The following is a 69,597-nucleotide window of genomic DNA, read 5'->3' as shown; positions in this document are numbered from 1 at the left end:
AGCCTGAACAGCCGGGGACTCCGGACCTCCCGTGGAGGTCCGGACCCCCGTGGAGTCCTGGACCCCCATGGGGTCCCGGACCCCCTGTATAGTAACCGGACCCCTCACTAAGGGAAGGAATTGACACCCCGCCCCGGGGTGGTCCGGAGCTGCCACGTGTCTACAAGCACAGACACGTGTCTAAGGCCGCTTGGTCTCCATGCTAAGGTTCACATACCACTGCATTCATTGCGGTAGGTGGACGTCCGCATTGATATAGCAGGAGCCGAGGCGATTCTTTGACCAGGGGACACTATTGATCGCGTATTAGCAAGACGTGTAGTGGAGCCGCTGGCGCCGCCCACGCCGCGCCTGTCAGTCTGCCATGACAGATGGACACGACGGATCGGCTTCACCCATTATGACGCCTACATAATAGCCTCAACAGGCCACGCCGCAAGCTACGTTTCCCCAACGGGCGCCTTGCTGACGGGACGAGAGAAGACCTCCCTGAGTCAGAGGGGCAGCAGGGCATGGAAGCATATCGGATAAAAGATTCACAACTACTGTAGCCATTTAAGTACTATCGGGTGCCACAATTAGGGACACCCTAATTGGAGTACTAAGACCACTTTCGAAAACACAAACACATGTTAAGGCAACTGGGCCCATGAAGGCCCCCGGCCTCCTTCCGAACCCGGAAGAAAGGAAAGGACTCAAAGAAGCCCAGCATGTGGCCCATTCGCACCCCTCTCAGGCCCACCGAACAATCTCCGCCTCGCTCGAGGGCTCCCCTCGGGACCCTCGACCGCGTAAATGCATCTCCGCCTCGCTCGAGGACAGCGGACCTGCCCTCGAGCGGGTGGCCAATCTCCGCCTCGCTCGAGGACAGCGGACCTGCCCTCGAGCGGGTGGCCAATCTCCGCCTCGCTCGAGGCCATCTCTCGGCACAAGGGACAAACGGCCCCGCCGCCCAACCAACCGCCGTACGAAGGCATTAAAGGCCAGCCACTCCACCACGGCTCAAAGGGCGGGCGGCGTCAGACTGCCACACCCGCAGTGGATGTGACCGGCGCCCCATTCACTGACCCCGGTCACCACTCTGCCACCCCAGTCGCTGTAGCAGCACTGTGGGCATTCAACGCAGGACAAGACAAGTTGGCGCCGCCCCCGTTACTGTTCTGCCGACATCCACCATCCGGACCCATCTCCCGCAGGGGAAGGGGTCCGACGATGTCACGTGTCCTTCCGAGAGGGGCACTCGGCATGCATGGGCGAGACCCCGGACCTCCCCCTTATGGGGTCCGGGACTTCCACGCGCTCCCGGACCTTCTAATGTGCACGCCCGCACTCCGACCAGGGGGTCCGGGACCGTCCCACGCCATTACTATCACCCGGACACTGCAGGACGGCCGCCGCCATCTCCACGGGACCAAGGACGAAATCCAGGATGACAGCGACGTGCGCCGCCTTCCCACAGTACACTTTCTACAGTGTTCGACCACTATACCCGCAATTCGGGGGAAAACAACGACTTCCGCGCCCCTACACTCATATGCACCGCCCCTCCTTACAACTATAAAAGGAGAGGGCAGGCTTCCTTTTGCGCAGGCTGATGCGATCTCTCCAATCCAAGGTTGGAAGCAGGTTCTCTGATTTTCCCCTCAGAGAACTCTCAGCACTATTGAGCGCACACCTCAACCGACTCCACTTCTAGCAGAGACTTGGGAGCTGCTCTCCCTCTCTCGCCTCGCTTGTACCCCCTACTACGAGCACTTCGGGTGCAAGATAATACAGTGCCCTCGCACACCCCTTTGCTGGACGTACGGCCCCGCGGCCGGAACCAGGATAAACCGTGCGTTACTATGATTGCCTCTTGCATCATCATCTGGGACGAGGAAACACGCGGCATTTACTAGTTGGGATCCAGGCCCCCGGGTCGGGACACCGACAGTTGGCGCGCCAGGTAGGGGAGCCGCGTGACATTTTCTCTCTTTTTCCCATTTGATCTCCAGGAATGGCGAAAAGATCCAACCCGTACCCTATGGGTGTTTCGGATCCGTTCCCGGCGGGACGCGTGATCTCGTTCGGGAGTCTCGAGTTTAGGGCAACCGGCAACGGTTACCTCATGCAACCCCTCTCCTCCGAACGCAACCTCATCGCTCCGACTACGCCAGCCCGGCGCAACAGGCGCTTGGGAAAGCGTTCGCGACAAGCACGCGCGGAGAGGCGTCGTGCGGCACGCCACAGCTCCCCCACGTGGGTTGAGGCTGGCATGCCGCAACTTAGCATCGAGGCGAACGGGGCTACCGTTCCGCCATCACATGCTTCGGCATCATCTGTGCCGGCACCGTCATCTGCAGCGGCGCTAGTGCCTCCCAGGGTGGGCTCGACCTCGCCTTCACCCTTTCCCTTCGGGATGCACAACACTGCCGCTCGCACCTACGCCTCTTCGATCAGTACTAACTTCGTCGAGTATGAGGATCTGCCGGGTCATCATCTTCTATCAATCCGCAACCTCACCGGGTCGTCCCTCGACGAATCCTACCCCGAGGCGGCGAGCTCGATCGCCGACGACGTCAACTTCTTCATGAACAACTTCGCGGCCGAGGAGGCCGAGGACTACTCCGGGGTCTACGACCCCGACGCTCTTCGCTCGTTCCAGCTGGCGACGGCATACTGCCTCACCTGCTCCGAAGGCTCCAGCGAGGGGGATTTCGATCCTTCCCGGGAGTGCTTCATGGTGGACCTGGCGGACGAGCAGAACGACAACGCCCCAAGCAACGACGGGGACGCCGGGGCGGACGCGTGGGCGAAGCAACCGGCGAACCCGCCTGCAGCACCTTCCTCGTCAAGCTCGGCGGCGCGACAAGCCCAGCTGGCGCAGCTCAAAGAGCTTCAAGCCAAGCTCAACGAGCAGCGTCAACAAACCCAGGAGCTACGCGCCGCACTCGAGCAGCAGCGTACCGCGCGCGGTACACATGCCCAGGCGGCGGGACGTGTTGCCCGGGAGCGCATCCAGGCCGATGACAACGTCGACAAATCGCCAGAACTGAAGACGGCGGGCGAGAAGCTCGTCGCTGCGGCCTACCTACTCCAAGCCATGCCCGAGCCATCGACGCCTTCGGGCCGCAACCTGCGCCGCGAGGCACAGGAGCTCATCGAGCAAGCTGCCAGTGCAGCAGGCCGAGAGTTCTGCGTCTCGCATGCGCTCAAAGGCCCCGGAGCAGTGTGATGGGACTGCGCACCAGGACCATGAGGTTTCTGTGCACACACCCCCAGCGGGGAAGGGCAAGGCAGCCGTAGCACCCGGCGCGAGGGCACCCTCGGTGCACGAGCGCATCGGAAGAGTTCCCGTAAGGGAGCGAATCCGTGATACTCGCGGGCACGCTGGCGACGGCGACGCCCGCAACGTCATCAACGGCAGGAGGTACACCCCTCGACGGGGTGGACGCTTCGACCCTGAGCACGACAGGGGTGAGTCACCGGAGCCTCCGGGCACCCGGGTGTTCAGCCAGGAGATTCGAACAGCATCTTTTCCCCAGCGCTTTCGACAACCCAACACCCTCGTCAAATACTCGGGCGAGACTGATCCTGCAGTCTGGCACAACGACTACCGTCTAGCGTGCCAGCTAGGTGGCGCGACGGAAGATGCGGTCATCATCCGCAACCTTCCTCTTCATCTTGCCGACGCCACACGAACGTGGCTCGAGCACTTGCCTGCGGATCAGATCTACAATTGGGCCGACTTGGTCCATATCTTCGTGGGCAATTTCCAGGGCACGTACGTGCACCCTGGGAACTCCTGGGACCTCAAAGGGTGTCGCCAGAAGCCCCGCGAGTCCCTGCGTGACTACGTGCGACGCTTCTCCAAGCAGTGCACCGAGCTCCCCAGCGTCACCCATGTCGAGGTCATCAACGCTTTCCTCAAGGGTACGACGTGCAGGAACTTGGTGCACGAGCTTGCGAGAAGCCGACCCGTTAACACCAACGAGTTGTTCGACGCTGCCACCAACTACGCCGCCGGCGAGGAGGCAGTTGGTGCCATCTTCGACGACAAATCGAGCAAGCGCAAGGACGATGCGCCCGCGGAGGGCGGCAACGTCAAGCTCAACGCCCCCGCCAAGAAACAGAAGCGGGGGAGGAAGGGAAAGAAGCCGGCCCCACCGAACCAGCGCGGGTCGGGGCAGGCAGAGGACTCCGAGGAGGCCTTCGCAGCCGCCCCAGACCGCAAAGGACCTCGAGGCCCCCCTCGAGGCGGTGGTGGCCAGTTCGACGACATGCTTAAGAAGCCGTGCCCTTACCACAAGGGCCCGGTCAACCATACCCTCGAGCAGTGCGAGATGCACAAGAAATACTACAACCGCGTCGCGCATCGCGACGGGGACAAGAAGAAGGATGCTGGCGACAAAGGTGGAGGTGACGAGTTCCCCCCAGTGGAGAACGCCTTCTTCATCTTTGGAGGAACGGCGACGAATATGACTTCTCGGCAGCGCATGCGTGAGCGCCGCGAAGTCTTTTCCGTCACCAAGGCCACACCATCCTACCTCGACTGGTCGAAGGACACCATCGCCTTTGGCCGCGAGGACCACCCCGACTACGTCCCTCATCCGGGACGGTATCCGCTCGTTGTCGACCCCATCATCGGCAACACCCGCTTCTCCAAGGTGCTCATGGACGGAGGCAGCAGCCTCAACATCATGTACGCCCCCACCTTGGAGCTCATGGGGATCGGACTGGACAAGCTACGCCCCAGCAAGTCGCCATTCCCCGGCGTCGCGCCGGGGAAGCGGGTCCAACCCCTTGGCCAGATCGATCTGCCCGTCTGCTTCGGCACGGCAGCCAACTTCCGCAAGGAGGTGCTCACCTTTGAGGTGGTGGGGTTTCGAGGATCCTACCATGCCATCCTTGGTCGTCCTTGCTACGCCAAGTTCATGGCCGTCCCCAACTACACCTACCTCAAGCTCAAAATGCCGGGCCCAAGGGGCGTCATCACCATCGGCTCTTCGTTCGAGCACGCCTACGAGTGTGACGTCGAGTGCGTTGAGCGCGCGGAAGCTCAAGCGGAAGACGAGGCCCTCGCAGCCACCCTTGACAAAATGGCAAGCGAGGCCTTGGATTCCACGCACCGACATGCCGGGAGCTTCGAACCCGCCGAGGGTATCAAGAAGGTGCCCCTCGACCCGAGCCACCCCGACGGCAAGGCGTTGCAGATCAGCGCCACCCTCGACGACAAATAGGAAGTGGTGCTCGTCGATTTCCTCCGCGCCAACGCAGATATCTTTGCGTGGAGCCCCTCGGACATGCCTGGCATACCGAGGGAGGTCGCCGAGCACTCTCTTGATGTCCGACCCAACTCCAAGCCGGTGAAGCAACGCCTGCGACGCTTCGACGAGCTCAAGCGCCGGGCGATCGACGAGGAGTTGCAGAAACTTCTGGCGGCCGGATTCATCAAAGAGGTATTCCATCCCGAGTGGCTAGCTAATCCAGTATTAGTAAAGAAAAAGAGTGGAAATTGGAGGATGTGTGTGGATTACACTAGTCTAAATAAGACATGTCCGAAGGTTCCCTTTCCTTTGCCGCGGATCGATCAGATCGTAGACACTACGGCGGGATGCGAACTTCTATCCTTTCTTGATGCCTATTCCGGTTACCACCAAATCAAGATGAAAGAGTCCGACCAGCTCGCGACTTCTTTTATCACACCATTCGGCATGTACTGCTACGTTACGATGCCCTTCGGCCTAAGAAACGCCGGAGCTACCTATCAACGGTGTATGCTCCACGTTTTCGGAGACCAGCTCGGGCGGAGCGTAGAAGCATATGTCGATGATATCGTTGTCAAGACCAGGAAGGCGGACGACCTGGTTGCCGATCTCAGGATCGCATTCGATTGCCTACGGGCCAAAGGGGTAAAACTTAACCCCGAGAAGTGCGTGTTCGGGGTGCCTCGAGGCATGCTCTTGGGCTTCATTGTCTGAAACCAAGACACGCTATCTGCAGATTCAGAAGCTGCTCTATGCAGTAGTGTTGGCTCGACGCAAGCTGCGTCACTACTTCGAGGCCCACCCCGTCACCGTGGTCTCATCTTTCCCCTTGGGAGAGATAGCCCGCAACCGGGAAGCCGAGGGCAGAATCGCCAAATGGTCTGTGGAGCTGATGGGGGAGACACTCACCTACGCCCCCCGCAAGGCAATCAAGTCCCAAATCTTGGCTGACTTCGTGGCTGAATGGACGGACATTCAGCTACCCCATCACAAATCCAGGGCGAATGCTGGACTATGTACTTCGACGGGTCGGTGATGAAAACTGGTGCCGGTGCCGGCCTCCTCTTCATCTCACCTCTCGGAGAACACATGCGGTACGTGATCCGCTTGCATTTCCCTGCTTCGAACAATATGGCGGAGTATGAGGCCCTCCTCGGTGGCCTCCGCATCGCCATCGAGCTCGGCGTCAAACGCCTCGACGCGCGCGGTGACTCTCAGCTCGTCGTCGACCAAGTAATGAAGGAGTCTAGCTGTCACGACCCGAAGATGGAGGCGTACTGCAACGCAGTACGCCGCCTCGAGGACAAATTCGACGGCCTCGAGCTCAATCACGTCCCGCGCAAGTACAACGAGGACGCTGACGAACTGGCCAAGATAGCCTCGGGGCGGACCACCGTCCCCCCGAACATCTTCGCTCACGACATCTCTAGGCCCTCCGTCGAGTTCAAGCAACCGACGGAGTCAGGCCCCTCGTCCGCCGGGCCCTCCGACGGGAACCCCCCGGCGGACAGGGTCGAGCCCATGGATACTGACTTTGGGACAACCTCCGCGGACGAGGCCGAAGCGATGGAAGTTGACGAGGCCCCCGCTTCACGAGACAGGCGCGTTCAGTACCTTGACTGGATGATTCGAGGGGTCCTACCCTCGGACCGCGCTCAGGCGCGACGCCTTGCCAGGCGGGCCAAGTCCTTCATTCTAATCGACAACGAGCTACACAAGCGTAGCCCCTCGGGTGTCCTACAACGTTGCATTCCCATCCCCGAGGGCAAGGAGCTGATCCGCGACATCCATGCTGGCATCTGCGGCCACCACGCCGCGCCACACACCCTCGTGGGTAACGCGTTTCGGCAAGGCTTTTACTGGCCCACCGCGGTCGCCGACGCCACTGACGTCGTGCGGACTTGCGAGGGATGCCAGTTCTACGCCCGAAAAACACACCTCCCGGCCCATGCTCTGCAGACCATCCCCATCACGTGGCCGTTCACCGTGTGGGGGCTGGACCTCGTCGGTCCGTTGAAGAGGGCGCCCGGGGGCTTCACCCACTTGCTGGTGGCGGTTGACAAGTTCTCCAAATGGATCGAGGCTCGACCCATTGGCAAGATCAAATCCGAGCAAGCAGTCCAATTCTTCACCGACATTGTCTTCAGGTTCGGGGTCCCGAACTCGATCATCACCGACAGCGGCACCCAGTTCACAGGCAAGAAGTTCTTGGCATTCTGCGACAGCTTCCACATACGTGTGGACTGGTCAGCTGTGGCACACCCACAGACGAACGGGCAAGTGGAGCGTGCCAATGGCATGATCCTACAAGGACTAAAGCCGAGGATCTTCAACAAGCTAAACAAGTTCGGCCGAAGGTGGCTCACAGAGCTACCCTCGGTCATCTGGAGACTGAGGACGACCCCGAGCAGAGCTACGGGTTTCTCTCCGTTCTTCCTCGTCTATGGCGCCGAGGCCATCCTCCCCACCGACTTGGAATACGGATCGCCAAGGCTCATGGCATATGAAGAGCAACGAAACCAGCGAGCTCGCGAAGACTCGCTGGACGAAGTGGACGAGGCTCGAGACGTGGCACTCCTGCATTCCGCGCGCTACCAGCAGTCCCTACGAAGGTACCAAGCGCAGAGGGTCCGGCGCCGAGACCTCAACGAAGGGGACTTGGTGCTGAGGCTTCGACAGGACAACAAGGGCCGCCACAAGCTCTCACCTCCTTGGGAAGGACCGTACATAATCGCCGAGGTGCTCAAGCCCGGCACGTACAAGCTGGCAAACGAGAACGGCGAAGTCCTCACCAACGCTTGGAACATACAACAGCTACGTCGTTTCTACCCTTAGCATTTCAAGCTATTTCTATATTGTTCGTGACCGCATTTTCAATTTCCCGAAATAATAAGGAAGCACGCTTCACTTATCGCTTTTTTGGGAACCTTCCCGACCCTCGAGGGCTCGAGCGCGCACGAACACAGAGGTACGCCCGGCTTTACCCTCGGCAAAGTCGAGCCTCCCTCGGGGGCTACTACGGGGGGAACCCCCGAACGTCCCCAAAAAGTCGCTAATGTTTTTCGAAATATTTCCGTTTCGACCCTAAGCTTCTCGTATCCTTGGAAAAAACGGACGCGAGGCGTAAGCAACTACGGTACGGGGCTGGCCGAGTCGTGGGGCCGCCTACGCCTCCGGGATACGGCACCCCCCTCACCACCCTACGCCTACGTTGCTTATGAACGCGAACTTCCTCGCAGATGTTTATCTAAGTCGCATACGAAGAACACGGAAATAAAGTAAAGAAACACAGGCTCGAACACGCAAGGCCTCGACGGGCCACACATTCAAATTACGAAACAAAATCCTTTATATTCATAAAGTGCGATTACAAAGTGCGACTACGATATAAACACTAATCTATTTACATGGGTTTCGAGGCCCAACTGTCCTACAGGCTACCATCCCCCCTTGCGGGTCTTCAGGGGCGTCGAATTCGGCGATGGGAGGGATGTACGCCTCGAGCTTCTCGGCAAGGATGGTGGCAAACTCCTCTGCGGCTGCGTCGGCTTCATCCATGATGGCCGATGCGGCGTCCGCGTCAACATCATCCGGGACGACGTACCCCGACGACACCCTCTGGAGATCCATGAGGTAATGCGTCGAGGCCACGGCAAGAGCCCGCAGGACACTGAGGTGGAAGGTACTCTTGGCATGTTCGGCAATCCGGCCGCCTAGCGCGCGCCGGCGGCTGATCACCGAACTGCCCGAGACGGCACCCTCCCCCTCGAGCTCTTGACACACACTCATGGCGGTCTGCTCCAGCTCAGCAAACTCCATTTGTGCCGCCGTGAGCGCGGTATGGACCGCTTCCTTCGCCATGGTCTCGTCCGCCACCTTCTGCCTCAGCTCTGAGCAAAGGAAACCAACATCAGTTACGAAAAGTAACAAATCAACGAAAAATCGAAGGTACTCACCCGCTTTGTTCTTCTGCGCCTCCTTCCTCTGGGTACGGGCGGCCTCCTCGAGCGAGCACAAGGAGGCTTCTTTTTCCTTAAGTGTAGCCCCCATGTTCTGGAGGGTCACCTCCCTCTCTTCGAGGGCCACACCCTGTTCCTGTAGGGCCCCGGCGAGCGCAACCACGGCCACCTCTTTGTGGAGGAGCTCGGCCTTCTGCTGCTCGAGAGTGGCGCTGAGGCGTTGCAACTCGGCGCTCTGCGCCTCAGCCTCCCGAGCTCTCTCCTCGAGCGCCGTCCGAAGGCGCTGCAGCTCGGCAGCTTGTGCCTCGGCCTCCTATGCCTTCTCCTCCGCTGCCGCCCTCTGGACGTCCCGCTCACCAGCAACCCGCGCCAGCTCCTCCTCCAGCGCCCGCTGACGCGCTCCCAGATCGGCCATTTTTGTGTTGGCGTCGATGTTTTTGAGCACCAGCTCGGCTTTGTGTTGCCCGAGCTGGCTCATCTGGGAGTACAGCCGGTTCATCTCGGCGCTCTTCTCGCTCGAGATTTCCCTCAGCTGCTGCAAAGAGGGACGGCGTGGGTGAAGACGCGCAAAAGCTAAAATCGAATCCGAGCAATTTCCTGGGGGGAAATACTTACCTGGCTGACCTGGTAATCCGCATTCTGATGGAGCAGATAGGCGCGGTCGAGGGCCTGCAAGATCTCGCGCCCAACGCCCATCTGCTTGTTCCAGGCCTCCTCCTCCTCCTGCTCCTTGCGAAGGAACTCTAAGGGGACATCGGACGGGACGATCACCCCGAGGTGGCTCCCCTCGGACGCCCTCGCTTCGAGCACGCCCGCACTGGCCGACGCGAACTTGGCGATGTGTGCGGCGGCGCTCACCGTAGCAGCGGGGTCGATATCCATTGGGTCCCCGTACTCCTCGCTACTGTCCGGCAGCTCCACCACCGCCGTCGCGCCCTCCTGCGCCGTTGGCACGGGCACTATTGCAACGGTACCCTCGTCCCGGGCCTCGGTGGGCTCCGAGAAGGGGGCTCCTTCTACCCCTGGCGCCTCTTGCGCCATGTCCTCTGCGAGGCCCTCGCCCTCGGCCCTCGAAGGCTCGAAGACGAGGGTCTCCTCTGCTGATTGACCGGCAGGGCGCTCCTGCGCGTCCCCGCCAATTTCTCCTTCTGTGGCCGGTCGGGCGGCGCTGTAGGCGTCGCCCCGACCGGCCTCAACTTCAATGGCCGCTTGGGCGGCGCCACCGGCATCGCCCTGGCCGGTCTCCTCGGCGTTGGCCACCTGAGCAGCCGCCTCGGCGTTGGCCGCCTGAGCAGCCGCCTCGGCGCCCAACCCGCTAATAGCTCACTGAAGCAGCCATAGCTCGCAGCCCGGGCATGGGTAGCATGGTGCGCTTCACCCCTCCTCCCTGCGAAAGGGCAACGAGGGTCGTAATCAAAGTCGAGGGTTCCCCTGAACGCCTTCACACGGGCCTGGGCTCGGGGGCTCCTCGCACACCATGGTTCAAAACCACACCCTCGAATAAATCGACAACCGTCACTTATGAAGATCCACGTGTAAGCCGAACCCGCCGCTATTAGCGTACGTTCCCTTAATGGCTAAACTGAACGCCGGACCGCTGTTCCAGCACTGAAAATTGCCGAGGCCGGCTGAAAGAGTGCCGATGCCGGCTGAAAAAAGGTGCAGGGCAGCCGCCCCTGCAAAGCTACCCGGTGGAACAACATTTACAGCCCTTGGATGAGCACAAACTCTCCTCCAAGGCCTCGGGGGCTACACCCGCGGGTGCGCTGACGCGCCCCCGCGAAGGTGACTTCACACATATTCGAGGGTCGTAACTCTATGTGCACCCCTATACCCTCGGTAATCTCCTCCGTAGGAGAGGAAGGGGACTTTATTGCTCAAAGTGCAAATAAAGATTACAAAGGATTACCGGCGCGAAGCCATCAAAAGATACAAACACGTTGCCACCTACGTGGCAATTTTCCCTGTCTTGGGGAAAAGCGCGTGATGAAGAAAGGCACCGAGCCCCTAGCTGACGCAACAGCGAGGCTGCTAGGGATGCGAGGACCAGCCCCCAGACCACGCGGGTCCAGCGGGATGCTTTCCTCGCAAGCCTTCTTCTAGCGTCTCCTCCACCGAAGACCACGCGGGGGGTCGAGCTGGCGGACAGCGCCCTCCGCACCGTCTCCCCGAGAGCAACCTTGTCACCTGAGGGGACGATGCAAAGAACAGCCGCCTAACCTGGCACGAACGCCATGGTCAGGCGTCTCCATCCCCCCTTCAGGCTAGGGGACATCGCAGAAGCATGACCCCACGGGCCCAATGCTCTTCTGCTGAGCTCACTGAGCCTGGGGGATGGAGCGCACGCCCACTCCGGTCTTCCCCTGCCGCTCGCAAGCATTCTTCTAGCACCAAAAGTCTAAAAAAGCCAGGCCACCCCATCTGGGGGTCGGTCACGAAAAGGCAAAGGAAACATTACAGGATTTAGGCAATGCTGGAAGAAAGAGTTAGGAGGCTGGAGAAGAAGGGGAAACCCCACGACCTCTATTTATAGCTGTGCCGGGCACCAAGCTCCAAGCTGGTCGGAAAGCAGAGGCTTGTGTCGCCCGTGACGACACGGCACTCCACGGGCAAAAGATGCCCTCGGTCACCACGCCGAGACGTGACCGAACGAAATAAACCAAAGCTGAGCCCCTGGACGCTAAGCAGCGCAGCACCGACTCAGGCCGACCGCCCTCGAACGGCGCGCCACAAAGCAACCAGGGAAGCCGTGGTCAAGACCCTGAGCGCGGGACAACGCGACGAAAGCGTCAGCTGCCAAGCAGCAGGCGCCCTCGTCGCCCTAGCCCCCCTCTCAGCGCGCGGACACGTCTTGTCCTTCAAACAAACAAACAAAGAGGCGCGCGCCTCGAAGTACACCACTTGCGTACTATCCCGACCGGCGTGTTGTCACACCCGCCGGGCCCGCGCTCAGGCGCGCCCAGCAGGTGCACGCCTTTGACTAAACACGTCGAGAGAGAAACCGCCGAATCACCCTTTGGACGAATCCCATGACTCGACCAAAGCCTCGGGGGCTACTGTCGGGTGCCACAATTAGGGACACCCTAATTGGAGTACTAAGACCACTTTCGAAAACACAAACGCATGTTAAGGCAACTGGGCCCACGAAGGCCCCCGGCCTCCTTCCGAACCCCGAACCCGGAAGAAAGGAAAGGACTCAAAGAAGCCCAGCATGTGGCCCATTCGCACCCCTCTCAGGCCCACCGAACAATCTCCGCCTCGCTCGAGGGTAGCGGATCTACCCTCGAGCGGGTCACTCATCTCCGCCTCGCTCGAGGGTTCCCCTCGGGACCCTCGACCGCGGAAACGCATCTCCGCCTCGCTCGAGGACAGCGGACCTGCCCTCGAGCGGGTGGCCAATCTCCGCCTCGCTCGAGGACAGCGGACCTGCCCTCGAGCGGGTGGACAATCTCCGCCTCGCTCGAGGCCATCTCTCGGCACAAGGGACAAACGGCCCCGCCGCCCAACCAACCGCCGTACGAAGGCATTAAAGGCCAGCCACTCCACCACGGCTCAAAGGGCGGGCGGCGTCAGACTGCCACACCCGCAGTGGATGTGACCGGCGCCCCATTCACTGACCCCGGTCACCACTCTGCCACCCCAGTCGCTGTAGCAGCACTGTGGGCATTCAACGCAGGACAAAGACAAGTTGGCGCCGCCCCCGTTACTGTTCTGCCGACATCCACCATCCGGACCCATCTCCCGCAGGGGAAGGGGTCCGACGATGTCACGTGTCCTTCCGAGAGGGGCACTCGGCACGCATGGTTGAGACCCCGGACCTCCCCCTTATGGGGTCCGGGACTTCCACGCGCTCCCGGACCTTCTAATGTGCACGCCCGCACTCCGACCAGGGGGTCCGGGACCGTCCCACGCCATTACTATCACCCGGACACTGCAGGACGGCCGCCGCCATCTCCACGGGACCAAGGACGAAATCCAGGATGACAGCGACGTGCGCCGCCTTCCCACAGTACACTTTCTACAGTGTTCGACCACTATACCCGCAATTCGGGGGGAAACGACGACTTCCGCGCCCCTACACTCATGTGCACCGCCCCTCCTTACAACTATAAAAGGAGAGGGCAGGCTTCCTTTTGCGCAGGCTGATGCGATCTCTCCAATCCAAGGTTGGAAGCAGGTTCTCTGATTTTCCCCTCAGAGAACTCTCAGCACTACTGAGCGCACACCTCAACCGACTCCACTTCTAGCAGAGACTTGGGAGCTGCTCTCCCTCTCTCGCCTCGCTTGTACCCCCTACTACGAGCACTTCGGGTGCAAGATAATACAGTGCCCTCGCACACCCCCTTTGCTGGACGTACTGGCCCCGCGGCCGGAACCAGGATAAACCGTGCGTTACTGTGATTGCCTCTTGCATCATCATCTGGGACGAGGAAACACGCGGCATTTACTAGTTGGGATCCAGGCCCCCGGGTCGGGACACCGACAGTACTCTGCGCAGTATGCTACACAGTCACGTTGGGCCCACTTGTCGGGGCCTCAACAGCCAATGTATCCGCACCCCTTGGTCTATAAAAGGGGGGCGCCCGCTGGAAGAAAACTTAGGCTGAAAAAAAGGCCAAGGCCCGGCAGAGGATAGATTCATACACCACCAAGAACAATACTTCTCCCAGTGGACGTAGGGTATTACGCTCCGGCGGCCCGAACCACTCTAGATCTTGTGTTCTTGCGTGCTTGCCTCAGTGCTAGATTAGCCTCACCGCCTAATACTTCCCCGAGTTCTCCCTCACTTGGGAATAGGCGGGTGCGTTCCGCCACCCGGCTGTGGGTACCCTAAAAATCCCACGATAGTCATCCACTGAGTTAAGCTGTTGTTGCGTATTAGACACCCCGGCAAACAGGGGCGGAGCCGGAGCTTAAACCAAAAGGGACTCATTTCCTTCTCTCTTCTCCTTCTTCTTCCTCTTCACCATGCCAAAATTTCTTCTGTTTTTTTGGTAGTGATGCTGGTGGGTGGGGGGGGGGGGAGGGTCGTTTGGTCATGTTGCACATTTTTAATATAATCAACTAATTTTGTTTGTTCTATTAATTTTTTTAAAAAATAGTTGTAATGTTGGTTAAAAAATATCGCAACTATTGCAAAAGATAAGTGTCGTATTTCTGCATATTGTCGTTTTTATTGGATATTTCATGAAGCATTGTGTCATGTTGCGGCGGGAATTTTCTATCATAGAATTAGGTGAAAGAGTCATTTATATATATTCTTGTAATGTTGCAACTAGTAACTCTAAATGCTATAATAGTTTATTTTTTGATGTTGCGATGGAGCATCTAATGGGAAATTTTCCATCAGAAATCCAGGCGCTAGTAGCTCTATTATTAAAATCAAATAGCGCTGTAATCTGTTTACGTTACATTTGACCGAACCAATTACCGAAACAGCAGTCTCACAGGTTGAATACAACAGCAGCCTCAGTCAGAGGAAAACGAGGAGCATGACTGCACAGAGCCTTCATCCTCGCTGGGCTTCGAGTATCTGATGGATCTTTGCACTTGCTTCATCCGTTTTGCCAAAACCAAATCCTTTAGCCCTTTTTGTTTTGATACGATCTTGCTATGTCGTTTTGGTTGATTGTATTGAATTGATGATGCCTTCGCTGATTTACATGTTGGTTTGAATGTGTTGGCTCATAAGCTTAATGAACCAAATTGAGCTAATAAATGAGCTGAGCCGAGTTGAGATGGATTTTTGTGCACATTTGGATAATGAGCCGATGTCCTTTGCATGATATCTATCACACCTATATATTATAGCACTTTGCATGATGATTATTGCTTATGCCCTTTATTGTTAGTCACTTTGTTCGGTTGCGCTTGTCTAGAGCTGCGCTTTAACTACTGCATGCAACAACCGGAAGGAGAGAAAGAGAGGAAAGAAGGGCGGTTGTTGGTATCTTTTGTTCTTAGATGTCCAAACAGGGAGCATGAACAGTATGAAAATGGCAATGGAAGTAGGCGCTTAATTCTCCAGTAATAACTAAAAAATTCAACCCCGTACACTATGGAGAGAGGGGGCTATTTATACCCCTAGCCCTCGGCTACATTTTCCTAATATGCCCCCTTCCAACTCATGTACAGCTCACTTACACCCGGTTTCGGGGTAAAATTACATGGTGAGAGGTGTACAAATCCGACCTTCTCACGTATTCACGTTTTACACGCACGCCTATTCCCGATGAATGTTTTTGTGTCCTTCGTCGGGTCTCATCCTGATGCTTGATAACCTTCGGGCGCCGAGGTCCTTCGTAGGCCCCCGATCACTTCTGAGTGATCAATCATGACCTTCATATCCGAAGGTGACCTACATGGTCCTTTCGAAGGTCTTGTTCTCCTGGCTTGTGCTCCCGGGCGAGCAACTGCATCCTTCGGTCCCCCGAAGGTTGGTTCCCTGGCCTGGGGCGATCCCACGAGCGACCGTCGCCCTTCGGGTGTGCTCGCCTTCCTTCGTTGGAGCCCTGCAAACGAGTTAGGGAGCATTTCCGAGGGTGGGATCGACCTCCGAGAGTCTACCCGAAGGTCCAATCCCCAACAGTAGCCCCTCGAGGGCGAGGTCCGAAGCTGATGGTCCGAACCCGCGTTAAAGAAGAAGATTGCGCGTAACCTTCGGGAAGCTCCCGAGGAAAAAAGTCTCCCGAACCATCGGCTGCAACGGTCGGTTTTGGTTGTGTACGTGTCAGGCTCCGATTGCGTCGCTTGGGCGGCCGACTCCTCGATTTTACCATTGGTACTGTTGCTTTCCCCCGCCTATATAATCGGAGGGGGGGGGGGTAAAACCTGTGCCCTCCTGAGCTTTGCTTACCTTCGACGCTTTTTGCTATAAAGCGCTTCTTCCGAAGGTTCTGCTTCATGCGTGATCAAGCTGCTCGTTTTTCTCGGTGCAAGTAGAATAGCGGTTCATGGCTCGCACTAAGCAAACAGAGAGGTTGATCGAAGGTTCGTTTGAACCCTTTTTTCTAATTTGCCTTTCTTCGCTTTTATGTAGATATGACATTTATTAAGAGGGCGGTTCTCCGCGCAGGCTCTGATCCCGTTGAACACCCCGAAGGATCCGAGGCTTCGCGTCCACCAACCCGACAAGAATAGGCCAGCGGCAGTCTATCGGGGGTTTCAGTGAGTGTTTCTGACCTGATGGCTCCTGAGAAACATAAGACCTTGCTCTTCGAACCATCTGTCGTCTCTCAGAGTACGATCGATTTCTATGTTTCGAAAGGATATTTTCCCGAGGGTGTACGTCGCCCTCCTGGCCCAGAGGTTTTCCCGGTGCCTCAGACTGGAGAGGTGGTGGTTTTAAGGATTTTTTTACCGTTGGGTTGCGCATTCCGATGGATCCTATGGTTCTGAAGCTACTGGAGCCATTCAACGTGAAGCTTCACCATTTCACCCCGAACGGGATAGTAGCGTTGTCCAAATTTTTATGGGTTGCAAGGACGTTCGGAGGTGGAGTATCCGTTGATGCCTTTTGCAGGCTCTTTCAGTTGCATTGTTAGCCTCAGAAGGTTTTTGTGGATGATGATGAGGAAGAGAGTGAGGTGCATAATGGATGTTGCACCTTCGTTCCTCGCAAGTCCAACAAGAAGACAGGCTTGTCGAAGGTTGTTCTTGCTGCCGCCCAGAAAAACAAATGGGAGGGGAACTGGTTGGAGTACTGGTTTTACGCCAAGATCGGATTTCCGGATCCCGAGGGTTCGGATGAGGAGAAATATCTATTAGCTTCGGAAATCGAGCTGTTTGATCACACTTTTTAGCCTGCATACAACAAGCATGCGCCAGGCTTTAAACCGTGCTTGGAAGCTTTTATGACGGCCTGTCAAGTTTGCAGGGGCAGAGATGTGGTGGAAGAATTTTTGGCCGCTGGGGTTTGGCCTTTGTCTGCTGGCTGGGCTCCCCGAGGGTTCGATCGGAAACGGTTCGCCGGGATGGAGTATTGAAAGACCCTTGTTTGGTTTTGGTAACTGAATGACAACTTAGGTGGACTAATAAGTGTTTATGTTGAGATACACAGGAGATTAGTCCACACAAAGACACTAGTATGAGCAACATGTGCCATGGAGCAGAAATGGCTAAGGGTTGGTGCTATGCTCATATAGTGTGATCGAGAAGCTCATTGCATATGAGACATGAGATGGAGTTATGTGACCAAAGTGGAGAAGATCAAGACAAGGCTAGGCTTGATGGACCGGTTGCAATGGAGAAGGGCAAGTCAAGGCTTTGAAGCGAGGGACCGCGAGGCGGTGAAGCTTGGGCAAGATTTGGCGCTGATGGACCGAGGCAACGGTAAAGAGCGAGCAAGGTCAAGATCGATGGACCAAAGAGGTCATGTAATGATATGGAGTGGATCATATCATTTAAGAAAGATCAAGCCAAGTGTTGACTCATGATGATGATCAAAAGGCTTGATGGAGTTTGGTGCGTGTGTGGCATCAACATTTGGGAAGATGAAATGGAATGCGCAAGGCAAATGTATGACTTGTAGGGCATTTCATTTCACCGGTCAAAGGTTGTGTAGAGAAGTGCATGACCGGATTTAGGATAGATGGCCGTACTATCAAGAGGGGCAAACTTGTTTGCATATCGGTCATCTAGTGCCACTTGAGCAATCTATCATTGCGATGTTGCTAGGATCGAGTGGCGTGGTGAGATCAAGTGAAAGTCCTTTGAAAATGATTGTGAAATGCTAACACACATGCACATGGTGTTGTTCACGTGGTTGTGTTGGCACATTTGCAAAGGAGAAAGAGTTGGAGTTGATGTTGATCAACTTTTGGAAGCAAGAAAGGTTTTTCGGTTTTCTCCGGAAATTAGGTGGTCTCTTGGAGTGGAATACTGCTTTGATCCATTGTGTTTTGGATCAAGTATTCAGTTGGGTTGTGTAGCCCTCTGAATTAGCTTTCCATAGAGTCCAAGATCACCTAATTTGGACATCGGAGCTAAGAGTTATGGCCGTTTTACCGAGGTACATTTCTGCTGGAAATATACCTGCGGACGGTCCGCTCAAGGGGGGCGGACGGTCCGTCGTTATCTCGGATGAGCTTGAACAGAACCGTTTTTGGCTCTGTTGGTGGTCCAAAATGAACTGCAGACCGTCCGGTCCATGGGGGCGGACGGTCCGCCTTTAAAAGCTGAAACGGGCGCAGAAACTTGGTAGTTCTGTCTTGGGTGTCCAAAATAAACTGCGGACCGTCCGGTCCTTGGGGGCGGACGGTCCACCTCCTACTGAAAATTCTGGGACAGAAACACTGCGGTTTCTGTGTGTGCTCACTTTTTGAACTGCAGACAGTCCGCCCCTGGGGAGCGGACAGTCCGCCAGTCACTTCCAGTTTTAGACAGAGACGTTTGCAAATCGGTTGGTTAGAAGTTTTGAACCGCGGACAGTCCGCCCCAGGGGCGCGGACAGTCCGCCCGGGGCTCTAACGGTCGACTCTGACACATAATCATTGAAGATCTAGCCGTTGGGTTTGAATGGCGGACAGTCCGGTTTTTGTGAGGCGGACAGTCCGCGAAAACTCTGTTTTCACGGGTTTTAAGTGTAACGGCTAGTTTGGGGCCTCCCTCTATAAATAGAGGGTGTGGCCGGCCATTTGAGGTGGCTGAGCACCTTGGGGACTTGGTGTCCATGTGTGAGAGTGCTTGAGAGCCCTCTACTCACTCTAACTTGATAGTAATCATCCGATCGAGTGAGAGAGCGATTCTAGTGCAATTGCTTTGAGAGATTGCATCGAGTGGCACTAGGTGATCGTGTTGCAAGCCGGTGTGCTTGTTACTCTTGGAGGTTGCCACCTCCTAGACGGCTTGGTGGCAAGAGGCTCCGTTGAACCCCGCAAGAAGATTGTGCGGTGCTCCGGAGAAGAGATTGTGAGGGGTATTGTGCTCACCCCGCGGGAGCCGCGAAGAGCAACTCTAGTTGAGCGAGACGTGAAGAGCAACAAGTGGTCCGGACGGATCATGTGCTAGAGCTCGGTGTGAGCACTCCACGTGGGAGAGTGTGACTTGAGAGTCACCACTAGCAAGAGGATCGGCGGCAACCTTGGAGCTTGTCTCAACGGGGATTAGCTTTGTGGCAACCAAGTGAACCTCGGGATAAAAATCACCGTGTCAATCTTGTCTACTCTTCTCGGTGGTTTGCATTCTCCAAATCACAAGCCTTGTATTTACATTCATCTATATCTTGTGCTTGTGTAGTTGCTCTCTAGTGATTACTAGCTTGTGTAGCTTGCTAATCATCTTCTTGCTTGTGTATCTAGAAGTAGAGATCCTAGTGTAACTAGTTAGCTTGTGTACCTTAATTAGTTGCTCTTGCTTAGATTGTGTAGCTAAGCAAGTTGAGCTCTTGGATTTGGATTGTGTATTGTTGTCCTTGAGCATCTAGTGAGCTTAGGTTTGGCTTTGTGCTTTTACTCATTAGATTTGTGTAGGAGCTCCCCCGGTTTGTGAAGTACTAGTGCTTAGGCTAGTATGACTTGGCATTAGAATTGTTAGGAGAGCTCTTACTAGCTTGGCACTCCATTTGCTTTGTGTAGGATCTTTTTGGAGGTGCCTTAGAGTCATAGTTAGAGGGGTGAAGTCTTGGCTAAGAGAATAGTTTCAATTCCGCATAAGTTTCGGTTAGCCGGCGCAATTAGTTTTAGAAAGGACTATTCACCCCCCTCTATTCCGCCATCTCGACCCTACAAGTGGTATCATAGCCGAGGTCTCTCATTTGTGGTCCTTACCGACCCGAGATGATGGCGACTTATGGGCTAGATATTGAGTGTCCACATATTTTTGATGGCACACACTTTGCACGGTGGAAAAATTGGATGATATGCAATTTTAAATTTATTTGCCCTCAAATGTGGTGGATGGTGGATGTAGGTTTTTCTCATGTGTTAGATGAAGAAAATCTAACTCCAACACAAGAGAAATGTCTAGATCTAGACATCCAAGCTACTAACATCTTGTTTAGATCTTTGCATAATTGCATTCTTGGTGAGATCATGGACAAGAAAACCGCCCATGAGATTTGGAGTTATCTAAATGAGAAATATGGGGCACCCTCCGATGATCATGATGATTATAAGACCAAGGAGGAAGTGCATGAGGATGATGAGCACATCCATGATCAAGTTGGCTCAAGCACGGATGATATTGCTACATCAAGCTCATCTCCATCGCCACATTGCTTCATGTCACAAGGTGACACAAAGGTATCAAATTGCAATATGATTGATCTTAATTCATATGATGAGCTCTTGAGTAGATATGCTAGCTTGACCAAATTATTTGAGGAAGTGTTAGCCAAAACAATCAAATTTGAAAAAGAAAACTCTTTTCTCAAAGACACATGTGAACGACAAAAGCATCTACTTTATGTCATAAGTTGTTCACATGAGGAGCTAAAATTGACTCATGAGGAGCTTAGTGTTGCTCATGAGAATTTGGTACTAGGCCATACTTTACTCACTAACAAGCTTTCTAGTAAAGTAATCAAAACTAGTGAGAGCTCATCACATGGATCAAATGATCAATTGCAAAATGTTGCTAACCCTTGTGATGTAGGAAAGAAACATGTATCCACCTCATGTGATGATTTATTGTCTATGCCATGTACTTCAAATATAGATGCTTGTTCTTCTTCTACTATGCAATATGAGACTAACCTTGTAGAAGAAAACAAAGAGCTCCAAAGTCAAGTGAAGTATTTGAGCAACAAGATAGAGAGATGGACAAAATCAAAAGTCACCCTTGAAAGCATAATAAAAAATCAAAGAAGTTTCGGTGACATGAGTGGCATTGGTTCCAACAAGAGCAAAGCCAAAGGCAAGAAATGGGGCAAGAATAAATATAATAGGAAGATGAAGAAGCAAGAAGAAATGAAGCTATCTCATTTCATGTGCTTTCAATGCCATGAGATGGGACACTTTGCAAATAGTTGCCCCAACAAAGAAAAGCTCAAGTTGAAGAAGGAAGAAGAGAAGCTTAAACATGTCAAAAGCTTCAAGTGCCGCACTTAGGGTCACCTCACCTCAATGTGCCCAACCAAGCAATTGGTGAAGCAACAAGAACCTCAACCAAAGCCACAAGTTGAGCAAGAGAAGGTACCCCAACCTCAAGTCAAGATCAACCATGATGATCAAGTTGATGACTTGAAGATGATGAAAAAGAGAACAAGAAGGGGTGGCAAGGCAAGAGCAAGGCATCCAACTCATATTCAAGATGCCAAGATGTTGAGCAAGAAGAAACATCTTCGGGCGATAGTGGTACGCCCTTGTTTATGGAGGAACTTATGGGGATGGTGGGCGGGGAGATAGTTGTTCCGGAAGGGAGATTATTTAGATCCCATTACGATCTTTATGATCAGTATGGGACGATGCTTTTTGGTTTGGGTCACCGTGTGGAGGTTGCGAAGGCACTGATTAACCTTCATTGTTGTCCCGAAGGTATCACTAAGCGCAGGAGGATCAACAGCATCGTCCGGCCTGCGTCCAAGCCGGCGGACATCCTGAGGCCATCGGAACCGAAGCCGACCGGATCGAGGGTTGAAGCCACGAAGGATTCGGAGCCAGAGGCCGCGAAGCCTTTTGACGTCAATGACGTCAAGGAGGGGGAGCTCCAGGTAGGTGACACATTGTTGTCGCTCGGGAGGGGGGGGACGGGCGGGAAGGCGAACAGTTGTTGGCGGGGGGGGGGGGGGGGGGGAGTTGCCGGCAGCTCCGCTCCTCCTTCGGATTGGGAGCTGGAGGCGATTGAAGGGTTGAACGTCGATGAGGCCGGTGAGCTTCGGCTTTGCATCGTTTTGCGGTTCATGGTTTGTCTGGGGTCTTATACTTTTGTGTTGCGTTTTGCAACTTTGTTTGAGTCAATGAACCATCTTCTGTCCATAATGCATGGGCTGGGTACTACCGAAATTCTTCCTCCGGTGAGAGGTGAGGCGGGGCATGGTTCCGTTTTGTCCTTGTGCAGTTTCTGGGATTCCCGAAGGTTATCCGGTTTTTGATGTAGAGTTTAATGCAACCGTGGCTGAGACTTCCACCTCCGACGCCGCCTTCATCGTCGCTGACTTGAGCAAGAAGCTTGCCCATGCCAGTCGCATTTTGATGCAAAAGACCAAGGCGGATGCGGACCTTCGGGTCAAGAGCGCCACCGAGAAGCTATGTCTGGCAGACAAACTGCGGCGGGCTGAGGCGGAGGTTCTCGCTCTGAAGGACGAGAACAAGCAATTGAAGGGGAGGTGCGTCAAGTTGGAGGTGACGGCGAAGGACAACGAGAAGGTGCTGGAAAGCCTTCGGAAGACGGTGGAGGACAACGCAAACGAGAAGGTTGCTCTCAAGGGGAAGATCACAGAGCTGGAGGTGGTTCATTCTAGGGTGAGCGAACTCGAGCGGGTGTACGCGGAGGTTGCCGCTCGGATCGACGGAGTGTATCAGGAGTACAAAAAGGCTCTTGCTGCACTTGGAGCGGAGCGTCTGCCCTTGCCCGAGTCGGCCGAAGGTCCCCAAGTTTTCTTCCAGCTTCTGGACTGGTTAACATCGGAGTTCGAAGGGCTTGGTGAAGTGATGGGCGTTGCGAGTGACAACGCGGCGTCTGTCTCCTTCGAGGGACTGGTGGGTAATCTTCTCCGAGTCGGTGCTGTCGACCTCTCCAAACTCAGAGGTGACTTTCAGTACATCCCCTACGAGGATCTGTCCGAGGAGGTGGCCAGGATCCAGGAACTCAAGATTACATTTTTCGAGCGCTTCTGGGAACCTTCTGGGAGAGTCACCGTTCGAACTCTTGCAGCCACTGCAGCTGAGGTAGGTTCGTTTCGAAAGATCTTGCCTTTTGAGGGTTTTGTTTCGCTTGCTTTTGGTAAAGTTTTTTTTTTGCAGGAGACGATGCCTAGTCAACCTTCGGAGGATGGTCGGTCGCCCGGGGCTGGAGCGTCTCCTTCGGGTCGCGAAGCAAGCGGTGCTCCGGGGGCTCAGGTTTAAAGATTAGCTTCTAGACTTTGTTTTGAGAACTTTGAACCTTGTTTGTAAAAATTCCCAAACTGCAGGAAGCGAACAACGTTGTGCCGTTGTTGAGTTGGGAGGCTTTCAGCCTCGCTCATCCTGGGCTAGTGTCGCGGAGTACTTGTTTTGGTCGGGTCGAGACTCTGTGTAGTTTTTGGAGCGCGAGAGCTCTTGTATTAGCTGCGCTTCGTTGTGCGTCCTTTGAGGTGCCTTTCTGTGCGCACTCTTCAAGGTGCTTCTTGTTTGCATCCTTCGAGGTGTCTTTCTATGCGCACTCTTCGAGGTGCTTCTTGTTTGCATCCTTCGAGGTGCCTTTCTGTGCGCACCCTGTGGGGTGATTTTCTTTGTGCACCCTTCGAGGTGCCTTTCTTAGTGTACGGAAAAACGTCTCCTCCCATTCTTGCGAACGGCTCGTCGTTGTTCTTCGTCTGGAGCCTTTGGTGAGCTTCGGGTGTTGTGTGTTTCAGTGTTTTTAGAAAAAATGTCTTTTGTTGTGTGCTGGCCTTGTGCTTCGGGAAGAAAGTTATTGCCACCCAAAGTGATGTGCGTTAGGGCTGTGTTTTTTGGAGAAAAATATCTCCCCCCCTTCCTGGCGGATCATTGCTTTGGGTGGTTTAGGGGGAGAATTATTCTGTTTTTTTGGTGGACCCTCGATAGAAGGGTTGTTCACTGTCGAGGCAGTGTGCGCAAAGTTTTACGTTTCGGAGAAAAACGTCTCCCCCTTTTCTTGCGCACTATTGTCTCAAGGGGTCTTGTGTTTGGCTTTGCATGTCTCGAACGATGGATGCCGGGTCCAAGGAGAAAAATGTCTCCCCCCTTTCTGGCATGCATCTTTCGATTTTTCCGAGGTTGTTTTTGATTCGTACCTTCGGGTGTAGGAGTTTCTTCGTTTAGGGCCGTAGGTTTCTGCTTTGGATATTTTGAAAGGCCGAAGGTTTTTGGCGTTTGTCTAGCACTTGTTGTGTCTTTATTTTCGCCGAAGGTTTTTGGTTCGGACCTTTTAAAAGGACGAAGCCCCTTGGGTTTTGTCTAGCACTTATTGTGTCTTTATTTTTGCCGAATGTTTTTTGGTTCGGACCTTTTGAAAGGTCGAAGCCCCTTGGCTTTTATTTAGCACTTATTGTGCCTTTGGTGCCGAAGATTTTTTGGTTCGGACCTTTTGACAGGTCGAAGCCCCTTGGCGTTTATTTTATCACTTATTGTGCGTTTTGTGCCGAAAGTTTTTTGGTTCGGACCGTTTGAAAGGTCGAAGCCCTTTGGCATTTATTTTGATAAGTATGCAAAGTTTGCAGATTCTGCATACTTTGCTAACTTACAGTTTTACGCAGCATACAGATGCTGGCCGAAGCTTGCCATTTAGGCTGCTTAGGCGAAGGTGACACTTTACTTGGGGGAACTCATTGTATTGAATTAGTTTACAATGGGTCCGCCTCGTCAAAAACCTCACCTCCGATGTGGAGTTCCCCCTGTGAGGAAAAGAGTACGGCCCTTTACAACGTAAAAAGAAATGAAAACAACTACGAAGGTCCGCAGCCGCTTATAGTTTTGCGATGCGGCCTTTTTACATGCTCATATGTGGTATTTCTTGAGGCTGTCAGCATTCCATGGATGCTGCAGCTCGTTGCCTTCGGCGTCAGACAGGTGGTAAGACCCTGACCTATTGCTTTTGGTCAATAGGTTTGGCTTTCTTTTTAGGACCCAGTCCCCGACTGTGATGTTCTTTATCACGACCTTTTTGTCTCTCCACTTCGTGGTTTCTTATTGATACTTCTCAAGGTTCTCCGAAGCTTGAAGGATATCTAATTCTATAAGATCCATGTCGCTCGATGGTATGGCCTCGGCTTGGTGAGTCATCCTTAGGCTTTGGTTTTTAAGCTCTTATTGTGTCATTGCTTCGGCACCATAGAGTAGCCTGAATGGGGTGAACTTCGTTGTTCTTGATTCTGAAGTATTGTGGGACCAGATGACCTTCGTTAGTTCATCCGCCCATTTGCCCTTTTTCTGATCAAACATGCATTTTTTGATGCTTCCGAAGATGATGACGTTGGCTCTTTCGATGGCCCCGTTAGATTGCGGGTGGTAAACCGAAGCAAAGATTGCCTTCGTACCCACACTGTAACAGAACTCTCTGAAGAGTTGTGAATCAAACTGTTTGCCATTATCAACGGTGATTTCCCGCGGGACCCCAAACCTGTAGATGATGTTCTGCCAGAAGAATTTTCTAATTGTTTCTGATGTGATGTTTATTAGGGGCTTGGCTTCGATCCACTTTGTGAAATACTCGACAGCAACTGCTGCGTACTTGTAATTGCCTTGAGCGGTGGGTAGGGGCCCAACGATGTCAATTCCCCATCTTTGCAGGGGCCATGTTGGAGGTATTAGCTGCGTTGGCTCCGAAGGTTTTGAGGATTTTGAGCCCATCATTTGGCATGCTTGGCATGTCTTGACTATGTGCTGGGCGTCCTTTAGCACCGTGGGCCAGAAAAAACCTTGCCAGAACACTTTGGAGATGAGTTGTCTGAAGCTAATGTGGGATCCACAGAACCCGGAGTGTATTTCCTTGAGAAGCTCAATGCCATGGGCTGGTGACGCCTGACTTGAACAGCTCACCCTCGGAGATTATGTAGCCCCTTGCTCTTTGGAATATTTTCTTCTCTTCTTTCTCATTTTCTAGTTTGTTGTTTCCCCAAAGGTATTCCATTATGGGTGTTCTCTAGTCTTCAGCTGATATGACTGAAACCTGCTTTTCTTTCTTCGGCTTGACCGAAGGTTCTGTGATTTCTTCGAAGAATACATCCGAAGGTAATTGCTCCTTTCTTGATGCTGCCTTTGCCAGCTTGTCAGCTTCGTCATTCATGTGCCTTGGAATATGAACGATATCGAAGCCCTTGAAATATTTTTCCATTACTCTGACGGCATCGAGGTACTCGATGAGCTCTGGTTTTCTTGCTTCTGAGTCTTTTTCAATGTGGTCTCTGACAACCTTCAAATCTGTTCTGACTATGAAGTTTTGATGGCCAAGGGCTTTCATTTTGCGAAGGCCCAGGAGCAAGCCTTCATACTCGGTGGTGTTGTTGGTTGATGATTCGAGGTTGCCGAAGCTTAGACGTGCTGCGTATCTTGTTTTTGCTCCCGAAGGAGACTCTATGATTGCAGCAATACCCGCTCCGTTGTTGCACCATGCCCCATCGCAGTGCACGATCCAGGTTTCAGTTGAAGGTTCCTCCTTGAAGGTTGGGGATGTCCAATCGGCAATGAAGTCTGCCAATACTTGTGACTTGATGGTCGTTCTTCTCGAAGTCTATGTAGAACTCAGAGAGTTCCGAAGCCCATTTGGCAATTCTGACTGAGTCCTCTCTGTTACTGAACAAATCATGTAGAGGTTGAGCTTCGAGCCTACAAGATCTTCGGATACGAAGTAGACAGGTAGCTGCTTCTTCTTTCCTTCAACTTCTCTCTCGAGCACGAGCGCTGCACTGACAGCAGAGTAGGATGCTGCGATGTACAGGAGCAACACATCCTTGGGGTCAGGTGAGTTTATTTTGACCATGTTCTGGAGATAATTTTTGAGTGCCCGAAGGGCTTCGCTTTGCTCGAGGCCCCACTCGAATTTGTTTGCATTGCGAAGGACCTTGAAGAATAGTAGGCTTCGGTCAGCAGAGCGAGGGATAAATCTGTTTAGGGCTGTAATCCGCCCTGTGAGCTTCTGTACGTCCCTGATGGACTTGGGCTCCTCCATGTTCTAGAGAGCTTTTACTTTGTCAGGATTTGTTTCGATGCCTTTGGTGGACACGAGGCATCCTAGCACTTTTCCTTTGTGAACTCCAAAGATGCACTTGTTGGGGTTCAGAGATAACCCTGCTTTTTTTTGGAATGCGGAGGTTTCGGTTAGGTCTGCCACATGGTTACCTCTTATTGAACTGGTTACTACAATATCATCGACATAAGCCAGGGCATTTCTTCTGAGTTGGTGCTCCAGGACCACCGAAGACATTATTGAAAAAGACTGTACTAAATTTTTCAATCCTTCGGGCATCCTCACGAAGCAGTAGGTGCCGAAGGGGGTTATGAAGCTTGTTTTTTCTTCATCTTCTTTCCTCATCCAAATCTAATGGTATCCGAAGAAACAATCCAGCAGAGACATCAGTTGACTGTTTGCCGCATCATCAACGACTCTGTCGATTCTTGGCAGTGGGAAGTCATCCTTCGGGCAGGCTTTATTGAGGTCAGTGAAATCGATGCACATGCGCCACTTGCCATTCTTCTTTTTGACCGGCACGGTGTTTGCCAGTCAAGTTGGGTACTTGACTTCTCGAATGACATTTGCATCTAGCAGTCTCTGGACTTCGGCCTTGACTGCTGCGACTTTTTCATCTGCCATTTTGCGAAGCTTCTGCTTCTTCGGCTTGATGTTTGGGTTGATATCCAAGCGATGCTCAATGATATCTCTGTTGACACCCCGTAGGTCACTGGAGGACCATGCAAAAACATCTTGATTCTTGCAGAGGAACTCGAGAAGCTCTTTTTCTTCCTCGGGCTCGAGGGTTGCATTGATGGTTACCATTTTGTCGGGTAGATGCACGTCAAGGGGGGCCTTCTTGACTTCGCAGTCTTTTTCGAAGTTTTCTTTCTCGTTGTCTCTGTGCTGCTCTTTGAATGTAACGGACTTGGATTCAATCCGAAGGTTGTGGACATTTTTCTGGCCTGGGGTGTATCCCCGCTCTATGTCCCGCGCAAGCTGCTGGTCCCCGCGGACGTTGATGACCCCCGCGGGAGCTGGAATCTTCATGCACAAGTACAGTTGGTGAATGATAGCTTCGAATTTGTTGATTGTCCCCCTTCCTAGGATTGCGTAGTATGGGTAGGGCATCTCTACCACATCGAAGGTGATGTGCTCTGTTCTGGCATTGGCTGTGTCTTCGAAGGACACAGGGAGTGACAGTTTGCCGATTGCGTTCACTCTCTTTCCTCTGAATCCCAGTAAAGGGATATCCGAAGGCTGAAGCAGGCTTCGGTCGATGCCCCATCTTGTCGAAGGTGTCAGAAAAGATGATGTCTGCAGAACTGCCAGTGTCAACTAGTATCTTGCCAATCCTCCAGCCCTGAATGTTTGCCTCGATGATAAGAGCATCTGTGTGTGGGTAGCTGTTGAGGTTGACATCTTCTTCGGAGAAGGTGATCTGAGTGTGTGACCACCGGGTTCTCTTGGTTGGACCTTCGGAGACGATGCAATGGACTTGCCTGAAGTAGTCTCTGCGCTGTCTCTTGTTTTCGAAGTCCAGGGTGGAACCTCCGAAGATGGGCATGATCATCCTGAAGGTTGGTAGTGCTGCGGGTTGGCTATTTGTGGTTTGGTTTTCTTGTTTTGGTGGGTGGATTGGGGGTGGTGGTAGCTGCTCTTGTGTTGGCTGAGCTTGGGTGGCGGGTTGATTGGGTTGTGTTTGGGGGTTTAGCTGCGACTGCCAGTTGTGGTTGTAGTTGTAGTTGAACATGGGTGGGCGGTATGCTTGGGTAAATGGGGGGTGGAACGAACAAAGGTTGTGTGTACTATATTTGTTGAGGTTGAGTTTGTGGAGTCTGAGGCCATGTAGTATGCCCAACTAGCTTGGCTTTTTTCTCGGACTCCATTCTCTCAAGGGTCTTCTTTTTCTCCGGGCACTGGTTTGTTCTATGATCAGAGTTAGACCCGTGGAAGTGACAGAAGAATTTTTGGGTTCACGCGAAGGTCCGCGGACTTGGCCTCTTCCTCTGCCGCGACCTCTGCCCCGTGCTCTGGACGAAGGTTGCTTGTCATTTGTGTGTTGCGGTTCCAACTCTGGTGGTATCATGAAGGGATCAAAGGTTAATTGTTGCTCATCATCTTGTGAGGGTTCCACAGGTAAAACGAGTTGCTGAGCTGGCTTCTTCTCTTGCTGCCATATTTGCTGATTGTATTTTTCTGCCTGACGCATAATTCTTCTTTGCTCTACCCTTCTGCGATGGTCGGCATCTGACTTCGTGTAATTCTCTGCTTCTGTATAGAGCTCCTCCAGGGTCCTCGGGGGCTCTCTTGTGAGAGGAAAAGCAAGCTGGCCAGGTAGGAGACCTTCGATGCATTTCTCGATCGCATCTTTCTCTGGGAAGTTTGGAATTTGAGCCTTCTTCTGAACGAACCTCCGGAAATAGTCATAGAGAGGCTCGCGGTCGTGCTGTGGGCACTTGAAGTTTTTCACAGTGTTGGTATTTAGCCTTCTGAATCCCTGAAAATCCTGGAGGAGCCTTCCTTTCAGCTGGTACCAGTTATTGATTGATTGTTGGGGAAGATATGAGTACCAGTTAGCCACAGAACCTTCACAAGCCATGGCGAAGGACTTGGCCATGGTTGAGTGTCACCTCTGGCCGAAGCAATGGTTGCTTCGTAGGCCATGAGGAACTGGGTTGGATCAGTTGTAGCATTGTACTTGGGGAGCTGTGTGGGCTTGTAGCCGAGCGGCCATGAAGTTCGCTGCAGAGCGACTGAAAGTGGTGAGGTCGGGTCAAATGGGAGGTTGACCGGTGGTGACCTTCGGTCTTCATTGTGAGTGAAGGTTGTCTGGTGGATGACGCGGTTTTCTTGTTGGGCAGAACCTTCGGGCATTTCTTGGTATGCCCTCTGCAAATTCTCAACTTCTGCCTCCATTTCTGTTAGTTTGCGCCTGGCCTCGGCTAGCTTGTTTGCTTGGTCCAGTGCCCTCTTTTTTGTGGCGAGCTGAGCTTCGATGTTCCTTTTCTTCATTTCAAGAGCCTTGAGTTTGAGTGCTGCTTCTGTGAGCTCCGCGGATTGGGTTTGATGAGCTTCGGTGTTTTCGGCGTCTTCAACCGGATCTACATGAAGAACAGCTTCGGTGGTGATGTCTTCAATTCGTGGGTTGGCTTCTTCGTGCTGCGGTGGAGAGCCGTCGAGGACAGGGCCAGGCTGAGTGGAGTTGCTAGTGGTGCCAGCGGGGGCTTTCCTCTTCGGTGGGGCCATCGAAGGTTGTTTTTCGAGCTAGAACGGTGGGCGCTGCTGTTGGGATATTTACTTCTTAGATGTTCAAACAGGGAGCATGAACAGTATGAAAATGGCAATGGAAGTAGGCGCTTAATTCTTCAGTAATAACCAGAAAATTCAACCCCGTACACTGTGGAGAGAGGGGGCTATTTATACCCTTAGCCCTCGGCTAGATTTTTCTAATCTGCCCCCTTCCAACTCATGTACAGCTCACTTACAGCCGGTTTCGGGGTAAAATTACAAGGTGAGAGGTGTACAAATCCGACCTTTTCACGTATTCACGTTTTACATGCACGTCTATTCTCGACGAAGGTCTTTGTGTCCTTCGTCGGGTCTCATCCTAATGCTTGATAACATTCGGGCGCCGAGGTCCTTCGCAGGCCCCCGGTCACTTCTGAGTGATCAACCATGACCTTCGTATCCGAAGGTGACCTCCCTGGTCCTTTCGAAGGTCTTGTTCTCCTGGCTTGTGCTCCCGGGCGAGCAACTGCATCCTTCGGTCTCCCGACCCTGGCCTGGGGCGATCCCGCGAGCGACCGTCGACCTTCGGGTGTGCTCGCCTTCCTTCGTTGGAGCCCTGCAAACGAGTTAGGGAGCATTTTCGATGGTGGGATCGACCTCCGAGAGTCTACCCGAAGGTCCAATCCCCAACAGCGGTGAGCAGCTGAACGGTCGTAGCGGGCTAGCTGAATGGCTGGAGCTTCAAACCAGCCAGAAGCAGCAGAGCAGCCGAACATGATGAATAACTAATTAAATATTTTCTCTTTGAGGTTTCTGCAACACTACATGGGGCTCTTTATTCTTTTGTTATTATCAATTTATCTTTTCACTTGCTTGTATGGAATCGTTGCATCCAATGAAAAGAGGGATGGATTAGGTACTTAAAACTAAGCCAAACGTTTTCTTTAGAACTGAATAGACCTAAGCATATACTATTTAATTAGATGCGCTTCTAAGATTTATATAATATGTTTGCATCCATAAAAAAAAATTACAACCTAGAGTCAAACTTATTAAGTTAGCCTGTCAACCTACTCTATGTTCTCGTAAAGACATATAATTTGTGCTTGTAAAAGTAGTCCGTCACATATTTTCTGCTACAGATTCGCCAAGATGCCAACATATATCCACAAACTATTGAAGCTGACACAGCTAACAAGGATTTCAACAACACATTTTATCTTCATCTTACTTTGTTGCTTGCAAATTTAGAAATATTTAAACTTCACTATATTGTGTATCCACACCAAGCTACCACCACGTATAAGGAGGCTTAGGCTGGCGAGTGTAGATGACACATTTGTCGAGTCCCGACATAGATCATTTCCTGCTATATAATATGAGATACATGATATATTGCAATTTAATAATAAAAAACTTTTATTGTCGAGCATGTTTATATAGGCATGCTCGACAATGGAGTTTTTTTTATAATTGCCGCCTCCTCGCCCCGCCGCTCTCACACGTATGGAGTTTAAACTTCACTAATTAAAAGTTCTCACACGTATAGCTTTGTATTTTTTTTTTGATCTAGTATAGCTTTGTATTTGGTGTCTTGTTGAACTGGGGATGGATTGATGAACACCCTAGAAGAAAAGATAAAAAGGAGAGCGGATCGTACTGGAGACATATCTGGTGCAATCACGGAACTGGTGAAATCACTGTGCAATCAAACTAAAAAGGTCTTCAAAAAATTCTGAAACAAATCATGAATGTACATCTCGGTCTACCCCATCTACATATAAATTTCCACGATCAAATTCATCTTACACTTGCAGTTACAAAAAAGACAAATTTTCTGACAATCATTAACGTTCAAATGCAGCCCAAATTTGTCTTTTTTGTAACTGCAAGTGTAAGATGAATTTGATCGTGGAAATTTATATGTAAATGGGGTAGACCGAGATGTACATTCATGATTTTTTTCAGAATTTTTTGAAGACCTTTTTAGTTTAATTGCACGGTGATTTCACCAGTTGCATGATTGCACCAGATATGTCTCCGATCGTACTGGCTCGAGCAATGTGTTAGTACCGTGCGATGCCGATCGCGCGGCTGGTGGCGGAAGAGGCCAGGAAGTGAAGGGAAGGAAGGGGTGGACCCACATCGCAGCCGCACACAACAGTAGAGCCGCATCCGCAGCGCCGAGGGGGAGGGAGGAGGAGGAGGAGACGCCGCGACGCGAGGAGGAAGAAGCAGCAGCAGCCGCCGCGCAGCAGCAGCAGCAGCATCCCCACCCCCACCCCCCACCCAAAAGCGATTCCAAGCAGCAGCTCCTAAGAAGCGGAGGGGATCGCCCGCCGATTCCATCTCCACCCGCGCCCCGACCACCCCCGCCGCTCGCCCCTTTCCGACCCTAGGGTTGCGGGTGCCTGGGCCCTGGGGTGGGTTCCGACCCGCGAGGCTTCCCCCCCTAGGGTGCGGCGGACTCCTCGCTTCGCCGCTCTCTGCTGCTAGGCTTAGGTTAGGGTTCGACGCTGGGGGGAGGGGCGTCCTCCTCCTCCGCCGCCCCCGCCGCCAATGCCTCCCGGCGGTAGGCGCGGCGCCAAGCAGGGCCCCAAGTGGACCAGGGAACCCCAGCTCGGCGACCTCGTCCTCGCCAAGATCAAGGGATACCCGGCCTGGCCAGCCAAGGTATCTTCTCTCCATTGCTTGTGCTTAGGGTTGCCAACACCTTATCCCTCCTGCCTGGCCTCAACTAACGCTCTCTGTTCCCGTCCCTGCAGATCAGCAAGCCTGAGGACTGGAGCCAGACGCCAATGCCGCGCAAGTTCTTCGTCTACTTCTATGGCACCAGAGAGATGTAACCGTTTTTTTTTCCGTTATTGCAACCGCAATTCTGGCAACTCATCAATTCATTCCTTGTTGGGTCATGCGTGCCCGACACACATGCTTAGTATACAAATCGTCTAACAATGCCACTCTAGGACAGTTACTTATTACTTGTTTAATAACCAAGCCTGGTCGTCTGACCTGTATCAATGTAGAGCAGCCTTTTGCTTTTCTACTTCCATTTATATTTGCTACTGCATGTTTAACACATGGCGAACCTGCATTCCCGGTTTGCTGTTGGGTACGTATGGAGATTAAAAGGTCTTGCCATGCCATAGATCACGTTGAGCGTGCAGTTTCTCACTAGTGTCATTTAGCTCAGACAACTAGACAGCTTCAGGTCACGACAAGGGAGTAGATGTTTACCGCCCAAAATTTGTTGCCCTACCTGTCAAAATTACAATTTTCACGTGCCTCCCATATCTCTCTGTGTGGAAGTACTTGATAGCTAGTTATGTACTTTGCAGTTTTAGGGAGAACATAATCCTTCACTTTCTCTCTTTTTTGCAAAATGGCTTTCATACGTCAACTTATTAAAGAAAGAATGTAAATATAGAGAAGTGGAGTTGTAGTCCTGACTATTCTCATGTTTGATTGCCTATTGCCTATCTAAATATTTAACTTGCATCTCAAAACTTGTGGATTCCAATTCTAACCAACTGGCCTCCACATTTACCTTATCTGACTAGTTTCACTTATTTTTATAGTGTAAAAACTCGTGCAATTCCTAGCTCCATCGTGGATGTTAGGTTACTTGCTGCTGTTTGCATGGCTAGTCCCTAGGCATGTTTTATTTAACTAGGTTGAGAGATGAAAGCATTTATTACTAGAAATTGCTTCCTGAAATATCCTCACTTTGTTGCTTTAAGCCTCTTATTTTACTTACTGAGTCCATACAATCTTCTGGACAACTCCTACGGCCTACGGTTTGCAGAACTAACAAACCAACAATGTGTTTTATTTCTTCGTAGCTTGCTCCTGTTAAAGCCTGCAGAGATTGCTTAAATTTTTTAACTGGTTGTTCGCTAGATATATTCTGATAATGTTGCTTTCGTACCTTTTCCTTTCTATGATAGCCACATGGTTTGGTGTTGATTTGTTGCCTTTGCTGTCTTTTTCCTTGCTATGATCACTTGGTTGCTAATGAACAAATATCATCCTGCAGTGCTTTTGTACCTCTGGCAGATCTTCAGGAGTTTACGGAGAAGACAAAGAATGATCTGTTAAATCGAGCTCCAAATATTAAAGTGCAAAGAAAATATGTCCAAGCTTATAATGATGCCGTGGAGCAGATCTGCAAGGCCTATAGTGAGCTGCCAAAATCATCTGAAGCTGCAAGTGGAGCATTGCCTGATCAGAGTGAAAAGACTACAGAGCACCTTGCAAAGTCACCTGTTGATGGTCAGACTCCAGGGTTGGGACGAATGGAGAGTGATAGCCCTACTGATGACTCGAATGCTTCAGGGCCAGGCTCAGGGACTGAGGAGGACATGCAAGATGGTGGTCATGAAATAGGGGATCATTCTTTAGCAGTTTCTCAAAACAAAACATCTTCACTACAGGATCCTCAGCATCCAAAGACAAAAAAGCAAGTTGCATCCAAGTCCGCACTTGACATGTACCTAGAACAGGAGCATTCACCAACTTCTGTGCGTGCAGAAAGGGAGACTGAAGAGGTTAAAATTGAAAATGAGAGCCGTCCACCAGAAGGTTTTGTTCTGGACCCTAACTTGGAGGTAGTTTGTGCCCTTGAAGTGCCAACGAAATCTAAAGCCAACAAGCTGTTGAGGAATGCTGAAAGGAAGGAAAATAAGCGTGCTGATATTGGTAGTTCTACTGGAAGGACTGCTACTGAGGTTGCATTTGACGTATTAAACATGACGGCTGACAAAGAGAGCAGAGAATTTAAGAAGTCAAAAATCACAGCAAAGCAATCACTTGCCACTGGTTCAGAGAGAAGGGACCATAATAAAATTGTGCATGGCAAGCGTGATAAGGATTTCACTGGAAAATCATCTGGTGGGTTTTCTTCCAATAAGAAGTCTCAGCCTGGTGGTGGCCGACGTAAGATGGACAGTAATACTGATATACGTCCGGCAAAAAAGCCAAGACTTATGGACAAGGCTGGTGAAACAGATAAGACAGTTGTCAAGAGTGAGGCAAAGTTAAGCATTAATTATGAAAAGCAGAGTGCTATGAAACATGAGAGATCTACTGCTGTAGAAACAGGAAAAAACACGATTCCTAAGACTGGTATCAGTGATGATAGGGCACGGAGATCAGATAGTGTTGTATCACCTGTATCAAGGCTTCATTCTGAGGTTGTGGAACCAGCATCTGGTTCTGCAACTCAGTCAACTGTCGCTGATTCTGCTAAAAAGGGTTCAAGCATGAAGGAGGGTGCCTCACGTGTTGATAGGCAATTAGACAAACCCAAGAGAAGAGCGTGTCGCTTTGATGATGACGAGGATGAAGGACAGAGAACACCACTTCACAGAACTTCGGCCAAATCTATCTCTACACATATAGTCTCATCTGAGAAGGCAGGTAGTCGGGGAAATTTTTCATCTCATGTTGGCAATGCTTCTTTAAAAAAACCAGGCCCTGCAACAGAAGAGAAATCAAAAGGTTCCGGGATGTCACCTGCGAAGCATGAGCTAGTTTGTTCCTCACCGAATCAGGATAAAGTGCATGCCAGACACCAGGTAATGGGGAGAAGATCAATCACAGGGTCAGTTGATACTTTTGCTGGCATGGGTAACAAAATGAACCTGGTTGATCGCAAATCCTCTAGTCAAGTAAAAATGCCTACACCCTCTGAGGTGAAGAAACTTCATAGTTCTTCTAAACAGTTGCACCTAACATCTGGGAACTCCCATTCTCGAAACTATCCTGCCTCAGAAAAGAACTCATTGCTTTCCAAATCGGAAGACACGAAGGCAAAATCGAAGCCTGGGGCACAGGCTGTTGAGCATAAGGTGAGCACCACTGTGATTGTGTCAGCAGAACGGGCTGGGAAGTGGGATCACTTGAAAGAGGAAAGGTATACTGCTTTGCATTTTGAACTGACCAAGTTTCTTTTTTCTGATACTTAAATATTTGCGTTCAAAAAGTTTAGCTGTGGACATTGTTGATAGTTTGCAGTTTTCTCTTTTGCAGATCCATTACTGTTGATAAAGCAGCTTCTGAACCTAACCCAGACTCTGTCAAGTCAATGAAACATCTTATTGCAGCTGCCCAAGCAAGGAGAAACCTTATGGCATCTACTCATGGAAAGTTTGATGGGCCTTTGACTGATAATGCTGGTAGTACCTCAACACCATATGGTTTGCCAGGACTAAGCCCTAGTCCTGTTTTTCGCATTCCATCCCCACCCAGAATTGCTCTTCCTGAGAGTCCTGGTCAACGTATTGTTCTGAAAAGCCCAATGGAGCTTGACCATGAGCATGGAAAGAGTCCCAAATCTAGGCAGGCCAGCGGTTCACCTAGCGGTGGTACTGATGCAGCGATTGCTCGTGATGCTTTGGAGGGAATGATAGAGACACTATCAAGGACAAAGGATAGTATAGGACGTGCAACACGCCATGCAATTGAGTGCTGTAAATATGGCATTGCTGGAGAGGTTCTCTCTCTCTCTCTCATGCTATCTGCATTATTGTTTCATCAATAGTTCACTATCCTTATTATTTCTAATCCAGATTGTGGAGCTTCTCGTACAGAAATTGGAGAGCGAGCCTAATTTGCATCGCAGAATTGACCTCCTTTTTCTTGTGGATTCTATAACACAGTGTTCTCATTCTCAGAGAGGTAAATTTGTTTTTTAAGTCTTACATTAATCCTGCTCTCAGAGCTATCTGATGCCCCAAATTTATTCTTTTTCTTTGTATCTGAATTTTGAAATGTTTAGGCGTTGCTGGGGCTTCATATGTTCCCACTGTTCAAGCTGCACTGCCTCGTCTTTTGGGTGCTGCAGCTCCACCTGGATCTAGTGCTCGTGAAAACCGGCGCCAGTGCCTCAAAGTATTGACGTTACTACTGATTCTAATTGTTCTTCTTAACAGTAGGTCACTTTTTTTTTGCTACCGGTTTTGTAGGTTTTAAGATTGTGGCTTGAGAGAAAGATTATGCCAGAAGAAATACTCCGAAAGTACATGGGTGATATCGAGGTGCCAAATGACGATACTAGCACTAGTTTTATGCTGAAGCGACCATCCCGCGCTGAACGCTCTGTAGATGATCCTATTAGGGAGATGGATGACATGCTTGTTGATGAGTATGGAAGGTAGTGCGACCTGATTCCATTTACTAGTTCTACACCTCATTTCACTATTTTTATTTTTGTAGCTTGAGATGTAAGTTCTAGTAGATTCATTGACTCAATATTTTAAATTCATGTCAGTTTGCTTATAAGATCAATAATATAATAATATGGCAACTTAACAATTTGATGTTTATCCATATCCTTGGATTGCATTTTAGGTTTCGTTGGTTAGTACTTGCTGGATAGTAACAAGCATGTTGGGCCCATATTTAAAAATACCATATGTGATACAGCTGCACTGGACATGAGTTAGATGTTCTCTCTTTTTAGTTTAGAAAGTCAAGAAGCACAGCAGCACCATTATCTTTCCCACGTATGCATAGCCTTATTTGTTTATCATAGAGTATGATTGTTATGTTAGTATTGTGGAACCTAGAGTATGCTATGGTAATGTACCCACATTAAGCTGTTCTAGTAGGATTTCCAAAATGTAGAAGAATAGAATTGGTGTAATTAATGGATTGTATTAGCTTGAGGCCTCGGCCGATATATATAAGAGTACAAGACTTGGGGTGCAAGGCAACCCCACCGGATATGTATGGCAGTCCGGATACAATATCTAAACTACCAAATATACTCTAACATCCTCCCGCAGTCACAGCGGGAGCACTGCAGACGGTGAGACTGGAGGAGAAGCCGAAGGTAGGAACCGACGGACTGACATCCCCCCGCAGTTGTAGCGTCGGCACAATGAGGATGCTGCGACTGGAGAGAACCGGCGAGAAACTCATGCGGATGGTAGCCCTTTGTGCTGATGTCGAGATAGCCGAGATGAAGGAGCCATGGTCGAAGATGCCGTGCGTAGAGTAGTCGTGGTCGACGTAGAGCTGTCGAAGTTGCCGAAGACGAGGTAGCCGCACATGAAGCCGCGGGCGCACGAGGAGGCGCCATGGTGGTGGCGTAATGGAGAAGACGCCGGAGACGAAGATGGCGACGCGTCGAGGCAGTCGTAGAGGGAGCGATGCCAAAGTCGATGCAGTCAGGCCATCGGGCGACACATGCCCGAGTTTGCCAGGCTCGGGAACGCATCGGGGACGATGGGCACTCACCGGTGTTGCCAATACCGAACGTGCAAGGGAGGATGTACAACCAGACGCCGTTGCCGAGGGGGACCAGTAGAGAAGGCCTCCATGGCGGTCGCAGGCGCAGAAGAAGGCGAGGTAGAAGGTGCCAACGCCTGTTGTTGCTGGAGTAGACGAAGTAGTCGGGGACGAGATGGCGACGCTGGCGACGTGGTTGTGCTAGACGAAGCGAGGAGGGGAACCCAGACTTTCCAGCACAAGGCCGAATGATCCGGATGGCGCGGCGGCGGTGCTCGAAAGAGACGGCGAAGAACTCATACAGCTTGACGAAGACCATGCGCGAAACGCGCAGCGACGAGTCGATGATGAAGTCGTGGACGTGGTCGGTGGCGGTGAGGAAGCAACGGCGGAGAAGACCACGGGGTGACGCCACTGCTACCCGAAGAGGCGACGCAGTGGCAGCCCTCCATGCTCGGTAAAGGGGCGCGCTCGACGAGGACGGACGTCACGGGAGCCGGGTGGATCACGCACGTCGGCTGATCAGACCGAGTAGCGTGAGGCGAGATGACGGTGGACGAAGTCGGTGAAGGCGTCCCGATCGGTGAAGACGAAGACGAGCCGGCGAGGGTCGACGTGCGGTAGAAGCGGCGAGGTGGGCGGTGCAGACGGGCGTCCCCTAGGGCGCCGTCCATCTTGCCATGCCACACAGTCGTAGACGAGGAAGAAGCCGGTGAAGTCGATGCCGACGTCGAAGTAGAGGCGCGAGGTCGACGGGCGGTGGGCGACTCAATCTCGATCAGTGATCGAGTAAAAATCAGAGAAACTAACAAAAATAAATCAGCAGCAGCAAATCTTCGCGTAGAGCCTCTGGGTGCGCATAGCAAAGGCCTCCTCCCCACTCTTATCCTCTCCCCTGCTCATCATGGTCAACGACGGACCATAGCCACGGGGCGAGAGAGAGAAACAGAGGGTGAGAAAGAGGTGGCCAGGCGACGGCGATGAGGGCGGGTGGCGCGCGTCCCTCCCGGCGACGGCAGGTAGCCGGAGGCGGTGGAGGATCCCCGCCAGGGACGGCAGCGGATCCGGAGCGTGGTGCACGTCCTGGCCGGCGACGACAGAACCCCCCGGGATGCGGAGGAAGCCGCCAGGGTAGGGACGCGACCGGCGGCGGAGGGAGCCCGCGCGAGGCGCGCGGGATAGGGCCGCACGGGCGCTGCAGAGGAGGCCACCGGGTGGACGGTGCAGCCGACGCGGGATCCAGACGGGAAGCCTGGTGTGAAAGGCGACGGGTCGGAGCGGAGGTGCTGCACGGAATTCGTCGACGACGAGTTGATGGCGCCACGCGGAGCCCCTGCTGCCACCACGGCAGCACAAGGTGGGTCACGGGCGCCGCCGGGAGACTGCGACTGCCACCACGGCAGCGCGGATCGGGTCGTTGGCGGATTCCATGCGGGTGACGAGGTACGCCGATCTGCTACTGCTTGACACTCTAAGGGCGGCGGATTAACTCGATCTGCCGTGATGGAGGGCGCTGCCACCGGCGGAGGTCATGGGCGACCTCCCCGGGGGCGCGCTAGAAGGCCGGCGAGGGGGCGCCCTGGAGGGGCGCCGTGGGAAACAGGGGGAAGGCGGCGGCGCGAGAGGAGGGGCGCCGGCGGCGCTAGGGTTAGGGCAGCGGAAGGTTGCCTAGGATCTCAAACCCTAAACTCGTGATACCATGTAGAAGAATAGAATTGGTGTAATTAATGGATTGTATTAGCTTGAGGCCTCGGCCGGTATATATAAGAGTACAAGACTTGGGGTGCAAGGCAACCCCACCGGATATGTATGGCAGTCCGGATACAATATCTAAACTACCAAATATACTCTAACACAAAATACTCTTTATGCTAAGAGAGAGCCTTCACCAGGTTGGGTGTGGATATTGCAAATTTTGTTGACTTCAATACGAATCTCAGTGAACATGCTGGTAGGAAGTAAGGACATGTTTTGAATAAATGAAGTAACTAGCACATTTGAAGTTTTCTGCTTCCTCGACTGTCTTTTATAATTTTGTTTTGATTATGAAGCAGAATTCCCCAATATTTTAGTACATCGATATATGTTATATTCTCTCTATTCAACTAACTATTGCTATTACTGACATGCCTTTTGGTTTATTCTGTTCTCAGCAATGCAACTTTTGAGCTTTCTGGAATTTTGTCATCAAAAGTCTTTGAAGATGATGAAGACTTCCCTCGAAATAATGGATTATCACCATTTATTTCACAGCATGTTGAAAGTGATAACATCCGAGAAACTGAAGATACTATTGCTCCGGCATCTGCTGAGGAACACATTATTAGACCAGAGAATGTAACTACTGTTGCTGCTATTGAAGGTGCTTTGGAAGGCAACAAGCAACATACTGATGGTGCTATCCTTATTGAACATGACTCTAGACAAGAGCCTGGTTCAGAGCAGGCATTGATTGATCAGAATAAGCTTCCCCCTCTGCCTGATGGCCCTCCACCGCTTTCATCAGATTCACCACCTCCACCGCTTCCATTAGATTCACCACCCCCTCTACCGCTTCCATCAGGTTCATCACCTCCTCCACCGCTTCCATCTGATTCTCCACCTCCTCCACCTCCTTTGCCTCCTTCACCGCCTCCTGCAGCACCGCCGCCACCGCCGCCACCACTTCCACTTTCGCCAGCTTCACCACCTCCACCACCACCTCCCCCACTGCCTTCTGGACCACCTCCTCAGCCTGCTCCACCACGTCCACCAACCCAGGCCTCACCTCTTCCTTCTATTCTACCGCCTGTTCCTTCATCTCCATCATCATTGGGTTATCAGCCTCCAGCTCCAGAGTACTTCAGGACACCCAATGTAATATTTTTCCTAACTTACTTGCATATCATGATTTGTTCTTGGTTATATAATAAAAAATACATGTGCTGCAGGGTAACCAATTGACCCAGATGACACAAGCTATTGGAAATACAACAAACTTCATTCCTGGTGGATCAGCCAATGGGCAAACTGCGGTTAAATTTGTACCTTCAATGCCAGCAGAGTACGGAAACAATAACGTGTTTATGGCACCACAAACATCTAATGGCAATTACCAGTTTCGGCCAACTGGCGTACCTTTTCAGCAAGGGAATTTCAGTGCCTTTCCATCTGCGCAAACGCCACCAGTTCATTCACACTCTCGTATCGCACACATGAATCCCTTGGGTCAACAAGCTGTACCACCTCCGCGCAATCCTTATATTGTGCAGTCCTTTCCAAACAGTCAGAGCCATTATCCATCTGAAGAACATTGGCGGATGGCATCTGGTAACTTCAGTCCAGATGACCAGCATAATAATTGGCTGGCAGGTGCCAGAGCATTATCTTGCTCAGAAGGGTCATTTGTGCAGGATGGTAGGTTCTCCCATAAGCTTTACAAGTGTTATTTTGAATCAGTTAGACCGATACTAATAGTAAAATTCTCATGTAGGATATTCAAGGTCGAACATTGACAGATCTTCAATGAATCCTATGAATCATCAACATACTGTTCTAAACCATTTACCATCTGGAGCGCCACTACCAGGTCTTTGGTTTCTTAAGAGTTTATGGTTGCACCCTCACGGGCTGTGTTTTCATATGAATTTTCTTGAATGATTTTTTTATAAAATCCACCAATAATCAGACCCCTTGGAGTCCAATGTTCTTTGATGGTAGCTTGTCAATTATTCTTTTCTAACTTTAGGGAAAGAAACAGCTCTGTTGGATGGCGTCTATTTGTTTCCTTGTGGTCTTTTTGAAGCCTTTTCTTTCTATTTTTCTTTTGACAGGCCATGTTGTTCCTCAGATGCTACCAGCCAGGTCTGATATCCACTCTCTTAATTGCTGGAGGCCTTCTTGATAAAGTTGTAAACTGAACTCCTTGCTTGAGGTACTCTTTTCTCTTTTAGCTCTCTGCTGCTTTATATTTTCCCCTGAGTTTTCTTTCCTGTAGATTTTGTCTTAGATTCTCTCATCTATCTGCTCACTCATGGTCTGAACTTTTCTCAAATCGTTGCTCTTATGCAGGTTTTGACATGTGAGGTTCGGGGAACTAGATGCAATTTGAATTGAGTGCAACAAGTGCTGGTTTTGTTTAGTCTGTTTTGTGATGGAGATGCACTACCTGGGGTGTAACGATGAGATCTGCCATAGTCTTTGGAAAGGACATTTACAATGTAACTAGTCTTGCAACAGCATCCAGCAGACTAATCTTGCTTAGTGTAAGCTCATGTTTCACATGACACAAATGTTCGGTTTCTTAGATGTTGCTTCAAAAATGCATCAGGACTGCAAACTGTTTTTATTGTATCTTGCTTAGACGCGCGCTAGTTATAAACATCTGGTAGTAAATATTGGGAACTTAAATCTATATATTTCATAGCGTTTCGTCGTGGTGTCTGTTGTTTATCTGTGCCTCATTTTTCTTGTATTGTTGTGCTCACTTTGCAACACTTCCAAATTTCAGTTAGCGAAGCACATCTAACTGTAATGAAAGCCTCAACACACCTTATTCTTTTTAGTAACTGCTGTCTGATTGCTGTTTAGACTTGAATTGTGCTCTCAGTAATTTTAGGTGTGCGGTTTCGTAAGAAATTAGTTTTGGGTTTGTTTCAGCAGTGGAGTTTATGACAATATTTAGGAGCTCTAGTTTTTTTGTGTGTCCGAAGACTGATTGATAGAGTTGTATGCTGATTCACACTTTTCACAGTGACACATATAGGAACCCAGATTCCTGTTACTTTTCCAAAATTAGATTTCCTATCTAACTAGATTCCATTAAGTAAATTATAATTATGATAAGGGGATATATCTCGTTATGATGAATTTTTAGGACTGTTGAAAATAATACAGGTTGTACTAACTTATATGCCTGCAAAGTAGGTTTTTGTTTAGCTCATGAACACATGTTGATGGAAAGTAATTGTGTTTATTGGTTTCCGAAGCGGATCATAACTGCAGGACATTGACCTCACAAAACAACAATAACAAAAATAGGCTGAGAAACTGTATTGTGTGTCATTCCTACTCCGGTGACCTTTGTCCTATGCCAATTTTCTCTAGAAGCACATGTCTGTTATTTGGGTTTTGTGGTTCATGTCTTCGTTGATTAGTGGGTAATAGTATCTTAAATTCTGAACTCATTACTATCGCTATAATGCCGCACATCATTGCTCATTTCCGTTTGAAAGAAGAAAATAGCGTGTGTTTTTTTTTGCCAAATTGCACATGACAGGTATGAGAAGAATACCTGACCAGCTCTAGGAGCCTGATGGATGTCAAAAATATTTGGCTCTCATTATTTATGTTTACTGCGCTAGCAAAGCTCATTTATTTCTATTTGTCTTATTAGCTGCTCTAGCCACTGGTTTCAAGGTTACAGCTATTGAGCAATAAATTACTCCAGTTTTATATCAAGATGGCTGCAATTGCATGCATTTTTTTTAAAGAGGCACATTTTTCTTGCTTTTGCATATGGCAACTGCTTCACTAGGTCATATTCCCTCTCTCTTTTCCTTGTTGGTGCCACTAGATGGTTTACTTGCACTGCGCTGCAAGTTTTCATGTTGGAGTACGATCTGATGTCTGAAGATATTTCATTTGACTTTTTGTCGTTGTGACAGGTCTGAAGAATGTTACTGAAATGAAGACAAGTTTTGATTTGTTGATGCGGATATTGGTGACTTGATGGAGTCGAGGGGAGCTTCTGTAGCCAGCTAAGGTTTGAAGAGGTAAAATGTAGATTTTGTAGAAAAGATATGTACAGTTGCTAACACAATATATGGTAGTCCCTCGGCGCAAGCTGGGGATGTCTAATGGGGTTCTGAAACCATTTTGGATAATTGGAAAGAAAGGCTTACTGGTGGTTAGTTAGGCATGTAGTGCGATGCAATGACACTCTTTGGTTTTTTGATCTTTTGAAGAGAAAGCAATGAGACGGGCAGCTTGAGTGATGTTGCTCTTGTATGTATCTGTGATGGTGTGTGTTTTTGCATTGCGCAATCGGTTCATTTGGCGGTGTCTTGCTGAGATGATTGATGCCTCCTGCTGTGGTGGTGAATGGTAGGTGTGGGTGTGCCATTTCGGTTGACTGCTGCTGCTAGTTTGGTGTTGAACAATGGTTTGTATGTGATTGACGGTATGCCTGCTAGTTGTGAAGAGGACGGTTTATCCTCAGGCTTCAACATATTTTCATTCCCATTCCAAGCAGAAATCACAAGTAAATATTTTTCCTGCTGGTATGCTTCATAACGGACAGCTAGTTGGTATTAGCGCCTGTGTGCATGGTTGGTTGGCTCATCCCAGTCCAGGTTGTCTGGTTGCCTTTCTGTTCCTCACGCTTTGTTCTGGAGTTTGTTTGTTTGATTCTGTTCCATGTTGTTCCGACTCTTGCTGGCTGTCTGGCGTTCTCAGTTGCTCGCTTTGCTTCTGTTGTGAATGGAACGGAATTTGGCTTGCTTGGATAATATTTATTTGTTGCTAATTTGCTATCACTCTGTTCGGCTAGCTGTGGCTAGCGGTTGGTGCTGATTTGTTGTGAGAGAAAAGTATCGTTGGCTGGCCGGTGGCTGGTGCTGGTTTGGTGCGAGAGAAAAATACTGTTGGTTGGTTGCCGCCGAACATGTATGCATGCACGAGAAAAGGCCTCTCAAGGATGAGGGGATGGATGTACTGTATCTGTGTGGTACGAGACATTTAAAAAAAAAGATGAGACTTTATTATTGGGCTTGGTTATAGGACTAACATGCATGTTGACTGTTGTACGGGAAACGATAGGAGGTTTTGTGGTTGGTATGGTAGGACGCGTGTTTGGGGGGTTGTTATACGTGACATGAATCTCGTGCGTTTTAGTAAGCTACATCGGGACTAAATTTATTTATTCATGTGAAAAATCTAGCGGAGTGAGGTGAGAAACACAAGGCATCATTATAGAGATTTATTTTATGATAGATTAGGACCGTCAAAAGATGCATGTACTTTGGAGTTGTAACATGGGGAGTTTGTCTGATTGTTTTAATGGCTAGAGCTCTAATCAGCTAACTTATAATCTTATCAACTCTGAGAAGAAATTAATAAATAAATATTTAAATGTTTCTAGAATGATTTAGTTTTAAGGATAAATTTTAAATATCTGGATACCTCATATTTTAGGATGGAGGGATTACGTATTCTCTTGGTTTGTCTTGTCTTGGAAAAAAAGGAAGAAGATGTTGATATACCGGTCATGGTTGTCTGACCCGGTAGGTTCAATCAGTCAAGTGTGGTCGGACCGGCTGGCTCCTGGCCTCCTGGGGGAGAGGTAGGTAGGTGCTACTGTTTCCGGTGCGGTGCGGTGGTATATTCGCCTATCTGATCTGATCCTGGATCGCTTACTGGGCCGTGGGGCGCCATTACAGTTTGGCGGCAGGCGAGATTAAGTTAATTAATAATGGAGTGCATATTTGCAGTATATGTAGAGAGAGATAAAATGGAATCAGCAGTATATGTTTTCGGAGATAATGGTAATTAATAATAATAAGGTACTGTTCGGCTAGTTGTGACTGATGACTCGGACTGATTTATTATGAAAAAGAGTACTGCTGGCTGGCTGTGGTTGGTGGCCAGTAATAGAGAAAAATACTATTATCTACAGTCGTACAGTCGAACAGAGTTTAAGCATCAAAAGCAAAAAAGCAGCAGCGCCACACCGAGCAGATAGATAGTTACGAAGTACTACACTTTTAATTAATAATTAAAAATAAAATATCATCATCATCATTTCTCTCTGTCTCTCTCTCCTACCTACCAATACCAAGTAGGCAGAGGAGAGAGCGAGACACCGGCGGGGCAAACTCGGGCGGCCTCTCCGTCTTCCCTCCCTCCCTTTTTGTTTTGATTGATCCAATCCATAGAGAGATCGATGATGATGAGGTAGGAGGTTTCGTTCCTCGGGAGATCGATCGAGATCGCGCACCGGAGGAGCGGAGCAGATCCTTCCTTGGCCTTGAGGGTGCGTGCCTACACCACCACCTCCTCCTCTCCTCCGATTGTTGCTCCCTGTCGACTTGCTCCCTCCTCGTATGATGAGATTGCCGCTGATGCTGAGACGCCTCGTTTCGCGGGGGATTAGATTGTTGCTGCTCCTATTGTTCAGGAGAGGAAGAAAAATACCTAGATTGGAGAGATGAGGTTAGGTTTTCCTGACTCGTGCTTTCTTTTCATCCTAGCAGCCATAGTCCGCGATCCGTCCCATTCTATCGGCCCATCCATCCATCCATCCATTTGGATGCCGATTTCTATTTCATCCCTCCCTGAGCAGGGAGGGTTTTGTGGGGCATGGCATCCTGCTCTCTGCACGGCACCTTGCTTCCCTTCGCCATCTAATGTTTGTGCCCCGCTTCATCTCATCTCACACTACAACATATTCAATTCCTCATTACTACCATCTTTCTCTTTTTTTTTAAAAAAAAATTCGAATCTACTAGTAGGAGTACCATTCTTTTGTGCTGCAACTTGCTGTGTTTCCAGTCAAATGTTCTGCTCCTGCTATTTGGTCAACGTGCTACTGTCACTCCCACCTCTACGTCTGTCCCGGATAAAAATTCATTCCGATTTCCTAACATACATAGATGACTTCTGCACACCACACTTTGACTTCACTATCAGCTGCCTGGATACATGCTGACTAGTCTGTGCTCATGTGCCCTTTCTTTGCCCTATCACTCTTGCAGGATTCATGCGAGATGCCACCTGAACATGGAATGCCGAATGGAACTGCTGATGCTGTTGTAAATAGGAGGCCTCGACGCCTCTTTGGGAGAGCATCAGAGAGGAAGAACCCACTCAACCTTCAGTTTGTATGTCATCATCATCTTCTTCCTTTTCTCTCTTCTCTTCCCTATTTCCATGAGATACTACTATGTGTAATGCTTCCCTTCCTACCATTTTTATAGGAGCGTCAAGTAGCTCGCCTTGAATCAAGACAGCAACAACAGAGGTGCACAGATGTTCTTTCTCTAACTCCACCTGTCTGTCTATGCATGTCCAATTTATGCCACAAGTGCATGTTTTACTCCTTTCTGATTTCATCTCATTTTTCTATCTTTCTTTCCCCCTTAATTTATGACTTACAAGCCTACATACAGAAACATATCTTTGCAACAAAGCTTGCAAGTTGTGTATGTCATGCTGCCCTTAACTGAATTTCTTTTCCCATGTTTTGGCTCTGCCAATTCTCTCGATCCGTCCTTTGCTAATTACTAAGATATTCGCTTCCTTGCCAGGTGTATTGTCGTGACAGTTATTCCCTTAGATTTCTGTTGTGACTACAAATCGCCATCACTCACAGAGAATGGAAATAATCATTCCTCATATCAACAGACACCTCCAGAAGAGAGCCTCGAGACATCATCCTTATCACCAACCTCGCCATCGTCCTTATCACCAACCTTGCCATCAATTTTTTTCGTGCTTAATGCTCCAGATGGATCTCACAGTCACAGAAGATGGCCAGATAATTCATCGAGGCTACTGGAAGATAAATCCACCAAATCCAATAGCGTCTCCAATTCGGATTTCCTAGTCAACATCTTTACCAAGCCAAGTGGTGACGCAAGACATAGTTCAAGAAGGAAGTGCAAAAAGAAAAGCAAGAAGCACAGGCAACGTTGTAGGAAACCAATGGATGGGCCTGAAGCTAAATGCACGGAGAGCAACAATGCTGCCCCTGCTGTCGATGTGTGTGATTGTGATGATTTGGCACTTTCACCTAAGCACGTTGGTGACATTCACTTTGAGGAAACTTTTTCTCCCAGTTCATCTGTTAAGGAAGCTTCTGAAGAGGCTCCTGAGAGTGACAATGATAACGGGTACCCTTGCTGCTCAGGTGGTTCAGCTTCCCATGCATCTTACTGTGATGAGATGGAACTGTCCAGATCAGCAAGTTCGTTCCCTGGATCATGTGGACAATGTAATAGCAGTAACTTCAGGTATTTGGACAACGCTCAAAATTCTGTATTTACAGGTTCAACTCAAGAAACTTGTTTTTCTGGCAGTATTGTGAGTGGTAATCATGATAGCAAGACTCTGTTGATATTAAGAAATGAACGTGGACCTGATCCATGTGAAGCGACAGAATTTTCCAGCAATAAGAGTGGATTTGATGAGAATTGGCTAGAGAAGTCTGATTATGACAGTGGAATTTGTTCCCAAAATGGCATTGGTGCATGCAATGGAGTTCAGGCAGTCCATTTGTGCAGTGACACAAGCAGCGACAATGATTTCTGTCTTGTAGTATCTAGAAAGAGAGCCAGAAAAGAGAAAAAAATGTCATTGTGGAGGAGTTATGGAGAGTGTGCGTCAACAATTACAAATGTTCGAAATGAAAAATGTGTTGGTCGGGCTCCTATGCCTATTGCCAAGGAAGTCACCACCAACTATTGGTCCTATAGACAAAATCATGTTGATAGGGTACATCCTCAGCATGGAATTGCACTAAAACACTCCACGAAGAATTTCATGCAAAGGCCACGTAGAGTTTGCATGGAGACCCAAAAAGGAGTTCAAGCAGAAGATTCCAAGGTAGGAGCAAGTCTCGATCATTTTACAGGCGTGAGAGAAAAAACTTGTGGAAAATCATCTAGCCATTTTGACAAAGAACAGCAGCTTTATTTAAGTAGGAAACTATCCAATGCTCTTCACAGCAGAGAATCAATCCATCATGAGATGAGATCAGTTTCTTCTTCTGAACCAACAACTCTTAAGTCTTTAAGGGGCCTTTGTACTTCAGAATCTGATGAATCAACAGATATTACCGTAGGAGCTCTTTCCCTGCAGAAAAGAAGGCTGCTGGATTCCGTTCAAACCGATGATGCCAGTGAAACTATTTCTGGAGAATCATCACTTGGTATGGCTCCATCTGTACATCCCACATCACTTCCTTTTTTTTCTCTTAATGTCGATATGGCAGTATGCTGCTTGCAGCAGCTTTGTAATACCTAACAGATGTTGTGTTCAAAATATTGCAGGGTCTAAGTCAACGACAACCGAATTAATGGTTAGGTGTGGTACAGTTCCACCTGTTGAAGGGAACCGTGGCTGTGAAGAGTTCTGCAGTTCTAAAACACATCTAAATGAGATTCTCAGGGCTGTAAACGATGCTTACAAAGTTCAGGTCGCTGCAGATGTTCACCTTGCTGCTGGTTATCCAATTACTGATCTTGAAACATTTATATATTCTGCAACTCCAGTTATTGGTCATGCACCTTGCATGCGAAGCAGCAATTGCTCATGGGACCAAGCAGGTAGCAGCTCAGTTTGTCAACATGACATCTCTAATGTTTCCTTAATGAGCATATGGGAGTGGTATGAAGAGCCAGGGTGTTATGGGTTGGAAGTAAAAGCTCTAAATGACCTCAGCTCTAAAACATCCTGCGGCAGCAGTTCAGAGTTCTTTGCATACTTTGTACCTTATATATCTGCTATTCAGTTGTTTGGGTGGTCTAGGAATAACACGGATCACAGTTTTTCTATACAAGGGAAAGAATTATTGAAATCATCAAATACTGCAAGCTCTTTAAGCTCTCATCCTGTGCATGCAAAGGTGCATAATTCGTTTGATGAAAGCAATGCATGCTTGTCAGAGTCATCTTCAGTTGTAGAAGGTCATGGAGAACTCATGTTTGAGTACTTTGAAACAGAGCAGCCTTCTTTCCGCCCTCCGTTATTTGAAAAGTAAGTCATCCACAGGCCTCCATTATGTGTTTGGCTACTGGTTTCACTGTTACCATAAGCTCCTGACACTGAAATATTTCATGTCTGTTCAATCTGGCGTCATTTCCATCACAGATGTGTTTCTGGGTTCACAACTGAAAAGTATACCAATCTATTTCTTTGTTAGAAGGGGCAATGAATTTAACAATTCTTGTTATAAACACTGTAATAAAGGCAAGGAAGTTTAATACCTCTGCAATGAAAAGTTTTCTACAAACTATTATTGAGTCTGTGAACACTGAACAGTGGCACATTTGACAACCAAGTGACTTTGAGGCATTCCTTTTCTGTTGTTGCAAATTAGTTCAGCTGATCTGGATGTTTAGGAGTTATGACCTAAAGCATGCAACTTATAAGCTTGCAAACGAATCATTCATAAATGTGTAGCATGAGATGTACTGTTTCCATTTTGGTGCAGTATTTCTGATAAGGTCCTGTCCTTTTGCCACAATAATTAATAGTACAATGAAAGTTGTAGTTGCTATTTGTCTGACCTGATTATTTCTCCTTTTTCTGTTTTGATATTAATATATGGCTGCAATTTAATGTAGGATCAAGGAGCTTGTTAGCGGTGCAACCATTTCTGACAACCGGATTCTTGGGGACCCTGAAAAGCTGCAAAACGCAAAATTGTGTGAGCTTCATCCAGCTTCCTGGTTTGTTCCTGAACCTGGATGTTTTGTTCCCCAGCGCCTGTTATTATCAGTAAATATTTGATTTGTTGATTGGCGCTTGTGATGATCAGTATGTTTCATTTGTAGGTTCTGTGTTGCCTGGTATCCAGTTTATCGTGTGCCTCGTGGGACCTTCCGTGCAGCATTTCTTACTTACCATTCGCTGAGCAAATTGGTTCCTCGAAAATGCTCCCTGGATATGACTGGTGGGCATACGTGTATAGTTTCACCAGTTGTTGGTCTCCAGAGTTACAATGACAAGGTACCATTTCGACTTTCCTTGATGAGGCAGTGAGTGTTTTGCATCACTGAGCATAGCATCAATATTGCAATAAATTCAACTGAAAATCCAGGAATAACCCATCAGACCCACCCTCGTATCTGTTTCATGCTTTTGGTCATGAGCTCATATTAAGCAAATGATATATACTTGACCTAGATTGCTTTGCATCCTCTTATTTATAGGGAGAACAGTGGTTTCAGCTTAGATGCACAGATCTGAAGCTATCACCAAGAGATGAGGCGGGTCGTGCTGAAATTCAGAAAGAAAGGCTGAGGACACTGAAGATGGGTGCCCTGGCCATGGCAAGAGCTGTCGTCCCAAAGGGAAGTGGGGAGTCTGTGAACCACCATCCAGATTACGAGTTCTTCCTGTCCCGATTCGGCTAAGGCTAAGAAACAACATTGTTCTGGTTCCCACTGACTAGGGTAGTAATCAAAGGGGGAAAAAAAGACAAAAGAGAGAAAGTAGTGACTAACCAGAGGCAGGCTATAATATAGTTGATGCAAGAGGATAGAGAGCATGCGGGTGATGGGTGTCACCCTCTATATAGAAGACAGATTACATACAATCTAACCTGACGCCGGATTACCGATGGCAACCGAGTTGGTGAGTTTTAGGCTTGTCATAGTAGTAGAATATGGCAGTACCCTACCCGGGATGGGTGTTGGGGTGGGGGTGGCGGCGGCGGGCGGCTGTAAGATGTTGCCGATGTCCGATGATGTGACTCTGCAGGTCTAGTGTTCCCTTTTGTACAGATACACAACACAAGAAGAGTAGCAAGAATTGCATTTGGTTGGTTGGGCTTTTGCTGTGGCTTCTATTTGCTTCCCTTCTACTGTTTGATATCCAATGTTGCTGTGCTGGCTAATGGAAACTAATCATTTCAATTTTGCTGGAAAAGAACTTTCCACTAGCTAGAGGCCGATGCGCAATACTCCCTCTGTCCCAATTTAAATGCATTTTTAGGATTTGAGCAGCAAATTAGTATGGGTGTGAAAAGACATTATTGCCCCTAGTCAAGTACCAACTGGCCTGAAAAGTAGTCATCATTACAATGTACGAGGAAGAAATGAGTAGTGGGAGACTGAGAACAATCAAGAGCGTCCTAACGTTCAGATCTGATGTATACTTGATTGTGTGCTGCTGTCCCGAAGTTGCATCAGATTGTGTGCTGCTGGGAGACTGAGAACAATCAAAAGGGACCTTCGATAGAAGCTTTGAATATCATATATTTTTTGAAAGATTCATCGAAATTTGCAAAGCACGTCAAAATCACTAGTTGTAATTTGTTTCGTAAACTATAACAACAATGTCACATTTTGAGGCTTTGTTTAGTTCACGAAATTTTTTGGAATTTAGTACCGTAGCATATTTCATTGTTATTTGACAATTAATGTCCAATTATAAACTAATTAGACTTAAAAGATCTGTCTCGTCGTTTATGTTTAAACTGTGCAATGAGTTATTTTTTTTCAACTGCATTTAATGCTCCATGTGTATGTCCAAAGATTCGATATGATGATTATTGGCATGGTAGCCATCTTTGTTTTTGAATCAAGAAGCTGGTGCTGACTGCTCTGTATTCGAGAGGAACAAATGCCCCTTCAAAAAACGAAAAAAGAAAAGAGAGAGAGGAACAAACTCCGCCGCCGGTGCAGCAAGCCCGCCTCTCATCCTCTACCGGTGGAGATCAGATCCCCTCTGTTTTCCTTTTTCGGATTGGATTCTATTGGATCTAGGGTTTCAGGTAAGGAACCCTCAACTCTAGCTTGCTCTGCTTCCGATTCTAAACCCTACTTTCCTTGAGAGCGCGCTCCGCTTCACAGGTAACATCAAGTCATCAACCACTGAGAATGCCTGCCTACTACGAGAAATTTCGATATTTGACATCGAATATGCACGCCTCATGCATTTTGACATTAAATTCGCATGTCTTTCAAAATATGACATTGAGCGTGCGAATTCTTTTGAAATGAGAGATTTCGGCTCTTTTTCAAAATTTTGCGAATTTCACTATTTTTTTTTCTGGGAACCTGAACTTCCCATTATACCCCTCACCAGAATGGATTGGATCTCTCTGTTCATCCCCTCTTGTGCTCGTCCCGTGTTCATCCCCTCTCGTGCTCTGGACCTCGAGCCGCCGATCTGGGAGGGCCGGAGCGCCGCCCGCTCGCTGCGGCGCTGCAGGAGAGCTGCGCCTCCCGGCCGCCGTCCGCCGCAGGTACGCCGCCCCCCGCCCGCCCGTTGCTGCCGGAGGTCCGCGGCCGCCGCCATCCCGCCCTCCAAGATCTCACTTCCCCTGCTTCCGGAAGGCGTTGAATGATTCTTTCTATCGTTCTATTCTATTGCTTGTAGATAGATGGCCACAAAACTCGATCAACCTTCTCCAGCCGAGCATCGGCGACCAAAATCCGCTGCACCACAATCTTTGACTCCCAAGATCTCGATATTCGGGACAAAAGCTGGATTCGTCATACCCAAGAACAAGCTAGCCGGCTCAATCGTAACCAGGGGCGCCACTTCCAAGAATGATACAGCAACTGCATCCAAGGAAGATAACAGCAGGCATGCTCAGAGAAAGACAAAGTGGGGGCCTGACCTCGCCGCCGACCCTGCCGTGTGCAAAGGAAGGGCTTTGGCCTACCAGGTATTTTTCATCTCTATTGGCCGTGTTTGGTAAAATCCGCGTACGTTTTTCGAAAAAAGAATCTCGTATGCATGGAGTACTAAATGAAGTCTATTTGCAAAACCTTTTTAGGGATAAGTGTAACTTTTCGAGACGAATCTAATGACGGTAATTAATTGATGATTTGCTACAGTTATGCTACAGTAACCATCCTCTAATCGCGCGGTCAAAGTCCTCATTAGATTCGTCTCGCGATTTACATGGGGGGTTGTGGAGGTGGTTTTGTAATTAGACTTCGTTTACTACTCTAAATTAGTGGTCAAAGTAGGGTGAAAAAATTTTCACCCTACAACCAAACACGGCCGTACAACCAAACACGGCCATTAATTTACACCTCTAGTCTGCTGTTTTGCGTTTTGATTGATATAGGTGTTTGCTTCGAAATACTCACTAGTTACTGTACGTTATCCTTTTCTGGTCAAAAATACTATTCCTCGGTGAGAGCCCGAAACAGTTTCCATATCACTTCCAGTCACTAGAATGTCTAAACTGAGCTCATATTTCTTTAAAATATCTGTTTCTCTTCATAGCCTGGTACTGTGTCCATCTGTATTTCAAATTAAGCAAGGATGCACATGTTTTTCTAATCGCCACAGAAATCTAGAACTTGCTTCATAGGCCAGTGTACCTCTGACTAGAGTGGATATGCTGAAAAACACACTGTTGAGTGTTACTATGTTGGAGGCTAGGCAAATAACAAATTGATGGAATCAGCTCAGCCTCCCCTGCTGACTGGACGGAAACGGGCATTTTTCTTGCTATTCTCTCATGTAGGATGCTTCCACTGCCAGGTGTCATTAATTAATATTAGTGCATGAGCAGACTCGAGTGGAGCAAATTACCAAGCAGCTGAAATCCGAAACTTTGGATATGGACGAAACTGAAGGTTCAATGTCCACTGGAAAAGGGTCAAATTCTGCTGGCACTGCAAATCTGAAAGACAATAAGGTATTCCTAATTCAGTAATTCTAATGCTATGCTTGTTGCAGCATCGTGATCCTAAAGCGTGTCAGGATAAACAACTATATGCTCTTGTTTAGTAAAACATTTGTTTACCCTTTTTTCAGCAGGGAAAGGTTGCGCTATTGGAACTTGAAAGAAGCGAAATTATTGGTCAGAGAAGTTCTACTTATCTCCTGTATTCATGCACTTCATTTAATTACTGAAGTAATTGTAAATATGTTCCTTTGTCATTGTGTCTTGGTACTGATGGGCCCATTGGGCATTGTTCTATCAAGTAGCATCTTGCTTGATAATACTTGTGGTTGCCCAGTTGGCCTGTGTTAGGTTCTGGACATGGTGATTGTATATTGCCCTTGTTTAATATTCAATATCTTTATTAGTCTCCAAGATAATTGGTAATCTTAACTGTGGTGCATATTATCTGTAGGTGAAATACTCCGTCTGAATCCAGGATATAAGGTGCCTGAAAACTACAAACCAGTACTTAAGGAGGCAAAAATCCCTCTTCCGGTATGTCGGCGCACTACTTGTGCATATTGCTTGTTTTGACCATTAGCCATTAGTTATTTTTCTTGTATGTGAGATGGCGTTCACTGTTTTGTTATCTCGCTACTATATTTTTTATACTCCAAGAGTTCCTTGTGCACGGACAATCAGCTTACAAGTTACAACAGTAGGAGCTTATCTTAATTTGCCTTTGTAATCTACTAGAGTCATACACCACAACTCGGGCTATTTCCAAGACTAGTATATTTTGTTCTTGATCTGTTCTGTTTATGATGCACTGTACTTCATTTTTGACTGGACTTGATATTAAAATTTAGCCTTTTCTTAAAATATATAGACCTTCGTTTTATAGATATGATGCATTTACTGTTTGCGGTTGGCCATTGCAGGCCGAAGCACATCCAGGACATGGTATTATTGGAGTTCTTATAGGACCTGAGAGCAATACCCAGAAGCGACTACATGAAGTATGATCTATTCTTGAATACCTTGTAACTTTTGTTTTGTTGAAGCATCACTGAGAGCATTACGTTGGCTTCATTTGCTCATGACAGGAAACTGGAGCTGTAATACAAGTTTATGGGACTAAGAAAATCAACGGAGAGATGGTATATTTGTTTTCCTGGTTCTGTAAAATCTACTGATAAGATAATATCTTCAGTGATGTTAATCGTCCTTTCCATTTTGCACTCACTTCTTTTGGCATAACTTCATTGTCATATGTGCTCTCCTTATAGTAAACAATTTTTATATCGATTTCAACACAATATACAAATGAAAACTTTTTTATTCATTCTCAGAGTGAGATTCTTTATCAAGACATAAATGAAGCTCAAGCTGCTTATGAAGACCTACACATCAATGTCTCAGCTGACTCTTATGATAAAATAGATGCTGCAGTTGCATTGATTGAGCTGCTTCTGGCTCCTGTTTCTGTAAGTCCAGCATGCATTTTTTTTTCTCCCACCTGTAAATCATTTTGTTTTTTACCGACCATGGGATCATATGGACCTTAGGTGAAGTCAACCGCTACTTCAACAACTACTACTGTTTCTTCAGCCGTTACCTCCGATGATGTAAATCCAGTGCAGAATACAACTTCACAGCAAGGTTTGCTTCATTACCAATCGAATAATGCTCCTTGGCTGTCCACTCCCCAGACCTATGGTCCACCAGTTCCTTCCTCAGGGCCTGTTTTGAGTACATTACCTAACAATTCATTGCAACCACAACCGCTCGCTGGTTCTTTCAGTATTCCTCCATATACAGGCCAACCTCCTCACACGAATAGCATGCCAAAAAATCCATTTCCTGTTCCTGGACCTCAGCAACCAATATCAAGCGTTCCACAACATCCACCTCAGTCCCAAGCCAACTCCTCATTTGGGCCTTTTGGTCAACCACCTGGAATTGTAAACCCACAAATGACACCATCTTCCTCAGTGCCACCACCAGTTAGGCCCCTTCAAATACCCCATGCATCTGGTGGATGGCCATCTTTTTCTCCCATTACATCGCAATCTCAGTGGCCTCAAGCTTCACCAACTTTTATGCCAGTGAGACCTATTTCCGTGTCTCCTCTTGGTGCAACTCCACCACAGGGTCCCGCTGCACTGACACCTCCATCAAATATCCCCACCATGTACCGCAGCCAGCAGCCAGCAGTATCAAATTTCACTTGTTCAGCACCATTGGTTTCCAGGCCTCCTGCTGGAGCTCAGTCCTTTTCTACACTCGCGCCTCATGGTCCTGCCTCGGTAGCATTTCCTGGTGGGACATCAACACAGTCAGCTTACCCACTTTCCATGCAAGTAGTTTCGACACCTGGTCAAATGAGAGGCCCACCTCCAGCTTTCTCTCAAGTTGGACCAACTCCTGGCATTGTGCCTCCATTGGTTGCATCTCCCTGCCCGCCGGCCTCAGGTCCTGCGAGCACAAGCTGCAGTCGGGCACCAATTGGAGCATTGAGACCACACCCTGTGGCTGGTGATTTTACCTTTCGGCCTGTTGTGTCACCTGCACCTACTCGAGACTTCGCAGCATCAGGAAGTCAGATGGGAATACAAGGCAGAAGTCACCCTGGCGCACTATTCTTCCATCCTGGCAATCAGAGCCTCAATCAAAGCTTCCCAAGGCCTTGTGATGGGAGGACAGTGAATATTATGGGTCAGACTCGGATGCATGCTCCACCTCCACACTTGCATGGAGCCTTCCCCAGGAACCCATCTCCTCTTGAGTTACCTGGGGGTTTCCTGGGGACCCCTCCAGCAGTACAAGCACCTCAGATGCCGGCGCCGTCAAATCCATCGAGTTTCTTGCCTCCCCGCCCATTTCAGCCAAGGCCATCATTGCAACTGAATCCATTTGCGAGCAGAAGCAGGCAGGGTGGCAATCCAATCTACGATCCTTTTGCACCAACGGCAGTTCAGAAAACAGAGGCGTCGGACCCTGAGTACGAGGATCTCATGGCATCTGTTGGCGTGAAGTAGTGACGACTGCTGAGTGGTGTGTGTGGTAAAGTCAGCCCCAGCTGTGTGTTGTTTGGTGACACAAACGGATTTGCCTGAGATGTACTAGTAACTAGTTAGTTCATTTACCCTAAAAAGGACTAGTTAGTTCATTTGTTATATGTACTACTATATTTCTAGTCTAGATAGTTGCTATTGAAAACACGTCTGAAAGGAGTGGAATCCCTTGTTTGAAACACGCTGTAGGTGAAGGGGGTGTCACGGTCATTCTCGGCAACAGTTGATGTTTATTTTTTGGAGAGGAAAACTGTTATTAAAAAGAGCTAGCTGAAAGGTTATGAAAGGTTGTTATCATCATCATCATCATCTAAGTTTCACCCTTGATTTGTAAACTCGTGTGGGTGTGTCACTCAGATCTATCAACTTTAAAAGTTCATAAACTTACTTTTTAAGTTCACCACATATCCATACTATCTACGTATGCATGATGGCATGATGAACGTACATTTACCCTCTCTCAAACCGCCAACTTAGTTTACAATACGAGTTGATATATCTGCCCATGGCTTTCTTCTCCACTATGCCATCTCCATCCTTTGTGTAAAACCTCTATCCGAAATTTCCAATACAAGTCTTGCATCCTATGGCCTATCCTAGCTTGAAACTACTACAAGAAAGTAAAGGCATATAAGAGCAAGTATGAAAAGTGGAAACATAAAGGCTGGATTTGATCGATTTGTGATTTGTTTGACCTGGATCCAACAACTTAGAGCGGCTGGGGGTGGTGGTGGTCTGGTGGGGGAGGGGTTGGCTGTAGGTGTCTGACGACGAGGTTTGCTGCAGCGGGCGATGGTGAGATCACCGTAGCTCACCGAATTCGATGCTTCGGGGCTCGGGAAAAGGCCGGGGTGAGCGAGGGGGCGACGAGGACTGCGATGGACGGATCGGTGAGGGCGCGCGAGGCCGAGAATGCAGCGTGCCACGGCGAGGCGGCTTGGCGGCGCTCCGGCGAGCAATTGCCGACACGAGAAGGTGAGGGAGATAGAGAAAAGGTGGCGCGCAATTATGCGTGTCCTCCCCTCAAATTGAGGTTTCTCGATAGTTGCTACCAGGCTGAGAAGCATCGGAGATGCGAAGAGAGTAAAGGGGCCCATCATCACCTCTGCTTAGAGATGCAAGTGGGTACCCATTGGTGTTTTTGTGTTTCTCATTTTAGTTTATTTTCTCTCCCAAATTAATTACGTAGCATGCTATTCTAGTTCATTTTATCAAGTTTTGGGTCGACCCAATAATCTAAAAAAAGTGGAACTTGCATTCCTAGCTCTGCTGCATGAGGCCATGGGGGTCGCCTCCGTCCCCGCATTGCTTGCCCGCCCGGGCGGCGCTGGGCGAGGTGGGATGACACGGGGCACGGAGCTTGGCTTGGAGGGCGGTGCATGGTGGGTCGGGAGGGTCAATGCTTGGCTGTACAAGAGGCGCAGAGAGCCGGCCGGAGGCATGGCGTGCGGCGGGTCCGGCGTTGGCTGTCTGGAGTGTTGCTAGCAAGAGACGCGCGAAGGGGCTTCACTTGGCCGGCTCCGCGGCTCAGCGAGGCGGGGATTGGAGAGCGGCAGTCGCAAAGGGGCTTTGGCTCGGCGCGGTGGGGCCGGGTCTGGGCCTCTAGGGATCGGATGGTGGCGGCGTATTGTAGCTGGTTGGGGTTGTATGTCAGGCAACATTTGATTCGAATAGAAAAAAAGAAGAAGAAAAGAGCGGCTCCTGGGAATCGAATCGTGATGGGCCAATCAAAGGGTGGTATAGTTGGCCAAATGGGCCGGCATGGCACTACACGGCACGGCCCGGACTGGGCACGACACGAGCTGGCACGACACTAAGTGGCACGACATGCCCGTTAGTGCCGCCGTGCCGCATCCCAGGTACTAGCACGACACGGTTAACACTTAGCCGGGTCGTGCCGTGCTGAGGAGCACGATAGTGCCAGTGCCGGTACTAGCACTATAGTGCCAAAAATCCTCTTTCAACTCAGAATTTCAAGCACTTTCAAACATTCAAATAAGTAACTGATAAAGATTTGAACCGGGAAATGAAAATCAAACAAAGTCACCAACCAATACTCAAGACATAACAAAAGATCAATTTTATTAGGAGCTTGTGCAATGACTGCCTCATTAAAAACCTCTCTAGGTAAAACTCACCCTTGTGAGAAACCCTAGAGAGGGAAGAAGAGTACAACCAAGCTCCAATAAGGTTCATTACATCACAGTTCAATACTTAAAGTTCATAAGTTCTAAATATTATAGTCCCATTACATAAATGATCATGAATCAAGATAAAGGTCTTCAAATGCTTGTTCAAGCTCCTTGTCCTCCATATTCTGTTGCATCCTTGCTTCTGTAGCCTCCCAGTCCTTGATGCAGGTCAGCATCTCCACCATTTCAGGCTTCAGATTTCCTTCGCCGCTCTTCGATAATCCTGCCTGTCATGCTAAAAGTGGATTCCGAAGATATGGTAGACACAGGAACAGTTAAGATATCTTTAGCCATGATTGAGAGTACTGGATATGTTAGTTTGTGCTGATGCCACCAGTCCAAGATGTTGAAGTCATCAGTTAGGTGGTTGACAGTGTAACAATCCAAGTAGGACACAAGTTCAGAAGCATTAGAAGATGATGACCTCACTGCATGCAGCAGAGAAGTTGCAGATGTATCTCTAGACATGTTAGGATTACCAGGCAAGATACCACTACCCAAAACAGCAATACCATCATCATCATATATTTCATCCTAAGCAGACCTTGACTTACCAGACAGGACAGGAGGGTCAGTCCTCCTCAACCTAACAACACCATATTTCTCATCATATTTATTGTAAACATCAGCAAGTCTAGCTCGAGTGCCAACCAAATAAGCAGAATAATCAGTACTGGTGAGACCACCCAATCTTCTAAGCACCCTACTAAAACCCTTCATTTTAGCTCTGGGGTCCAAAATGAATGCAAAAGAGTAAAGAAAAGGTAAGTTCCTCCAGTACTTATTACATTTGTCTATCATAGGTTGCACCACAGATCTGATGTGCACATCATTAGCATAATTTTTTAGGTGCAGAGCAATCTTAACAAGATAATGAATCATAAGTGGAGATGTAGGATAGTACACACCAGACAATGTAACAGTTGCATCATAAAACAACTCAAGAAATGATAGTACTTTTTGTGCCACCATCCAATGGTCTTCAGTTAACAGCAAGGGCTCACCTTCATCCCTAGGAAACTGAGGTTGGATGAAAGTAGTGAAAGGGGACTTATGAGGAAACAAATGTTTAAGCATTAGGTAGGTAGAATTCCACCTAACCTCCATGTCCAGCTAAAACTTTCTAGGTCTAACACCAATTGCAATGCAGTAACTTTTATATGCAGCAATTATCTGATTAGATGAATTTAAGAATGATATTGCAGTTCTAAATGATTCTATGAAAGGCTTAAGAGTAATTAGTGCCTCCTTGACAATCAGATTGAGAATATGACATGCACAACGCTGATGCAAGAACATAGAGTTAACTGCACTAGATGATGCATTGTTTTGACTAGATGATGCATACTCAGGTTCACCAATAACATCAAAACCAAGTGAAAGGACCTCGGATGTCGCCCAGAGGGGGGGGGGGGGAGGGGTGAATAGGCGTTTTAACAAATTCTGCAAATTACAACACTTAAAACAAACTGTCAGCCACTGACCGGTCAGACCGGTCAGGCAGACCGGTCAGACCGGTCAGGCAGACCGGTCAGACACTTAGATGCTGAACCAAGAGACAAACCGGTCAGACCGGTTTGGGTGACCGGTCAGACCAGTCACTTGCAGAATCTGCACAAATATCAGAGTTTCTCCCCTCCTCGAGCTCTAGCACTAATACAACTTGATGTAGTGTTCCTGCAGGTGATTATAAATGTGCGCGTGGGAGAGAGATGTGGATGAAGGGGTGTCGGTGGAAAGATGAATGAGATAAGATTTTACTGTGTGGCCCGTGAGGGGGGTAAATGGTAACTACCAGGGCCGACCGGTCAGACCGGTTGTCCCCTGGCAGCTAAGAGTCTAAGTCCAAAGCTGTTTCTCTTTAGAAGAAGATCAAGATGAGTCCTAGGCTATGAAATTTGATAGATATAGATCATAATTCTATTGTTCCAAGCTTTTCTTTATACTTCCAAGAGAGAGAGAGAGGGATAGATTTATGGACATGAGAGAATTTCACCATTTGTGACTAGCCAACAATTAATCAAGTATAACAATAGTCACAAATGGCTCAGTTGGGTCACAAAGACCAAAAACCAAATTCTATCCTATACACTCACACTTCCTATCATGCTAGTGGAAATTTAAAAGAAACTACCCTATGCCACACAAGGCATGAAAATGCACACACTAGCAAGATAGAATGGTCTAGATGCACAAAGGTAAAACATGTGTACAAGAAGACATACCTTTGCCATTTAGCCAAGAGTCATGTGCAATTTTAAATATTAAATCCAACTTTCTTTTTCATGAATTTTTAATTTAATCACAAAACAAGTAAGCAAAAGAGGTTAATTGCACAATCCTCTAGTTTCACTTTAGTGATCCTTTTGATGCAGGAAGAATTAGATTCATTAAAGACAAAACCTCACAATATAGGCTAAATTCCTCAATTCTTAGTGCACATGTATGGATATATGGAAGGCAAGCTCATATGCACTAATTTGGTCAATTAAGTCCAACTCAAGGAATTTAAACTATATCATGGAGAGTAGCTATGCAAGAGTTAGTAACATATGAATTGAATTGATGTGTACAAGTTACCACTTTCTCTTTTGAGTACAAGATAGCATACTCCAACTTGAGAGTTTTCTGACTCTCTTCATGAGACTACAAATTCACTAGAGGAAATTGTTAGTCCCAAAGTGACACAAATTTGAGAATAAGCTCCCCCTTAATTAGTGCTTAAGATTTTGAATATCTTAAAGCAAAGCCCTTTATCCAATTAAGGACATGAGAAGGCTTATTCACAAACTTGGTCAAGGCACACACAAATAATATTCAATAATAGAAACTGTGCTTGAGTTGCTTACTGTCACTTTGAATGTTCCCAAAAATATGCCAAAGATGAAGGTATACTTTAATATATTCTTGATAGACTTTTTCCTTGCATCCACAACACTTCTGCCCTGCTCTGGGCTAGACCAGTCAGACCGATCTGTCCAGAGACAGGTTTCTAAGACCCTAATGCCGGATCATCCGACATAAGACCAGATCATCTGATTTGTTATAGAGAAAACCCGGCATAAAGACCGGATCATCCGACCAAGGGTCAGATCATCCGACCCTTTACAGAATCAGCTCCAGAAATGTGTTGTTTCCAATGTTTTGTCTTGGTAAATCTTATGATATGATCTTTATTTCTTGCATATCCAAGATAGATTCTCTACTAGAGAGACATTAAAAGCATCATATGGCACATAGGGATTTAATAATATTGAAAATGAACCTAAGTACCGCAACAAGAAATGTGATACACTTTTGTTCACGAGGAACTAAGAGTGACTTTAGTGTGACAGTTAGCACATGATACCGAGATGTCATTGGAGTAGAGATTTCATCAATTTTACTTTGCACTTGGTTGTATCTTGAGTCATGTCATTTTTGTCAGAAACCAAGTCTCCAATGCATCTCCAATGCCCTACAAGCTCAGCAAGTACTTTTTGGTATCCAAACCTTGTTGGGTCCGTCCAGGTTAGTTAAAAGATGCTTAGGAACCCAAATAGCCCTTATGCTAGTTCGAGGAGATTTAATCACTCTTATAGCACAAGTACCTGCCTGATCCTTCCTAAGCTTAGTGAAATCATAATGGACAAGATTTGAGATTTGTGGATTATCTTTTGAACAATCCTTACCTAGATGCCCCTTTTCTCTACATGTGTAGCAAGTGCGATGTTTTGCTTTTCTTGACTCAACAACATCTTTAGAACTTTGCACTCGCTTCAATTTAGGCATCACCTTTGAATCCACGACTTGCTTGTTGTTGTAGGAGTGAGGTTGGGCAATCTGGGCACCAATCGGTCTGACCGGTCTAGGGTGACCGGTCTGACCGGTTGGGTCAGACTTAGTCTCATTTTGCAGAACAGGGCACACAACAATGAGGTGACCCTTTTCTTTGCACTTGAAGCATGCCTTTGTTTTGGCACGTTGCTTTTCCTTTCTTGAAGGCTTTGTCTTGTTCTTGGGTTGCATGAGACGTGTAGACCCCTTTTGTCCCATGTTTGACTTCTTGACTTGTACAAGACTTTTCCTTTTAGATTGACCTTGTTGAGGAGCAGAGGTAGTGAGGTTTGAACCCTTCTCAAGCTTCTTCACCATGTCATCACGGTTATCTTGAGAAGGTTGCACTTGACCTTTGCTCTTCAACTTGATCATTTCAATCTTTAGCTCTTCGACCTCTCGCTTGAGTTGATCATTTTCTTCCGCGACAAGGTCATCACATGATTCTGCAACAACATGCTCAAGACAAGAGTTTGTTGCTTGGGAGCAACACGGTTTATCACAAGATAACATAATTTGAACTTGTGAGCATGTGCATGTGTGTGAGAGATGTTGATAGGATTTTACCGATGTTAAAACAACCTCATGAGCAACTTCTAGCATAGCATGTGAATCAGCAAGCTTCTCATAGGAATATTCAAGTTTCTTATGAGTTCCTTGCAAGGTCATACACTTGCTAGTGAGACTCTCAACTTGAGCCTTGAGCATTTGATTTTCTTTCTCCAATGATGCTACACGAATAACTGAGTTAGTGGCATTAGCATAATCATTGGACAATTCATGATACCTTTGTGCCAAAGAAGTTTGTTCTTGTTTGATCTTTTCAAGCTCTTGATTTAGAGCCTTGATATCTTCAATTTGAACCTTATCTTCCTTGGTCTTTTCATTGGTTCTGGCCATCAAGCACTTATGATCAACATCACTGGAAGATGTTGACTCTGCGGAAGCTCGTGCTTGTCTTAATCACTTTCGTGAGCACTTCTTGCTCTTTTTCCTCTGGTTCCTGGTCAGACCGGTCTGACCGGTTCCACCAGGGAACCAGCAGGCTCAATCGATTTTGCTCCTTGATATTCGGGAGGAGTCACAAGAGGATGAGTGTATGTTTCTGTTGTAGTACACTCCTCCAATGATTCCTCTTCATCATCTTCTTGATCTTCATCATTACTATTCTCTTCATAAATTGCCTCAAGAAACTTCCAAAGACGATAAGCATCAATTCATATCTCTTTCAATTTGTCCTCCTTGTTTATGAGATCTGAGAGTTCTCTGTCAATGTTCTTAAACAAGAGGTGAATGACACAAAGATTGCAAGTCGAGCTCTTCAACTCCTCAATTGACAATTTGAACAAATTGTCAAAGTCATCGGGAAGAATACTTGACTCAACAATCCACTCAAAGGAAGGACCCATGGTCCTTAAAACATTAAGTATATGAGCTGACCAAGAAGAATAGTTTGAGCCATCTAGAGATAGCGGCTCAAACGGTACCTCACAAGTAGTCGACATCGTGATTCTCCAAGTGGTGAAGCTTCAATCCGGAGACCAAAGCTCTGATACCAATTGAAAGGACCTCGGATGTCGCCTAGAGGGGGGGGGGTGAATAGGCATTTCAATAAATTCTGCAAATGAAAACACTAAAACAGGCTGTCAGCACATAGACCGGTCAGGCAGACCGGTTAGACCGGTCTAACACTTAGACGCTGAACAAGGTAACCAACTGGTCAGACCGGTTGGGATGACCGGTCAGACCGGTCACACGCAGAACCTGCACAAATCAGAGTTTTTCCCCTCCTCGAGCTCTAGCACTAATACAACTTGATGTAGTGTTCCTGCAGGTGAATATAAATGTATTGCAAGTCCCTGCACACACAGAAACAACACAACAAAATAGATCGATGCAGAATTACAAAACAAATACTAGAACTCAAAGTAGTGAGGCAAACCACAATGGACACACAAGGATTTGTTTCCCGAAGTTCAGATTCACCACCATAAATCCTACGCCTCCGTTGAGGAACTCGTTGGGTGTGAGTCTCTTTCAACTCGATCCCTTGAGTTGGGTCTCTTTCAATCATTTCCCCGATTCCACTATCTTGATCCTTTCCACCAAGGGGGCAAGATCACGCCCGCACAGACTTGCCGCTGCTCACCACAACGTTAGGAGCTAGCCGGCGACGCCTAGCCGTCTAGGAGGCAATCCTCCAAGAGTAACAAATGCAAACTTTGAATGCTTTGATAAATCTCGAGTGCTCAAGCTATGGTTGCTCACTTGCTGCTCTAAATGCAGCTCTCACAATGCTCAACAATCTCACACACGCTCAATCTCTCAACCCAATCCAAAGATATGCAATACTAGGTTCGTGCCCGTGCGTTGCTACGGGCATGTAAAATTTTTCATTGCAATAGACTTTGGATCGGCAACACAAAATATTTTCAATTATATTAAAATCCACACAAGCAACCTTGTAGAAGCAAACAACATGACTCGACTTGATTGATCAAAAGAAGTATAAGCAAAACCAAAAAATATCAATGTACAATAATTTATCTATCAAAGCAGCAACCAGTGGTCGATTAGGAACACCAGCGGCTCACCTCTTTGTCTCTCTTTCTATCTATGTCGGCCTCTCTAGCACACGCTCAGGTTGCCATGTCATATAGCACAAAGTAAACAGCTCTGTCTTGGCAAGAGTTGATGCATTAGTCAAATAGCATAATATATTTCAGAGACAACCAAATAATCTTAGATAATTCATCAAACTGATAAAACCACTAATTTCTGATTGCACCAACGGGCATGACTCGACTTGATCGATCAAAACCAAGTATAAGATAAATCAGAAATATCAGTGTACAATAATCACTCTGACAAAGCAGCAACCAATGATCGATCAAGAACAGCAGCTCACCATGGATGAATTCTTGTAAGTTAAAATTCAGACTTGAAAGGACCTCCAGCAACTGGTCATGTGTACCAGACACCTGGCACCAACAAATAAGACCCACCCGGTGTTACGAAGCTGAATTATTAAAAACAAAAACAAAAGAAAAACTTCAAATAAAGTTTATACCAACCTCAAATCCGACCACATTTTCCACAAATAAGATTTGTGAAGGATAGCTCATGTTTTGCATGAGGTTAATAAGAATCTTGATGAAGGAAAACGCACGAGCATCAGTTGAATGCTTCTGAGGGCCTATATGAAGTTTGATCTATGATCAATATTGAAAAGGAGCAGATAGTGCTACAATAAATCTTCTGGAGAAGGAAACCTTGCCGTGTGTATGGCTGACATGGAGTAGAAAGAAGCCATGCATGTGCTTGTATTTATCTAGGTCGCCAGTGAGCGTTTGAATGTTCCCCTGTTGTTTGAGGATGATGCACATAGTTAGTTGATAAAACAATCACATCATAGTTCAGTTGATTCACAAGTCAAAATAAAACATAAAAACTGCAGTATTTGAGTAAAATGCTAGTGTCCTTGAAGAGAGGATACATGTACATGACCCAAATGCTAATGTCCTTACAGAGTTTATCAAACTCAGCCTAATTTACCAAGCCTTGATTGAACTCAACTTGACCACAGCCATAGATAATTTTTTACAATAATAGCGTGAGTACACATTAGCGGAATTATGTTGGCAATAAGTCTAGTCGTATTATCTGCGCATCAGGCAGCATAGCTAAGGTTCTGAATCTTCAAGTGATCATCACAACTGCAATTTTTTTTTGCATTGGGTGTAGGATAAATCTACGCTATGTTAATCAATACCATTTCACCATGCAGAACATTTTGAATTGGTTTCAGAATTACGAAACCATGTACAATTTTGGGGTCAAAGTGGAGCATACCTGGCAGGGGCGGTGGCCAAACTTGTGCTCCTAGATGTCGAGATCTTGTTAATGATGACACACGGCGAGTGGGCGCCTAGGCGCGATGGCAGGTGGTAATCGAATCAGTCTAGTTTTATCATACCTGCTTCTGTCACTGTTGCTGTAATCGAATCCTTGGGCAAATATGCCAGATGCCATCAGCGTTGGTTCCTGTCAGAGTTTAGGCAGATGCAAGATGCATCAGACAAAGCATGCCTGATTAATCAACACTGAAGCCCAGAATTCTGGCAGGAAAATAAATATACAACACATACATTCTAAGGCATCCTTCGCCATGATCGCCGTCCTGCTAGTGCTAGAGATGAGAAAACATGTTTCAGATCAAATATTCAGAACCACTGCCCATTTTCACTTCTCCAACACATGAGTGTTTGCTGGAAGATATTCCCCGTCTTTCTTCCCCATCATTCATTTTCTTGTGAAAGCTATTCCCCGCCCAGAATTGTGGATTTATTTTCTCATGGGAAAGCTGCATGCAGCTCCTCCTCCACCAGATCACCATGTACAATTCTGAATCCAAATGGGAGCCGCGCAAGCAATCCTATCTATAGAACCAAAATGCCCCCACCGATCGTTAAAACCATTGGCACTGACGGGGAACTGGATCGGCGGGAGGAGATCTGGGGTGGAAACTCACGAGTAGTAGGATTTGTTCGGGGGGGGGGGGCACGGAGCTGCGGCCGACACCGTGGTTGTCGAACCAGCAGACCTTGATGCCGCCGCCGGCGTCCACGGGTGCCGCTTCCACCGTGGTGGCGCTAGCGCCGTCCACCTTATTCGGCTGCGGGGCCTTGACGCCAGCCGACTCCAGCGACACGGTCGGCGTGCAGATGGCGAGGAGGTGAGCCCGCCTGACGGTGTGCAGCGCCATTTTGAGCCCACTAAGGGTGAGGGCGACGGAGCGGGCTTGACCCCACCGACAGCAATTGACCGTGGAGGCCAGAGTCGATGAAGGTGGTGTGCGGATCGTGGGGATGTGCGGCGGCCAAGGACGGAGCGGCAGCGCGGCGGCTGGGCTTGGATATGCAGCCGGGCGGCGCGGATCCGCCGGGACGGCGAAAACGGCGGCCGGGATGGAGCTCACCGGCCTGGCGCGGATCTGCCGGGGATGGAGTGGCAGCCAGGCGAGGATGGCACAGATCGGCGGCCGCGGATGGCATGGATCCGCCGGGTACGACGCGGACCGCGGCCGAGGATGCAGCGGCATGTGCGACGTTTGAACGGGTGGGGAGGCGACGTATGAAGGGCAAGGGGGCGAGGGTGACGTACGAAGGGGTGGGATGACCGAACGAAAAAAGTGATCTTTAGCTTCTTTTTAGTAGTAGAGATCAAGGACTCAACTCACAAAGAGTGTTGCGGAGAGCTAGCTAGTCAAGAAATTGCTTCTTAGAGCTCAAGAGAGGTCAGGGAACTAGAAACCCTCGAAGGAGAGGGCTGAGGGTATAAATACCCCATACTCTAAAACTAGCCGTTGTAACTGTCAGTGCAGATCGGTCCTCCAGACTGGTCAGACCGGTCTGTTCAAACTACTAGCCGTTATACCCAGACCGGTCAGACCGGTCCCCAGACAGGTCAGACCGGTCTGGGCCAGAGAAGTCCAAACCCAAGTTAATATACTCTACTTGGTCCACCAAGTCAACACTTGATCATCCAAGTAGCACAAAGTTAAATCTCAGGGATTTTCTCTTAGGATTCTCACTTGGGGTTGACCTATGAGCACTTTTGACCATGTCAATCAATCAATGTTGCATCCTTCTTGATAGTACGGCATACCTATACTCAAGATTAAATATCAAACACATTTCAACTACTCGAGCTTTGAATTGCTTCAGCTTTGTCATACTTTGATTTTCT

At 48.6% G+C, this 69,597-nt stretch overlaps 4 protein-coding genes and 1 long non-coding RNA gene across 9 annotated transcripts; 4 read left to right on the top strand and 1 right to left on the bottom strand.

Moving 5' to 3' along the window:
* Positions 1-6,512: 6,512 nt before the first annotated feature.
* Positions 6,513-7,649, top strand: LOC120677373 (the record flags this gene model as incomplete). Its single annotated transcript, XM_039958527.1, has 2 exons — positions 6,513-7,250; positions 7,437-7,649. Coding segments are annotated over exons 1-2 (951 nt in total), but the record flags the coding sequence as incomplete, so codon positions are not given.
* A 24,697-nt stretch (positions 7,650-32,346) lies between these two features.
* On the top strand, positions 32,347-44,430 carry LOC120679754 (ENHANCER OF AG-4 protein 2-like). 2 transcript variants are annotated; one of them, XM_039961410.1, is made up of 13 exons: positions 32,347-32,872; positions 32,965-33,041; positions 34,236-36,113; positions 36,230-36,692; positions 36,769-36,877; positions 36,978-37,090; positions 37,165-37,352; positions 40,585-41,287; positions 41,362-41,827; positions 41,904-41,999; positions 42,244-42,344; positions 42,482-42,675; positions 44,077-44,430. In XM_039961410.1, exons 1-11 carry the CDS (start codon positions 32,759-32,761, stop codon positions 42,312-42,314), a joined length of 4,278 nt encoding a protein of 1,425 aa, XP_039817344.1. In that variant the 5' UTR covers positions 32,347-32,758; the 3' UTR covers positions 42,315-42,344; positions 42,482-42,675; positions 44,077-44,430. The 2 variants fall into 2 exon arrangements, with proteins under 2 accessions (XP_039817344.1, XP_039817345.1); XM_039961411.1 differs by having other exon boundaries at positions 42,482-42,630; positions 44,077-44,396.
* Positions 44,431-46,196: 1,766 nt separating this feature from the next.
* On the top strand, positions 46,197-51,980 carry LOC120679751. 2 transcript variants are annotated; one of them, XM_039961406.1, is made up of 9 exons: positions 46,197-46,442; positions 46,563-46,621; positions 47,164-47,289; positions 47,386-47,429; positions 47,716-49,337; positions 49,459-50,164; positions 50,755-50,859; positions 50,965-51,139; positions 51,343-51,980. In XM_039961406.1, exons 3-9 carry the CDS (start codon positions 47,176-47,178, stop codon positions 51,544-51,546), a joined length of 2,970 nt encoding a protein of 989 aa, XP_039817340.1. In that variant the 5' UTR covers positions 46,197-46,442; positions 46,563-46,621; positions 47,164-47,175; the 3' UTR covers positions 51,547-51,980. The 2 variants fall into 2 exon arrangements, with proteins under 2 accessions (XP_039817340.1, XP_039817339.1); XM_039961405.1 differs by lacking the exon at positions 46,563-46,621 and having other exon boundaries at positions 46,226-46,442.
* Positions 51,981-53,232: 1,252 nt separating this feature from the next.
* Positions 53,233-58,141, top strand: LOC120679753 (leucine-rich repeat extensin-like protein 5). 3 transcript variants are annotated; one of them, XM_039961408.1, is made up of 9 exons: positions 53,233-53,381; positions 53,516-53,807; positions 54,669-54,794; positions 54,917-54,959; positions 55,237-55,319; positions 55,706-55,783; positions 55,871-55,924; positions 56,117-56,251; positions 56,333-58,141. In XM_039961408.1, the coding sequence occupies exons 2-9, from the start codon at positions 53,520-53,522 to the stop codon at positions 57,803-57,805; spliced, it is 2,280 nt and encodes a 759-aa protein (XP_039817342.1). In that variant the 5' UTR covers positions 53,233-53,381; positions 53,516-53,519; the 3' UTR covers positions 57,806-58,141. The 3 variants fall into 3 exon arrangements, with proteins under 3 accessions (XP_039817342.1, XP_039817341.1, XP_039817343.1); XM_039961407.1 differs by having other exon boundaries at positions 54,914-54,959; XM_039961409.1 differs by lacking the exon at positions 53,233-53,381 and having other exon boundaries at positions 53,636-53,807; positions 54,638-54,794; positions 54,914-54,959.
* An 8,175-nt stretch (positions 58,142-66,316) lies between these two features.
* On the bottom strand, positions 66,317-68,391 carry LOC120679776. The gene is made up of 5 exons (XR_005677322.1): positions 67,998-68,391; positions 67,702-67,893; positions 67,122-67,211; positions 66,924-67,045; positions 66,317-66,830 (listed from the first exon to the last, which is right to left on the bottom strand). It is a non-coding gene; the product is annotated as an uncharacterized LOC120679776 (long non-coding RNA).
* Between the last annotated feature and the right edge of the window lie 1,206 nt (positions 68,392-69,597).

Source organism: Panicum virgatum, chromosome 6N (genome assembly GCF_016808335.1).
Source record: "Panicum virgatum strain AP13 chromosome 6N, P.virgatum_v5, whole genome shotgun sequence".
In the NCBI taxonomy this organism is placed as follows: Eukaryota; Viridiplantae; Streptophyta; class Magnoliopsida; order Poales; family Poaceae; genus Panicum; species Panicum virgatum.
Note: the sequence above shows the minus strand (reverse complement) of the source record. Positions and strands in the feature narration are given on the sequence as shown.

Excerpts from the sequence above, each read along its gene's own strand:
- LOC120679754 (XM_039961410.1), top strand. The coding sequence starts at position 32,759 with ATGCCTCCCGGCGGTAGGCGCGGCGCCAAGCAGGGCCCCAAGTGGACC. Across the intron at positions 37,091-37,164 it reads ACCGGCGCCAGTGCCTCAAA|GTTTTAAGATTGTGGCTTGA; the intron begins GTATTGACGTTA and ends CCGGTTTTGTAG. Across the intron at positions 41,828-41,903 it reads AGGGTCATTTGTGCAGGATG|GATATTCAAGGTCGAACATT; the intron begins GTAGGTTCTCCC and ends ATTCTCATGTAG.
- LOC120679751 (XM_039961406.1), top strand. The coding sequence starts at position 47,176 with ATGCCACCTGAACATGGAATGCCGAATGGAACTGCTGATGCTGTTGTA. Across the intron at positions 47,430-47,715 it reads TCAAGACAGCAACAACAGAG|GTGTATTGTCGTGACAGTTA; the intron begins GTGCACAGATGT and ends CTTCCTTGCCAG. Across the intron at positions 49,338-49,458 it reads TTCTGGAGAATCATCACTTG|GGTCTAAGTCAACGACAACC; the intron begins GTATGGCTCCAT and ends AAAATATTGCAG.
- LOC120679753 (XM_039961407.1), top strand. The coding sequence starts at position 53,520 with ATGGCCACAAAACTCGATCAACCTTCTCCAGCCGAGCATCGGCGACCA. Across the intron at positions 55,320-55,705 it reads AGGCAAAAATCCCTCTTCCG|GCCGAAGCACATCCAGGACA; the intron begins GTATGTCGGCGC and ends TGGCCATTGCAG. Across the intron at positions 55,925-56,116 it reads AGAAAATCAACGGAGAGATG|AGTGAGATTCTTTATCAAGA; the intron begins GTATATTTGTTT and ends ATTCATTCTCAG.